Raw genomic sequence first — 71,468 nt, 5'->3', positions numbered from 1 at the left:
AGCAGTTGGGATCCCAGCTGCCGGCATTCTGCCCTCCCTGGGGGGTTCTCCGAAGTCTCACTGGCTCCCTGGTGAGGGGGAAGAGGCCTGCCTTGGGGTCCACCCACGGGGTTTCAGCCCCAGTGGGCCCCAGACACTCCAGGGCTTGCAGGCAACTTCCTAAGGGGCGACTTACTCAGCCCCACTCGCGGGCGACGCCAAGACGTTTGCAGGCCTGAGAGGAGAAGGCGAGCAGCGCCCCGTGCACTGAGAGAAGTACAGACTATGAAGCTTACACGAAGGGGGTGGCCCTGTCACTGCAAACGGCTTCCTGGGTGGCTCCTCACCGATGCCAAGGTTTCCACCGTCACTTAGGGCATTTCTGTTCTCGCCACACTTTTGTTTGGGGGGCAAAATTCAACACGTTCATTATAAAGGATTTGAGACATGCAGAAAATTCAAGAAAAGGTAGGAGATATTTGTAATGTCTGTACTTTCTAGAATGGAAGCCTCAACAGGAGAGAACGGCTCTCCCAGCCGGAAAGGGGCAGAGAAGGCAGCTGGAGTCACAGAAGAACCCCGAGGCTCAAGTACACAAAGCAAGGCTCGAACGGATGGAACAGGAAACTGGGACGGAACCAGGGCTGCACCTCAGCCAGGCGCAGTGGGAGCCCCTGGGAACTGGCCGGGGGCAGCCGGGAGCCATGGCCCTGCTGGGAGGCCTGCACTCTGCAGGAAGAGCTGGCAGGAGCGACGGCCAGAGGAAGCCTCCCGCCTGGGCCGCTCACCCAGCCACAGACCGTCTGGCTCAGCACCTAACGGGCTGGAAGCCGCTCTGCCTCACACAGCGGCCCAGGGACCAGCCTGACGGAGGCTCCTCCACCTACAGCAGCGGTCAGCAGCTTCCGCAAGGGCCGGACAGGAAATGTATTCCGCTCTGTGGGCCGCGCAGTTTCTGTTGCAGATATTCAACTCTGCCTTTATGGGGCAAAAGGGGTCACAGGTGGCAATGCCAATGAGTGTGACACAGCCGTGTTCCAAAAGAGCTTTATTTACAAAGGCAGACGGTGAGGTGGCCTGTGGGCCACAGTCTGCCAAGCCCTGACCTAAAACACAGCCAGTCACCATGGCCAGGGAGGCGAGAGGAGATGGTAAAGACCTCGCCACGGGCTCCTCCGCTGTGGCCGGGGGGTGCTGTGTCTCCTGGCACATTGGCAGTTTCATCCTTGGATATCTTTCCCAAAGAAATGCTCACACAGCTCCACAAGGAGATGTGCATCCCGAGGGGACACAAACATTTTCAGAAAGAAAGTAAAATGGAGACTCTCATAAAACACAAAAAGGAAACCAGGTTAGAGATTTCATTTTACTCAGGGAGGGAATCCGACCAACATCACAGCTGGTTCAGAGATGAGTACAAAGAAGAGACACACTGGCAGGTCAGGAATACCCATCAGCGTCCAAACAAGGTGAGCTGGCGTCCTCACAGGGCAGTGCCATCAGCGTCCAAACGAGGCAAAGGCAGGCTGGACTCGACCTTCGTGTGTCCTCTTTGAGGCTGAAGCACAGAGGCTCCCCGGATGTGAGCTTGTCCTCACCGAGCCGCAGGCAGTGTGTGCCCAGCACTGAGAGGTGTGACGTGAGACAGCATCACGGATGCCACGAGGCCATTAGGCAGCCACACTAGGTGCCACGGCAACAAGGATGGATCTCAACAACATGGTGCTGAGTAAAAATACAAGAAGTAGGATATGCAGAGCCCGCGACCACACATGTGCATTAAAATGCACACCGAATAACAGTGGTGACGCAGGATCACATACAAATAGCACGGGATGGGGGCGCAAGAGCCTGGTGGCCCGCACACAGGGGAGCTGAGGACCGAGTGTGTCAAATTCATCAGCAACACACAAGAAGGGGCTGCCAGGGCCCAGCACGATCGTGCGCCCAGAACGCAGAGCCCTGCTGGCCTCCCTGTCCACTCCAGCTAAACAGCAGCAACACTGTTCAGGGGAGGAAAGAAAACATGCCAAATTCTTCTCTTCAGAAAAACCGTCATAACAAGCGAACATCACCTTTGTTCATTAACAGCAGCAAATATGGTATTTCTGTGCACATAAACAGAAAGAAAGATAGTGACGCTTTCATGAAATCCAATCTTACCATGGATGCTACTTTAAATTGAATTTAGTTTCATTTAAGGTTGGTTTCAACATAAGCAAATAGATCTAAAGTAACCGAATATTCTAAACCTGAAATACTTCTGCACCATGACAGTCTGTGCCTGTGATGTTAAAACCCCTGAAATGAGAAATGAGAAATGAGAAAAAAGCTGGTTCTGTGTAGAAAGATCACACATGTAACGTGCCCACACACGCCACACGTTTCTTCTGTTCTGCCTGCTGGAGCATTAGGGCAGGACCCCCACTTATCCTTATGTTGGATTGTCTTTGCCTATTGTTAATGTAAATAAGGTTTATAAGCTCTTAACAACAATATAACTGTTTTACTCTCTGTATCATTTACGTCCATTTGCTCTGATCATCTAAAGCCTCTCCCCGAGGCCAGTGGCTCTCACTCTTGGGCAGCACCAGGGTGCCCCGGAAGGCTAGCCGAACCACAGACCGCTGGGTCCCACCCCCCAGGGCCACTGGCACAACAGGCTGGGAGGCCTGAGGATGTGCATTTCTAGCAAGTCCCCAGCCAGGCTGACGGGCGTCCGGCAGCCACACCTGGAGAACCGCTGCTTTCTGCCGATCGTCTGACCTCAGCCCTGCTGACCTTGCTCCTTGCCATCTGTGACTCATCTTTGGGTTCTTTGTTGATACTGTTTTGGTTTCAATTAGCTTTCTGAGGTCTGGAATCCTATTTTCATTTCTTAGTCTTTTATGTATTTTTGACATTTATCTTACTGAATCCATGTGCAGTATGATTTATAAGAAATATATTTCTCAGTTATACCTGGTCTTCATCCAGTTCCTAAAAAAACGCCTCAGAGTCATAAAGGCAAAATGGGTGTCTGGTTAATGAGACTTTGGGACCCCACCCAAGGGCAGGGCTGGTTGCTGGGGGGACCACTGGGTGACCTAAGGGTGCAGACGCTGCAGGCCCTCAGGGCTCACCTCCAGGGAGGGCAGAGGGACTGGAAGGTGACTCAGCCAACAGCCAGTGACTAAGTCAATCACGACTGCAGCGAAGCCCCCACGAAAAACCACGAGAACAGCTTTTTGGCCCTTTTCCCTTGGGGAGAGCTTCCGGGCTTAGGGAATCAGCTCGCCTCCGTGTGCCGGGAGCCGGGGCCCAGGCCCCACGAGGAGGAGGCTCCTTTGTCCAGCACCTCGCCCTTTGCGTCTTTGTCTGGCTGCCGACCTGTATCCTTATCACGTCCTTCAGTGAACCGGTAAGTGAAAGCGCTTCCCTGAGGTCTGGGAGCTGCTCTGGCAAACTAACTGACCCCAGGGAGGAGTCGCTGGGACCTCCAGTCTGCAGCCTGAAGCACAGGTAGCAGCCCGGGGCTTGCGGCTGGCATCTGGGGTGGGGATGGGGGCAGCTGTGGGCCGCAGCCTGTGGGCTGCAGCCTCCCCTGTGGGATCTGATGCTATGTCCACATACATGGGCAGGGCTGAGCTGAACTCTTGGACACCCCGTGGCGTCGTGCATGGACATGTCCCCCGACACACACACTGTCACTGGTCTCTGAACCCACGGACTGTTCTTATCAAACTGGCCTCTCAGGCAGAGTGTGGGAGGTGCGTTTCCTGCTCAGAGGTCCGTTTTCCTGGGTCGGGTATGTCGTCCTCTCGTGCATGCCATGGCTCCTCCGCGTGCACGGACTCACCGGTCTCCACGGCCATCCGCACACAACCTGCCCTCCCTCCCTCCCGCCCTGCCCCTGCCCTAGACTGAGCAGCTCCGACCTGTGTCTGTGTGTCTGACGTGGCACCAGTGAGCTTTTAACCCTCTTCCACAAAGCCTGGCGATGGTTTTTCTTCCATCTGAGGCACAAGTTAGTGACACCTTTGGGGACTTTGTGGTGGTGGCAGGAAGAGGGCCCAGCTGGGAGGGGCAGGCGCTGCTGGAATCCTGAGAAATGTCCTAGACTCACAGGTGGACAACGGTGCATCCAAGTCCAGATCGAGGGCGCCATGTCCTGGAGCCCTCACGCCCCCCAGCAAGGCTACCCCACAGTCAGCCTCCCGTTCTGCTGGGCTGGTCCCAGCATCCCCCTGTCCCCATGTGTGAGGCACGAGTGGGGCTCCCAGGGCTCTGCCACCGGACGGCGTGGCCCTGGGCGGGAGGGTGGCTGCACCCTGCAGGCCGTGCCCCGGCCCTGCCACAGAGCCTCCCACTTCCCTCGGCCCCCAGGTCCCAACGGTCACAGCCTTGTTTGTTTTGGTGGATTCTGGTTCTCATTTCTTCCTGTTCTTGCTCACGCTGCTGTCTTCCGTATTTCTTTCCAATATCCAAAAGCAGGGACAGGCCTTCGTCCCATAGGCACATACGTGATCTGAGGGACAGTGGGTACGTCACCCAGGAGGGGAAGAGCCAAGACAGACGCACAGTCTAGGGCAGGAGGGGAGACACAACAGACAGGCTGAAGTGAAGCCCCTCGGCAGGCGCTGCCCACAGACGGTCCCTAAGGGGGGCCCCCGGAGGAGTGAGGGGCTTCCTGGGCGACCTCCCAGGGGGTCTTTCCTGGGCCACGCCGCCCCTCCTGACATGAGACGTCACATAGATGAGGCGGAACGGCAGCACCAAGAGTAAGAAAAGCACGAAAGCCAAACAAGACCGGGCAGATTCCGCTGCTCCTTTTGCTCCTTTGGGTTCTGTGGATAAGGAGACACCACGACAGGCAAGGGCCAGCGGAAGGGAGCCCAGGACGGGTCATTCAGCCCGCCTGCCACTCATCCTGGGAACCGTGCTGTCCCCACGTGCAGCAAGTCCCGAGATGTCACCCACAGATGATGCAAAAACCTTATTCGGGAAGGGGGCTCCCAGGCAGCCTCCTGGGTAGAGGGCTTCCTGTCCCAGAGCTCACAGCGAGGGGACATCACGTCCTCGCTTATTCCAGGGAAGCCAAGGCTCCCAGGTCACAGCTGACAGTGGATGGAGACCGGCGGCTGTCAAGCCCTGAAGGTGGGCTGTGACCCCGCCACTGGGCCAGGCAACCCACTGCTACACCTCCTCCGGGAGGGGGCCCGGTAGCTCTGGAGAAGGGACTTGGGTGGCCCTGCACACGGCCCTCTCCATGTGCCTCCCAGCCCCAGCCCAGCTCTCCCAGGCCCTCAGCACCCAGGCCCCTGCAGAGGGCCGGCCCCGCAGCGCCCCCAACCCTCCCCTTCCAGGCCCTTGGAGCCCTTCCCGCCAGGTGGCCTGGTCGGCCGGGCACTCCCTGCCTGGGCCGCAGCAGGAAGCAGGCTCCCGTCGTGAGCGTCCCAGGGGCCTGCCCTCCAGCCTGGGTCTCAGCACCACCCTGGCCCCCAATTGCCAGCTTTGTTGGAGGCAAGGACGAAGCTCGGTGGGGAGAGCAGCAGGAATAAGGGGAGCTGGGGCCCCTCTGCCCCGGACCCCTCCAGAGAGGCTGCCCCAGAGCTGGCACCCCCAGGACCCCGCCCGGCACAGAGAGGGGGGAGGACATGGGGCTGGCCTTCGACAAGCCCACCTGAGTGCCTGACGGGGGACTGCACAACCCTGCCTGACCCGCCAGCCTCCTGCAAGTCCCGACACCAGATCTGAAGGACCACGAACACAAGAGCCCGGGACGCAGCTGGGAAGCGTCTGGGGCCTGCAGGGCGGGCCTACGGCGGGGCCCTCACCCTGGAGACTCCCAGGCCCGAGGCCTGGCCACCAACATCCTGGCGCAGCACCCCCAGCCTGCAGGCGTCAGAGCCCCGGAGAGGCTTCTCTCCGGCACCACTAGCCAGGGAGGCGGTTCCCACCAACCTGTCTGGGAGTGTTTTTCTTCGCCAGAACTGGCAGCCTGATGATTTGCAATCCAACAAAAGCCAGTCTACCCGGAAAACAGGACCAGACTCCCGCCAGGCCCGAGCACGTGGCTCCACTGCCCCCTGGCGGGCCCGGGGCCTCTGCGCAGGCGGGGCTGGCCGGGGAGCTGAGCTTCCGGGTCTCACCCCTGCCGCTCCCCAAGCCCTGGGGAAACACTGACCTGGGGGGAAAATGGCCCCCACTCAGGGCTTGGGCTGCGCGGGGTTCAGGAGGCAACTACAGAGAGCCGAGCACACCCACCCTCCCGGCACGCCCCCATCCACCCAACGCCCCCCTGGACCCACTGACTCAGATCTCCGGCTGCCCCATTCACCCCACTGGGGAAAACTGCCCTTCCGAACCCACCCGGGGCCCTCTTGAGAGCACAGACATGGGCACAGTGGGCTGACGCAGAGCCACTCGGCCACAGAGACCCTGCAGCCACTGGGCCTCCCCTGGTTCTACCAGGAGACGCTGGCCTGGCTCCATGCTCCCTGCCTGCCACTGGCCACAGCAGTGTGCCACACGTGGGGCTTTATGACCACTTTCTCGTGAAATGAGTGGACTGGCCCTGTGGGGTGGAGGCGCTGAGAACCTGCTGGAACTCTGGCACCTGACACAGTGAGGGCGCGGGGAGGCAGAGGGTGCGGGGAGGCAGAGGACAGGACGCGGGGAGGCAGAGGGCGTGGGGAGGCAGAGGACTCGGGGAGGCAGAGGACGCGGGGAGGCAGAGGACTCGGGGAGGCAGAGGGCGTGGGGAGGCAGAGGGCGCGGGGAGGCAGAGGGCGTGGGGAGGCAGAGGGCGCGGGGAGGCAGAGGACACGGGGAGGCAGAGGACTGGAGTCTTTGCGCTCAGACACCACAACAGAAGGCAAAGCGGACAGGCGGGGCGGGCAGAGCGCCAGAAGGGGCAGACTCCACTTCCCACCCAGGTCAGCTCTCAGGGAGTGCTGCGAGGCGGCTCCATGGAGGTAGAAGCCTCCAAGTCTCCCCTCTGGAGGCACTGGGCTCAGGGCTGTGGGGTCAGACGTCAGAGGGTGTGACCTGAAACCGTAGATGACTGCATGTCCTTGTGGGATCAGGGTGACGGTCAGTGGACATAAGACCTTATCCTATCAGTGTTCAGCATTTGTCAACAAATTCCTTTGCTGTCCTTAAGAGCTGTGTTCAAGGGGCCCTTGAAATTGGTTGCGTGACGTTAGAACAAGGTAGAACCCAGGGCTTTGTCAACATGCTGAGGGGGCGATCACATGGCTTCTCAGTCCATTTTCTGGGAAGGTTGGAGCACGGTTCCCACAGGCTTAGGGGGTCACACAGCCTGTGCTCAAGCCCCGGACCTCAGCCTCCCTTGCGGTGGGTCCGGGCACATCTGCACCTCTCTGACCCTCAGGCTCCCTTCAGCGAGATGGGGACAACGGCCTTGACCTCAAAGGGCTGACAGCCTGGATGCAGTGAGGCCCCGCCCGCCCTGGGGAGACTGGCTCCAGGGCGAGGACACAGCTCAGGCGGTCCCCTCGTCCCCCACAAACCCAGGCCCAAAGGTTCAGGCAGGAAGGAGCACCACTGCCCCGGCGCCTCCGGAGCCCCGCACCGTCCCAGCCACAGGGCCGGGCAGGCAGGAGGCCCGCCGGGGGCCCACCAAACGCAGAGCCCCAGACGGTGCTGGCGCCCCTGTGGCCCACTGGGGCACCCTGCCCGCCGCTGTCATGCTGGGCCTCCTCGCTGATGAAGTTTCGGGGATAGCAGGCAGGTAGTTCACTCGTGATGAAGAGCAGATTGATTTTCAGGTGAACATCAGCAAACCAGCTCCGGTTCCGAGGCTCTTCCAGCGCGGCTGCGTGGGGCCGGCAGGGCGGCTGGGAGCTCGGGCCCCAGGTCAGTCGTGCTCCAGCCAGGAGACAGCGGGTGCTCACCTCAGGCCTGGCCCCCTACCTCGCTGTTGGGAGCGACGGAGCGTCCCCACCGCCACCAGGGCAGCTGACCCTGCGACTCCAGGGAAGGAGGGGCCTGGACAGAGAGGCCCTCCCGCCCCGCCAGCCTCGCCGCTGTCAGAACCACAAGCCCGCAGGTCCACCACACCCAGGGACCACAGTGCATGTCCACTCGGGCAGCCGGGGGCCTGGGTCTGCAGGGAAGAGGCTGTGCACCTTCCCTCCCGGAAGCCCCACCCCACCAGGCTGCGGCTGGGGGTCTGGGCTTCTGGAAAGCAGCAGCGCAGCCAATCCCAGTGCCCTAGGGCCTTGGATTCGGGAATCCGAAGCACAAACGTAAACACACTCCCCCACGCCTGTTTGAGCCTGCGGGCACTCAGCTCCGGCGCCTGCACAGAAGGACCAGAAACGTTTGGCTGCAGGAATCCAGAGGGAAGGCCGGTTCCGAGGAAGACAGAGCTGTCGTCACAGGGAAGGTGGCAGGCAGCCAGCGAGCCCCAGGGGCCGCACAGGGTCCTGAGGAGGTGTGCGTGCCCCGCGGGAGGCTGCCTGGGGCTGCTTAGGGCCCTCTGCTCAGCACCCCTGCCCCACCCCCGCACTCCCACGGTCTTGCTGGCCCCTGGGCTCAGGGGAGGGACTACAGACGCCATCACCTCCAGGCAGCGCGATGTCTGTTGGGCACCCTGGGAAACTGTCCGCAGAGAATCTTCAGTGGCAAGAGGGAAACAGGCATGACCCTGAGGTTCTCTTCCTGGTCCGACTTCCAGAAATTCTCAACTTTTATACAATGACCAGGAAGCACTTACATAATTGTGAAGCAGAAGAGGAAGTTTAAAAAGAAAGAAAAGTATTCTGCCACTCTGGGGTGTGCTACAGCAGGTCCCTGGGGCCCGCGCACCACGGGGCGGCGGGAAGGCAGCGGGGCTGGGGCTCCCGGAGGCTTTGGTGTCCCCCGGTCTGGTTCCCTTCCAGGTCCTGGCTTGCCAGCACTCTGCTCCCTTCGGCTGGAGCTGAAGCAGTCGCGTTTCAGAGCCGCCGGCAGACGCCTGCAGCCCCAGCAGGGCCACAGACACACGCGCGCTCAGAGGATGCCTCCACCCAGCCCTCCTGGGTCCAGCTCATGGTCCACATGAGGCTGCACACAAGCCGCTCGCGACCCCACAAGCTTGGCCCATGATGACAGGCCAGCGTGCACCACCTCAGGGGGCTGGGGGAGCGCCGAGAACGGGGTGTCTTCCGGGGGCCTTGTGGGCAGGGTTGGCAGCAGGAAGGCAGGCGCAGCCCCACCTCGTGGGAGTGGGAGTGAGGAGTCAAAGCTCCAGAAGAGCCCCAAGTGGGGGCGACGGGAGGGGACAGACCCCAGCGGACAGCGGGAACTGGTGTCCCAGGAGATGAACGGTGGGGAGGCAGTGGGGCGCTGTGACGGTGGCCACAGGCACGGGGCTTTCCTTGATTACCTCTTCCACTGACGAGGAGAGCCTGGGAAGCCCTGCCCGCTGAGCATCCCAGCCCAAGGCCCTCGGGGCGCACGCTATGCAATGGCTCAAGGGTGCCTGCCCCGCAGTGTGAGCCTCCTAACAGGAGCTGGCCTGGGTCAGGGCAGAGGGTGCCACCCGCCTTGCCAGCTGCGAGAATCCCAGTGAATGGACTCGGGCCTGGGCCACACCAGCAAGGGACGGCTGCTGACAGCTGCAGGGATGGCAGCGCACCCGTGCAGATGGGTCTTAATGCTGACACTACCACGCCAGCGGCCAAGGCGAGGTGGGTGCAAAGGACAGCCTGGAGCACTGCTGGGCCTGCCGTGTGAGGGGACCCCCCGTCCTGAGCCCCAGGACCAGGGACTACTGACTTGGGTGGCACAGGGGACTTTGAGACGTGGCACGGACCTTGGGGCGGGGATCATCCTAGATTATTCGAGGGGGCCCGGGGCCTTAACAAGGGTCCTCTGACACAGAGGCCCACGAGGAGCGCGAGGATGGGAGCGGCGGTCAGCGGGGCCCAGCCGAGGCTTCACACCCTGCCAGGGGGTGGGACAGGGGTCAGTGACCCCCAGAGCCTCCAGAAGCAGCTGGCCAGCTACGCGTAGGCGTCAGGCCCCCTGACCTCCAGAATGTCAGGGGAATAGACCTGTTGTGTTGGCCACTGAGTCTGTGGAGACCTGCAGGGTGGATAAGGGTCCCATAGTTGGGATGGGCGCCACAGCTCTCCAGTGGGGGCACCCGTGGGAGGCAGGATCCAGTGGGCAGGCTCTGGACCCACACAGGCATGGGGCTGGGCCCAGGCCAGGCAACCAGACACGTCCTCGGAAGCACTGCGGCTGCTCACACCCTTCCCAGAGCCTCCATCTGCCCACCCCCTGCCCTCTTGGGTCAGAGCGCAGAAGGTGGCTCATCCATGCCAGTGCCAGGCCGGAGGCTGCTGGGCTGCGTCCCCGTGGACTCAGCACATGGCACAGCTCCTCGAAGGACAGCAAGCCTCAAACCTGCTGCTTCCTGAACCAATGCACCGGTGCCTCCCTGGGGAGGGACAAGGATGGGGCATCTTGCATCCCCCGCGAGCTCCCAAGCAATGGGCCTGGGAAGCTGGGCAGCCCCCAGAAGCCCTGCCGCGGGCTCCAGGCCCGTCCCCTCGGAAGCACTGCAGGCGGCCCTGCTTCCACACAGCACCTGCACCCGCACCCGCAGAGGCCTGGCCAGGCCCACGGGCTGGGAGCAGACGGCCCCAGGGTGAGCGCCTGCCTCTCAGGGGGCGGCCCCCGCACGCAGGCGCTTCCTGCGCAGAGGCGGCTGAGTGCGTATCAGGGGTGCCCACTGTATGAGCAGACAGAGCGGGATTTGCCGGGGGGGGGGGGGGGGGCAGAAAAGCACTGTTTCATATTATACCAAAAAGGTCTGGGGCCTTTCATTTTTGACCAGGTAAAATTATTATGTATTTTTTGTACCCACAAATGTAAAATTGTTAACAGCTGGGCAAAGCCAGAGCGAGGGCAGATATCCCCCCGTCCCCACCGCAGGTAGGGAACAGTCAATTGCCTATCGCGCTGGCCGCACCTGGGAACCAGAGTCCCGAGTGCCACGCACTATGGCTGTCGCCGTGCCCACCCCTTCCGGGCTGCAGCAGCAGAGCCTCCTCAGCCTGATGGCTCGCTCTGCCAGCTTTCTGCAGTGGGGATTTCCAGCCAGCTGGAACTCTTTCTGCATCTAAATTATATTCTCTCAGCAAGACTATTCTCCGTTTGCAGAAGGGTTCATTTTAATTTCGGCTTTGGCTGGTGTGCAGCGAGTTCCTTCCGCTATGTTCTCAACAGAAATGTTATCACCCAGAAAAGCAAGCTTCATGTTAAGTATGCAAATACTATAGATGGTACATGTCAGAAAACTGCCGAGAGCCCCTCAAAATGATGGGCACTGGGGCCGGCAAGACCCGATGTGTCCTCTGAGCACAAAGGGCCGGAGGCAAGCGGAGGCGCTGTGGGAGCATCAGGTCGTGCCAAGGCCACAGGATGGCAGAGGGGCTCATACAACGAGGTGTACAAGGTGAAGGTGAGAATCACAAGTCTACTGCAGACCCGCGTGCCCAGAGATGCCCAGCAGGGCGTGGCCTCTGAACCGTCCGGTGCCGACGCAGCTATGAGATCAGCCGGGGCTTTAGGGGACTGGACAGGAGGGCGGGGAGGCTGGGAGCAGGGCTGGGTCCTCAGGGAGGGAACAGTGAGCAGCTCTGAATCAAGGGCTTGACAGAAACCACCGCTGTCCCACCTCTCTGGATACCGTGCTTGCCCAGGGGCAACACTGACCCCGACCTTCGGGGCCAAAGGTGGAGAGGGCAGGACTCTGGAGTGGGGGGATTCTAGGCGCAGACCCCACAGGAGCCTCTCACACTGCACCCTATGGGGAGAAACACCCACCACTATGAAGGGAGATGTGCCCAGGAGCAGGCGTAGGAGAGCGGGCAAGCAGGGAAAGGGACCAGGTCTCACGCAGTCTCCGCGGAGACGTATGCAGCATGCTGGTCACCGGCTCCCGACAGACACCCACTCTGGAACCAGGTGCTGACACCCTGCCCACCCGAGCCCCAGCTGGACCCCAGGATGATGCTCGCAGCAGGACTCATCTCCCTGGAACCACGTGCAAGATGCACAAAACTCAGATGCAAACACTGGCCTGTTGCTGGAGCGCAGCCCGCGGTGCAGGCTGAGCAGGGGGCCTCCCACGGGTAAGGAGCAGGGGCAGCATGTGGAAGACGTCACTGTCCTTGCTGAAACAATTTCTTAACTAAGAACTTCAAAACTTCACACCCATAGTATGAACAAATGCAGCCTACTTCTTTAAAGATAAAATCTGCGTCTCCGGCTTCCTGTTAGAAGAGCCCTTAGACGCCTGCTCCAGCACTCAGCCAAGCTGCAGCCCACGGTCAGCCTCCTGCACCAGCTACGCTCCTCTGGGGAGGGCCTTCCACCTGCAGCCGTGCGGCCTGTTGGGGTGCCCGCGGGGATCCCCAACACATCGTGGACATTGGAACCAATAAACATCCCCCAGGCATCTGTGGGACCAGGGCCGGCATGCCCTCTCCCGGGGATGTGCTCCCCTTCAAGTCTTGGACACGTCCCCTCAAAGTGCATTTTCCTTTGTAAAATCCACACATGGTATCGGGCAACCCCTCAAGTGGACTGAATCCACACGGCCACTGCTGTTCAGAAAGACAGGGTTTATTCAGTCCTGCTGTGTCCACAACTCGCGAATGACAGTGGGTCACAGAGTTCTGGTCAAACTCCTCCGCCAGCCTTCTGCCTGAGAACAGTTCACACGCCTTTACACAACGGGGTACGTCACCCACCCATCAAAGCAGTGTGTCAAGGAGACCCTCGGGGTCTTACTGTGCACATCCTGGAGTTCTGTATGTGTGAGATGGGACGAGTCAGGAAGTGGGTCAAGGGTGGGGGGACCAGGCGGTCTGCCTGCTTGGGACATTACGGCTTGCGCGGGGCTCTGGCGGGCTTGCTGACACAGCGGGCATGGCTGCGGGCATCTTCCCGGCGCTGCACGACAGGTCCCAGAGGACCTGCAGGGCTGTCCTCACCTGTGGGGCCCCCGTGGGGGACCAAGAAAATCGCCATCACACTCATGATGGGGTGTCTACAAGAACTGCCTGTTTCCTGGCATGTGTGATTTTCCTACAACAAAGCCTCAGGTTCGCAGTTTTATCTCTACCCAGAGTAAAAACAGAATGACTGGGCAGATGTTCCATCCCCAGCCCCGGGCAGCCAGAGACTGGTGCTGCACGCCTGTCCTCTACAAGCCCAAGCGTGACAGTGACTGCGGCTCCCTCTGCACCCCAGCTCTGCCAGACCCGCAAATCATGCAAATTTGCACCCAGGGCGAGCATGGACTGTGCTTTCTTATGAGAAAGCAGCCACCCACGGCCTCTTTGTTTTGACACATGCGCCATTCAGAACAACCCATCCTGAACTGGTAACAGGAAGACTGGTAACTGAAAGGTTCCAAAACAGATATTTGGCCAGCAGGCTTTTGAGGGGAAAAAAGGGGCTTCCGACAAACAAAACGGGTTCTGGCAAGCAAGAGCTTCATTCATTTCTGTTGTATGCCAGAACCCACACTTGAAATTGAATGAAAACGCAAGGTAACCAGCCTCGTGGCACACCTGCTCTTGAAGAGGGAGGTCTGGGGTCTGGCCCCCTGCTGTTCTGGCGCACGCCCAGGAAGCACGCGGCTGCTTGCCCCAGCTGGGTGGCTGCTGGGTGGCTGCCCGTCAGCAGCAGAGGGACAAGGTGAGGCCGGAGCGACCCGCTGCGGTGGACACTAGCGACCGTCTGTGACTCTTTGTAAGCAGCTATGTTCTTGAACTTCTGGCTACAAAATCTGACAGAATCGAAAGGTACTTTAGAACAAAGTGAGTACTTTCTCCTACACATAAAACCTCACGTCTATAAGCAGTGCCTGTAAGAACAAGTGCAGCTGTAAAACCACAGTGTTCTAACGACATTATCTAGTTCCTGATCCTCAACGCACTGAAAATATTCCAACGTGGAATATTAAAAACTGTATGGTTGTATTTCAACCCTGGTTTTTTTAAGGGTTATAAGCACTTCTGTGAAACGAAGTCACCCACTGCTCTGAATTAGGGTGATGGGCGCATCGGCCCAGCTCTTCAGGGCTTCAGTGTGGAGGAGACCAGGGCACTATGTGGCTACTTTTCTCTGCAACACTCACACGCGTGGAAATGCCGGTGACGGAACAGGCGAACTCACACTCCGTGCGGGAAAGCGCTCTGGGGCGGCAGACGGAGCCACGTGAGCTGCATCTGACACTCCGTGTGTGAAGAGGGGGCTGTCTGTCCACAGTGCTCCTGACTACGGCAGGCGCCCGGCTGCCCAGGACGCTGCAGTGCAGCGTCAGGCTGAGGTGAAGAGCTGGCTCGTTAGAGCCAAGACGCTTAGCAGGAACCAAGACAATCACAGGTGCCTTTCTTCCCTGGAGCTTCCTCCACGCACAGCCCGCGAGGCGCTTACACCAAAGACTGCTCCACGGGCCAGTGCCCGGCTACGGGTCCCCGGGGCTCAGAGCAGGGTGCTTCTCAGCAAGATGCAGACCCTCGGGGACCGAAATCTGGGTCCGACTCAGAGACTGCTGGGAAACTTTATTTTCATTCTTAAAATCCAAAAAAGAAAGAAACGGCTGAGGTTGGGGGTGGGGGGAGCATGCTTCATGGTGGGAGGCCCACCGGGACTGTCTGCCAGAAGGAAAACGCTCCCTTCCGCACCGTCCAGGACGGAAACCACTGGCCAGCTGGCTTCTCAGCACCTGAACTGTGGCCAGTGCGACTGGGGAGCTGAATTTTAAACCACACTTTATTCACTTGGATTTATAGAGCCACTTGTGGCCACAGCCGCCACGGGGAGAACAGGGGGGCTCTAGAGGAGACGCAGTTCGGCAGGACCCACGACTTCCAGCTCCCCTCCTGAACCAGGATGAACTCTACCCTCAGCCTGCGAGAAATTTTACTTCTGTTTTCTACGTTTCCACAGAGGTGAATAAAGAAATGTGATTTTCCCTCTTGTTACTCTTTTGGTTGACAACCTGGGTTTTAGGCAATAAAGACAGTATATTATTTTGCTTTTGTGTTTCATCCCATCAACACTCTAAGCTCAAATCAATCTTCAAGGAAGGAACCATGAGCCCAGCTGAATGAAGGTCGTCACATGGAGCTTTCAGAATTTCCTGCAAAACAATTACACGGCCCTATAAAATCTATGATCTTTTCTTCCATTTTGCTATTTCCCCTTCAGGTTTTTCCCTTTTCTCTTATGTAGTTACACTGCTAAAACAAAAAAGTTAATGCTTCAGAAGAGCTCCTAACCCTAACGTATGTCTGAAACATACCAGCCACAGCCAAGCAAACGGGAGTGAAGTGCCGAGCACACACGTGGGCATCGGGACGCACACACCACGTCTGCAAACGCAGTGGAGTCAAGGGCCATAGAAACTTTTATTTTTTGAAGTCTGACAAATCAGTGTACAAAATCCGCATGACACACAGCTCGACTGGGGTGAAATTAAATTCTTCTAGTAACACCCAGCCTTTCCGCGCAGACTTTGATAATCATGGATGGCTGCAGAAGGAAGTGAGACGCCCCCTGGACCCTTCAAATAGAAGCTCCCTTGCACTCCCCTAACTACATACTACCAGGCAGGCTGCTCTTCGCGGGCCGCTGCTTTCACCGCGCAATTCTCGCATCATTCACATCTCCTGATTTTGAAGCCACACGGAGTCCCAGCGCGGCAGACCGGAAGCCTCTCCCACTGCGCGGCAGCTGAGCGGGGCGGGGCCCATCACTTCAGCCAGATCCACTTGTCGCCCGCGTCGGCATTATACCCAGGACAGTACCTGCGGCCCGGCAGCTGTGGGAAGGAAAGCCATCATCACATTCGGTCACAAGGACGCCGTTCCCCCCGCTCCCCCCCCACCGGCTTCTCTGCTCTGCCCTCCATTAGCCAAGGAGGCTGCCCTGTGGAGGCCCTCAGGCGCACCGGTGCAGGAATGAACACCGCTGCCGCGGGACTCCCAACCTGGCCGAGGGCGCTACAGACGTACACCGCCACGCCAGTGGCCTGTGAACACCAGGAGGGAGACAAGTGCCATGGGAGGGGACGCAACAGTGGTGGCGGCACTTGGGTGAGAGCGGGCGATGGGAGTGGGCTGTGCCGACCCCCTGGGGGGCATCTGGCCTGGGAAACAGCATGTCTGTTCTTATGCTTTGACCATTATGACTTGAAAACATACTAACTTCAGAAAAACCTCATGCCAAAATCACACGTAATAAGGCCAATGCCTCTCCAGGGCCTGGCTGGGCCAGCAAGCTGGCAGCCACGCTGACCTGGGTTTAACACGGGCCTTCCGTATGGCGTGTGACTGGGCAAAGGACACCCACCGGGGCCAACCGCGGGGGAACTGTGGGTGCCCAGACCCCCAGGAGCCGTGGGAGGACGCTGGCCCGCAGAGCTGCAGCCCAGGGGGCAGGACACGGCCTCTCGGCAGCCACGCTGCTGGAAGGGTGGACGCCGCAACCCCTCCCCACCAGCGGCATCCGCTGCCAGCACCTCCCACTGTGCGCACACCGGAAGTGGGGGCGTGGCCGGGCGGGTCGGGGGCGTGGCCTAGCGGGTCGGGGGCGGCACAAGAGCACCCACAGCCGGAGGAGTGCGTGGTGGAGGCAGGGCGGCCGCAGGCTCGGAGAGGCGGTGAGAGGCAGCGCCTGCTCCAGCTGCGGGCACCGCACCCGCGGAGCCAGGGGGCTCACGCCACCTGACAGGAGTCTGCGTAGTGTCAGGGAAACATTTGCACACTGCGTTTTGCCAAGTTCCACGGGTGGGAACAAAATACTGGGCTTTCTTTTTCACATTTTCAAATCAATGTGGACAATTTCCATACATTACACACAAAATCCTTCCAGAGCAAGCACTAGAAAATAAACCAGCTCTTCCTTTATTCCTAGCAGCAAACGCAGGCACCCCAAGGGGAGTCACTAGAATGCAGGTGCTCAGAGAGCCGAGGTGGCCCCGGGCCTCCTGGGGGCACAGAGAGCTCTGACGGCACCCCGAGGCTCCCTCTCCGGGCGGTCTGGCCAGGCCTCCTTGACTGTTCTACGAGTTTGCAGGGGGACTGTGCGACCTCCAGGGGTAGTCCTGGCTGCAGGACGACGGAGGACGTGGGCAAGGTGAGACCGCGCACGGGAGGCAGGGAGCTGGTAAATGGGGGAGGAGACGTGTGCCTGCCTCCGGCTTTCTGGCCTGGGATGCCTGATGATAAGGCTTCATCCAGATGCCAGGAGCACGCTGGGAATACAGAAGAAAAGAATGACCCGCCGCCCCAGAGTTCATAATCTCTGGAAGAGACTAGGAAGGGAGCAGGTATACACACCCAGGAATGCATGACCGCCCAGTGTGCTTGACTCAGCAGAGCCCTGCATGTGTGCAGCTGACCGGCAGAGTCCAGGGAGGCGGCACAGAGTGGGGGGCATTCTGGGGAGGATGGACTCCCAGGGCTGCTGCACAGGCTCCGGGAGACAGGAAGTGGACAGGAATGAGACAGGCATTTCCACTTCAGTTCTGACAGGCACTTGGGCACAAGGTGATCAGTGGGCCAGACAGCTGCAGGCCCTGCCTCGTATGAGAGCCGCAGTGACTCCCACATGCCTTGAGGGCTCAGGAAGTCCTGGTTAACCGGGCAGCAGGTGCAGGGGTGTGCCAGGTGGTTTCCCAGGGATGCTGAGTCCCCTGCCTGGTTATGGAAACAATGGGAGCAGCTTGGTGTTGGGGGCTGCCTGGAGGTGACCAATGGACAGCTGGAAAATTGGGCCTGTAGCTTTGAAGACAGGGCCACAGTGGAGGGCTAGGGCCATGCAGCCACCATCCAGCACTGAGGGGGAGGTGACTAGCGGCTGATGCGCAAATCCAGGGCAAACATGAGAAGAGGAAGCGCATGAGAACAGTCCTGGTCCCTGGGTGAAGCAGCCTGGCAGGAGGGACAGAGGACTGGCATGGGCAGGCCTTGGGTGCAGGCTGGAGAAGGGGCTGGGCTGCAGAGGACACGATGGGACCTCTGCTGAAGCCAGGACTGAAATGCCCACGGCTCTGACAGGAGGACGGCAGAGCAGAGACCCACTCGTGTGAGACACAACAGAGATGAGTAAAGGGGGACAAGGTCCGGGCTGCTCTGAAAAGCAGAACTAGAGACAAGGTAAAGCACCCACATGTGTGTGCGTGGGGGGTGGCAGGGCAGAGTCTGGACCGAGGGGCTTCATCAGGCAGAGTGATGTCCCCAAAGGCGCCCATGCCCTATTCCCCAGAATGGTGACACGTGATCTCACACATTAAAGGGACTTTGCAGAGTGATGAAGTCGAGGCTCATGAGCAGGGGGCAGTCCAGACACCGCCACAGGCCAGAGCAGGGGGGAAGAGGGGAAGCAGACCCTGCCAGGAGAGAACCTCCAGGGACAGGTCCTGCCCACACACCTTCCTCTGTCCTGGCCTTGAGCCCTAAGGCAATTCAGCCCTGCTGTCTTAGGCCACCTGGTTTGTGGCAGTTCATTCCAGCAGCTGCAGGAAACTCAGACGAGAAATCTGCACAAGAGAAAGGACACTGGTGGGGGGCCCGGCAGCGGCTGCAGCACAACGGGTACCCACTGGGGGCCAGGAGGACGGAGGACATGCCAGAGGGATGCTGATGAAGCAGTAGCTTGGGCTCCTTCCCCCATCTGGTTCCTGACCCATGAAGTGCCCAACAAACTGCTATTCAAATGCAGCAGCCGTGGTAAGAAAAGAACAGTGGTAATTTTCATCATATTGCAAAGTAAATTTTCTTTTTATCTGAAGGACCAACTACAGCATTGAGGCCAAAGAACAGAAAGCCCACATCTCAGTGAGCGGTCATCTGACAAGTCCTCCGACTTCACCACCACCCTCAGCAAACCCGCACAACAGCCAGCCACAGCTCCCGGGCCTCCCTGGTCGGCGCGCCCAGGGTGTCTGAGCTCCTGTCATTCCCTGCTGGCGGCCAGGCAGGCGGTCACAGCACGGAGCACTGGCCAGAGCAGGGTGACCGCCCACCGCACACGTGGGCATGTGCAGGCTCCTCGGCGGCCGGGTGCCGTGCCAGCTCTTCTCCAGAACACAGGCTACTTACTCTAGACTCACCAAAAAGCTCAAACATCAAGCCCCAAGGGCTTAAACTGATTGGCAAGTATATTAACTGCCTGCCAGGAACAATTCTAACTTCAAAGGAATAAAACAACACCCAGTGCTCAAAAACCTAAAATTCACAATGAAAAATTTCCAGACACGTGAAAAAAAGAAGATATAAGCCATAATCAAGGGAAAATACCAGGCTGCCTCAGAAATGACAAAGATGGAGAATCAGGAAACAAAGCCATTAAAACAGGTATTATAAAAATGTTCAATATGCTCAAGGAATTCAATGAAAAATGAAAAAGTAAGAGAACTGGAAAATACAAAAAGAGCCAAAATGAACTTTAAAGAGTTTTTTTAAAAAAGGATTCTGGAAATAAAATCTCCCTGGATAGGTGTGCTGGCCATGAGGGCGCTGCCAGGTGCTCCCCCAGTTGGGGGCACCCACCCTGATGGCCCAGCTACCAGGCCTGCCCCCGCAACCCTGCAGCCCACAGCGGAGCAGGGGTCCTTGGCCAGCCTGTTCCCGCAGCAGGTGGGCCTGTCCCAGCAGGTGCTGCGGCGCCAGGACCCTCAGCCTGAACCATCCCTCCTGGGCGGCTCCCTCCCCACCCTCCTGCCCTCCCTCCCCCAGCCACAGATGTCAGCCTGACGCGCAGGACAGAAGGCTCTCGCTGCAGCTCGGGTCTCTCCCATTTGTCCTCCACCAAAATCTTGTCAACGGCCAGTCCCATCTGGGCTTCTGTTCCTTGCAGGACTTGAAATAACAGCACATTATGTAAACATAGAAGAAAACATTAGTGAACCTGAAGACAGAGTAACAGAAACTATCCAAAATAAGGCACAAAGAAAGGCGGAAAACGAATGGGGAGTCTCAGTGACCAATGGGACGGTGCCAGGTCACCCAACGCATGTGTGCTTCAGAGTCCCTGAAGGCGAGGAAGAAACAAAACCTGAGATTTAGCGACCAAATGTTTTCCAATAATACGAAAACTTTAAACCCTCATGTCCAAGAACCCCAGACCAAGCAGGGTCCACACACAGAAGGACACACGGATGGACACCACAACTAAATTAGTGGAAACTAGTGGTAAAGAGATGAAGAGAAGGTCTTAAAAGCAGCCAGAGAAGAAAGGCCCACTAGGAACAGGACCAAAGGCAAGAAGTGTGAGACTTCTCATCAGAAACCATGCCCAGCCAGGAGCCTTAGAGCGTCACGGAAACTGTCAGCCTTGAAATCTATGGTGAATGAAAATATCTGTGAAAATGATATTGAAATAAATACTCTTTTCAGCACAGCTAATAGAACTCACGGCCACCGGACCTGCACCGCAAGGTGGGTCGTCAAAGGAAGGCGCCCGCCCAGGGGGAGGGAGAGCCGGAACACGCCTCCCCACGGGGCCCCAGGAGGGCGGCTCTGGAGGGGCAGTGAGAGACGAGGGAGACTCTTCTAAGCTCCTTAGAAGATGACCTACTACTTAAAGCCTGAACAATCACAGTATGCTGTGAGGTGTATGACCTTATGACCTGCAGAAGCAGAGGGCATGGGAATGACGTCACAGGGGACGGGGGAGGGCAGAGTGCAGTCCTGCAAGGCCCTGGGCCACGTGGGAAGTGCACCACTGCTGTGACTACTGACTACCTGTCAGCATCAGCTGGCTGTGACAAGGTAAGACATGCACTGCAGACCCCAGAGCATCAGTACCAGTGAAACAGAGAGGTGGGGCTAATCAGTCTACAAAAAAATACAACAGAATTACAGAAAATAATCAACTAATCTAGAAGAGCCCAGGAAAAGAGGAAATGAGATGTACATCTGACACTCACCCACTCCTGGGTGACGCGAAGTGAGAGCAAGCCCCTCGGCTGGAGGAGACCCCACCCCTCCCAGGAAAGCGCACCCCAGGCTGGAGGGCAGCACCAGGCACCACGGAGTCGCCACTTCTCGGGGCCACCTTCTATGGCCTCGGACTCGGACAGCCTGGCTGCAGCTTCAGGCAGTCCTCAGCGATCACCTTTTCTGAAACAAGCACCATAAAAAACTGCTATTTATGAAAAAAAGAACTAAGGAGGAAAGAACACTTAGTGAGTTGGATGGGGGTGGCAGAACAGCCCAGGAAACGTCCCATGTGAGAAAGCCAAGCATGTGACCTGCCCAGGTACCACGCCCATTGCCCGGGTGTGCCATCCCGGGGGCACCAAGTCCACAGCTGCTTGCAGTCCCCACGCCCCTCATTTGCTGCCCGGGCCTGACGTGCCCTCTCACCCCTCCCGTGAGAATGCCCCTGCATCCATGGCCCCTGTCCTGAAGCTAACAGCCAGCTGCTCCTCAGAAGTTCCCGAATCTGCCGTCTCTTCCTTGGTACTCATCTCAAAGTGACACCCAATGTGACCGTTTGGTTCCTGACACCAGCGGAGCGCCTCTGACACCTGCTGCAGCGCTACCTCGCATGGCACCACCTCCACCCTGAACGGAGATCTGCCCAGGGCCACTGGGCGGGCAAGCAAGCGGCTGAACGCTTTTGCTCTCACATCCAGACATCTCTTCCCACTATAACATGCAAATATTAGTAAACGGCAGCTTCAGTGTGAAGACAAAGTGATCGCTGTGTCTCCCTCCACCCCAAGCTGCTTCATTCGGCCTCACCCACTCCCACCCGTTCCCGCCCATCTCTCACTCAGCTGTCAGTCAGCGTGTCCTAGGTCCTGCGGCTGGAGCTTCCAGGTATGCGGTTCCCGGGGGCGGGGCGGGTGTAGGCCCCAATCCACTTGCCTTCCACACCCTCCTGCGGGCACCGCCACGCTCCGCACAGCCTGCCGTGGTGCCGGAGCGGCAGCCCACAGAGCCCTGCTGGGGCACCGAAGCACAGACCAACTCCCGCCTCGGCCCCTTGGTGCATCGCCGCAAACGCTGACCTTACAGGAAGGGCAAACGGAGGCCTGCCCATCTGGGGCCGAGCCACTCCACTGGGGGCTGAAGGGGTTCTAATGGGCGTGACTGGCTCTGCTCTCTCCAGATGCTCTGAGGGGCTTAGAACGACTACATAATCCTGGGGTGACCTGGGGATTCCAATTTCCAACTCCTGTTCTCCATTATTACAAATAAACGCTAATGAGCTTGGCTAAGAATTTTTCATTACTTCAAAAGAGCACCCTAGAATTATTTAATAAAGTCACTCTCCGATACACAATTCCCCAGTTTTTCACTACTGCTAAGCGTAAATCAAGGGCAGCGACACTGATGTCAACCCTCAAAAATCATTATCAATTCTCAAAAACAATTTTTTCACTTTAAAAATAAGTGCCTTCTATTTTGAACACAAACGTCTCCGCCTGTTACAAATCCCCTTGTGTTTGGCTGCCCTGTCTTACTGCTGAACACACAGCGATATCACAGGCTCCGCAGGTCTCCACCCACCCCGCTCACAGAGGCGCGGGCAGCACCTCCTCGGACGCCTGCGCACAGCACGCTCTGAAAACCCTGAACGGGAGCGGCGACGGAACACGGGCAAAGCCGAGGCACTGCTGGCTTGTCAGTCACACGCCCGTCACCGGTCCCTTCGCACCGGCAGACGGGCAGGTGCCACACGGTGATCTGCAGCCACACACTGCAGCTCAGCCGGTGAGAAACCTACCACTCATGCTCGCTTTCTTCTCCAAGTGACATACCTCAGTTATTTTCTGCAAGTAGAAATATACACAAATAAGGGGACATGCAGACTAACGCTCAGGTTGGTCAGCAAGCTCCCTGGGAGCCCACGGAGCAGAGGCCGGGCAGATGGTCAGGTCTCCTCCAGCCCTAACTGATGGGGGGCAGGCTGAAGATACTGGGTGTTTTGTTTCCCATTCAGCCAAGCAACTTCTAAATTGAGAATCTGTTTTAACAGAAAACACAGACAAATTAAATTCTAAGTAAGGTTTGAATGCCAAGAGGAAATTTACACCAGCTCAGTCTATACCTTTTCTCCCCCAGCACATTAATGTTTCTCTGCTTACTGCAAGTTTGTCTTTATTAAAGAGAATTTCATAAAAGCAAGAACATGAAGCATTAACACAGTCAGGTTATTGAACACATCTATTTTAAAAAACGGTGAAGGGGAACTTGTTTCTGAAAATGAAAACAACATGAGATAGTAAAGAAATACAAACAGCAGGGGAGGCGGCAGGAGACTCTGCCTCCCACGACTGTCCTGGACACAGTCGGACGCCCAGCACCTCAGCAGCATCTGGCCTCCGTGAACACGAAGAGGCTGCACAGGGATGCAGAGACCAGTGTCGTCCGACCACCCCAGGGAAGGACTGCACAGAAATAAAAAGTGACCCGACACGGTGTTTGAAAACTGACTTCAGAAAGTAAGCACACACGTTCTGTGTTCACGGGCATCTACGGGGCCAGCTCCAATGGCAGAGTGGGGGTGTGTGAGGGAAACCGTGCGGACGGGTACTTCTCAGACCCAGGTACCCGTGTCACGTCATGGGAGTCACAGGAACTGGGGACCCTGCGTCACCTGGGAGACTGATGGGCGCCTGAGAGCTCCCAGCACTCCAGCCAGAGCAGTGACAGGACCGACACCAGGGTCACAGGGTCACCCAAACAGCACTAAACCGAAGATAAAAATTCTTCCACTCATGTTAAATCTTAGATCTTTTCTCTCCTGAAAAGGTCCTTCTTCACAAGTCTAGGCCCTTGTCATCGGCACAGCTCAATGGGAACTGCTCCCGCGCAGATGGCGGCCCAGGGCCCCAAGCCCCCAGTAGCCCTGCTTGGATGTCAGGCACAGGGCTGACACAGGTAGCAGCCAGGGACCTGCCCTCCAGGGAACTGGACGGGCTCCTCTGTGCCTCACGGCTCACTTACAAATGGGAATGATAGTCACAGCGCCTCCTGTTGGGCCAGCCCAGGGCCGGCGCACAGGACATGACCACAGTGAGCTGGCGGCCCCACCTGGACGTTCTCATCGTGCCCCCTCAGGTCCTGCTTGCCCCTGACATGCCAACCTCTGTCCCAGCCCTTCCTCCGAAGGGGCTGCCTTGCCCCCAGTCTCCCACCCCTCCTTGTGGGCCATAACGACCAGATCTGTGCTAAAGAGCCTCCCGGCTCCCACGTACCCACCTCCTTCTTTTCAACCGCGAGGAGAGCGCCAGGCCCCACGAGGAGTGGGCCTGTGGCACATCCCTGCCGCTGGCTGATGAAACCACACGCCAGCTGGGAAGACATCTCCGCAGCGCCACCCAGCTCACGGCCCACGCGCCTCCCCTCTAGGCAGATTATAAGAGCTCCTCACGGTTGCTCGTTGCCAGTGACTCTAAAGAAAGCCACGCACCACATAAAGGACTGATGGAAGGCTCTGTCTACACCGCAGTTCAGGATTCTCTCTCTTACACCAGAACCCTTCCCCATGCAGCCTGGCACAAGGACTAGCCTCCTCTGTGCTGTGAGGCCCCAGATCTGACAGCTCACCTTCCCCTCACCTCTTCTCTTCCTTCAAGTAACTCACGCCCGGGTGCCACCAAACCAGCCACCCCGGCCACCACAATGCCACTCCTTCTCCAAAGGAGACCTGGGGCCCAGGTGCCTTCTCTACTTGGCCAACTCCTGCATTCTGTGAGGCTGAGATCCTGAAACCCTAAGCACTGGACCACCCCACAAACCCCTCTTCTCCCGAGGGTCCCCAGGACTTGGGACCCACATCATGTCGGTGTTCCTGGGTCTGTGGTTCCCACTGTCGGTGGGTCTCCAGGGCTCAGTGAATGGCACCAGATGAATACACGGACTAGGGGAGCCCCAGAAACAGGCCGGAAGCCTCCTGCAACAAGTGGTGCCATCACAAAGAAGTACCACAACCGCACGATGCAGACCAGAAACTAGGTGACTGGCTCTGCAGCTGCAGGAGCTGAAAGGCAGAAACAGACGTGATCCCCTGGACCCCAGCTCTGAGGATACGGGCTGTCTAGCGACGCCAGGGGCCTAGATGGCCCCTGCCAGGCCAAAGGTAAGCGCGTGCCTCGGGCGTCTCCAGGCCAAGCACATGTGAAATTACAAAGCTCCGAGAAGCACAGTCTGGAACAGACTACTAGACAACGGGAACAGGCTCCTGGCCCCAAACTGCCGTCCCCCGTGTGCTTCCTGCTGACTGCCCGTCAGCACCCAGGCAGCACGGGCCCCAGCATGCTTGCGGCCGTCCCGGAGCTCAGGCTGCCAGCCCTCTCCCCCCAGTGCTGCGCCCAGGGTCTCCACCCAGCGTGCAGTGCCCTGGGAACGACAGGCTTCTGGGACGAGCAAGGGCAGGTTCCTGCACAGCCGACAGGGTCCAGGGGACACAGCCCACCACATGGAAGTCTGACCCCAGGGGTGTCTGACAGCCATGAGCCCACTACCACCTTAACACCTGGTCAAGATATCGTCAAGGAAGTCTGTCCCCAGAGACTCACCAGCTCTCACATCAGGGGTGGCAGGATGCTGAACACAGTGCTCCCTGAGTCACGAAGACACATTCACGCAGGAAGTGCAGCAGCCACACCTGCGAGCCTGGCCCCACACAGGGCAGCAGGGGTGGTCTCAGCGCTCAGCCAGGTCAGCTGGACTGGCCCCACGCCACCTCGCAGCAGGTTTCGTGTCTTCCAGCTGCACGTTGGCCGCCCCCACAGGGGGAGCCCTACTCCGCCCCGGGTCTCAGAAAGCTCTCCCCCTGCTGTCTTCAAAGGCCTCCTCCACAGCACCCGGCACCTCCTGGTAGGGACCTGCGGAGAACTTTCCGGCTCATGAGGGCGGGGCATGGCCTGCTGGGTGGACCTGGGGCCCCTTCTCGGCTTCTGCACCCCCGGCCCCTCCTCCTGTACCTTCTCTCCCACTTTTACTGGCACTTGCCCTTCTGCCTATAAACACACTGAGAATTCATCAGCCTTTCAACACAAACATAATATCCAGCCAATAAAGGATGGGAAAGCCAATTCCTACCACACTACTGAAGCTCTTTCACCCCCTTGACCTTCCTGTGGCACCTGAACAGTGCTGGGGACTCTCTGCCCCCCACCCCCACCCCTGGCTCAGGGGGCAGCCGGCAGGCTCTCTGGAAGTGCCGGCTCTCTGGAAGTGCAGTCCTCCTCACAGCCCCACCCCACCTCCCTGCCTGCCAGGCCAGGCCAGCCCAGCGCGGGCAGAGGGGCAGCGTGGGGCAGAGGCTCTCCTCCGGGGGGCCGAGGAGCTTGTGCAGCCCCGAGGGGGGTGAGTTGGTGGTCGGTTCACATTTTATCAAGACCAACCGGGTAGCACCTGCAAAGGGCTGCCCTGCTAGAACCAAGCCCAGATGCTCTGGGACAATCTGATGCAGGGGAGTTGCTAAACTAAGTGCTCAAACAGGGGTGGGCGAGCCGCCCGCTGGGGCTCCGCGGGGCAAGTTCTGTCATGCCACAGGCTTTCCCGAGTTCAAAGTTCCCACTTGGGGAAGAACGGAAATCCCACTGGAACAATAACCTGACCCCCTCCCTCTCCTAACACGAGGTGAGAACAGCAGCTGCGCAGGCGTCCGCAGAGGCAAGCCGCTCCCTGAAAGCTCTCTAGGGGGCCGCTCTTGGGGCTCACTCAGAACCTGTGAACCCGGTCACCATCAGGCCAAGGAAAGGCAGCCACACGTCAGCGTGCCCGGGGCCCTACAATGAAAGGCATTTCACGCGCATCCGCGGTCGGAGGAGCAAGGCCCAGCTACCGCCTCCGCCGGACCCCCTCCAGAGCACGACTCCTAGCGTCGTCTGCACTCGCGCCCCTCCTCCCATCCATCCCATCCACACGAGTCTAAAAGAGAGGCAGCAAAGTGGAGGCCCACACCCGCACCGGGCCTAAAGTGCCCTCTCCCACCCTGCACGCAGGACCCACCCTGTGGCCACCTCCTCCAGTCTGAGCCCTTCAACAATGGCATGTCCAGTCCTTGAGCCCAGAGGTGAGAACAAGTGCACAGGGAAGATGATGCCACCATCGGGAAATGGGGACTCCCTGAGAGGACGGCGAGCCGTGCCGGGCACAGCCCCGTGGCTCCATCTCTCCCGAGACCCCAGGAACATGCCCGGCTTCCCTGCCTCCACCAGTGCCCCCGTCAAAGCCAAGGCGATAGCAGTGACCCCGCTGAGAGGCAGCTCAGCCCCCACGCTCAGGTCACCCCCCGGCCCACAGCCGCACCAGCGCTTCACCTGGAGTGTCAGCTTCCAGCCCGCATCCTGACCTCAGCTCGTCCCTGCTTGCCCTCCTCCCAGTGCCATGCCATCTCAGTGGGCCTGCTACGCCCAGGACACCCAAGCCTCCCCCACCTCCGAATGCTGCCCAAGGTACAGCTGGGCCGCTCCCGCCCACAGGCTCCAAGGCCTCTCTGCAGAACACCCGGGGCGCCCCACTGTACATCTGTGAATCGCCAGCTAGGATGTAAACTCCCAGCAGCAGGACTTTGTTTTGCTCCCTGATGTAGGCTCAATGCTCAGAACAGGGCCTGTCACAATACATATTTACTGAGTGTAAGTGAATCAATGTAAAACACTGAGATGACAGTGTTTGGGGGATGTGTGTGCCTACAATGTCAGGCTTAGCAGCAAGTGTCAGGGGTGAACTGTCATTCCTCATAATGTCTCAGCATTCCCAGGATGCCTGAATGCACCTCCTGGATAAAGTGCTCTGATGATGACACAAGACAAGAATGTCATCAGCCAGGCTTCCCTTCTTTGCCCCGAGGGTGGCAGATTAAATGAGCTCTCCGTGGGAGGGTTCACGAGCAGACACCCTCTGAGCACAGACAGACAGAGCCTCTGGAACGGACACCAGGAGAACTGGCACCAGAACAGGTTTTCAGGTCATGGAAAAAAACAGAGAAGCCTTCCATTCCCCACAGAGCGATGGCCCAGCCGCCTGGAAGCCTCCTGATGCAAAGCCCCTAGAAATGCGCTGACATGCGTAGCTGAGCTCTACAGGAAACCCCGAGCTGAAAACCAGAGCTGGAGTGGGGGCTGAAGCCTCGGCTGCCCGGGGACACCGAGGGGCTGCGGGAGGCACAGCGGGGCCGTGTCTGGACCAGGGAGGGCACCCTGCCGCGCTCCTCCGCAGGACTCAGCCCCTGGGGGGCCCCGCCCCCAGCCGAAGGCAGAGGGAAAGCAAGCCCGCGCCGTGCAGATCCAGCCACCGCCTGTCCTCACACAGGTGGGCCTCCAGCTCCCACCTCCTCCAGGCCTGCAATCCCATGAGCACCTGTCACTCACTTCCTCATGAACCTTAGCCTTTCAGAGCAGGGCTGCCAGACCTAGCGAGCAACAGAGGCTGCCCAGCTGAGTGAAATACTTGGGGCACAAGAGTGTCTGGGTTCACCTGAGTCGAGTATAATGGGCACCCTGTACGGGCAGGGGCCGCCCTCACTAAATGCCCACAAAGCACAGACGTACTGTCCCAAGTCTCCGAAGCACGGAAGGAAATAAGCCGCCACAGTAGGAACCGAAGGGATGAATGACAGACCACCCTCCCCGACTCTCAGCATCACCAGATATGGAGTATAAAGTGACTACCTTTAAGATGTTTAAAGAAAGAGAAACAACTGAAAATAGAAGTAAGAAATAAGATGGTATCAACAAGCTTCAGAGAGCCCTGGCGTAACGGGAGAACCTATCCTGGCTGCATTACAAAACCTCAAAGCCAGAGCAGGAAAATCCCTTCTAGGCAAAAGACAACTGTAATACTTAATTTAAAAAGGAGAAGGTCAGCACATTGTGCCTTTTTCCAGGAATTAGAAGTGCTACCCAGTAATTTCTAGCCACAGAACATCAGCAAGTTCAGAACTGACCATGAAATGTGCACAGCACCTAACGGGCGTATCGCGACTCGCGGGACGCCGCCCTCCTCAGGTTCCCTGGGCAGCTCTGTATGCACAGTGCACATACACATTTCCATGACATTAGGAAGCATGTTTTTAGTGATTTTATTTCCTTTATTATATTAATCAGGATTATATAAACTCTCATGTTGTCAGTGGACTTTGGCTAAAACACATTTTCAACATTAAAAATGCTTTCCCTAGAAAATGAGCAGCTGCCTACCGGGGCAGCAGAGCTCTGTGGCCCCTGCCGGCCACAGAAGAGCCCCAGGTCACCCTGACTCGTTCCAGGGAAACCAGCCACGAAATGCCCTCTGCTCAAGCACTGAACAATTCCTCCTCCTGAACGACACACTCCCCAAGATGCCCGCCCCCCACGGGGTGCCCCAGAGACCTCACCTCCCGGCAGCTGGCTCACACTCAGGCTCTCCCCGAGCAGGCTCAGCCACCTGGCCAGGGACCTCGAGGGGCCGCAGACCTTTCCAGTTGGGAAACAGCTCCACCCGAAGCCGGCAGCACTTGGTTCACCAGTCTGCATGGCCCCATGACGTGCTTTCTAGACAGCAGCTTGGCCATGATCATCACCCATGTCTTTACTGTCCAAAGGGAATTCCGTGACTGAAGAAAAATAGCCACTATTACTTGTATTCTATCTCATTTCAATTTATTTTTTAATATCAAACAAATGAATTTCCTTAAAAAAAGTCAGTGTTCCACTAAACACACACGCGATCCTTCTTCAAAGGATAGGTAAAGCCTACATTACGCACAGCGACTTCCAAGAAGGGGGAATGAGGCCGTACGGTGGACACACCTGACCCACACCTCAGCCAGGCAGTCAAAGTCGCTGTCAGCACGCGATTTGAGAGGATGGCAAAGACACATAAGCCCAGGCCAGTCACAGGAGAGCAAATTCCACATGAGGGATACTCTACAGAATACCTGGTCAGCACTCCTTAAACTACCAGGCTGAACCACCAAAAACAACGAATCTGACAGAGCCACGGCCAAAAGGAGCCCAAGGAGAGCCGACCCCCAGAGCCGCCGGGACACTGGCGTCAGGGAAAGCCGCAGAGGCCTGAGCAGGCGGGGACTCCGGTTGGCAGAGACACACACGTGTGGACCCAGTGACTAACAGTGCATCGAGCTCAGACGCTAACGGGGCGCTGGGGGCGGGGCATGAAAGCTCTCTGCCATCCTCATGATTTTTCTGTAAATTAAAACTCTGCTAAAAAATGAGGTTAGTTTTTAAAATGCTTAGGAATTTCAAAAATTACACTTCCTCAATCATTTAAATCTTGATTAAAAACTTCAACATTCATTAAAATCCTAAGTCCAACACAGTAGATTCTCTTCAATGCTCTCAAATTAAAAATCAGGCAAACACACACACACACAACAATGATGAAACACCGCCAAACTCCCTCAGCACGTCACCGTTTAAAATGGCTAACGGGCCCAGCCTCCGGCCGACTAGCACAGACAGCGCTCCCACCAGGCCACCAGGGGGGAGGACGGTTCACAGAACGTCTGGGCAGAGGCATCAGGGCGGGGCGGCCCCAGGGTCCCAGGAAGAGGAAGCAGAGAGGGGAGGGGCACGGGCAGCAGGGGAGGAGCTGCTGGCAGAAGCCGGGAGCCCGGGAAGCTGAGACGCTCTCAGCTGGGGGGCCACGGGGAGCAAGCCGCAGGTCAGCGCCACCAGGAAACAGGGCCCCACCCGAAGTGCTCGTCAGGGACCCAGGCGGAGGACTGACCTCAGCTCAGCATCAGTCGGCCTGGTTTCTGAAGGGACGTGGGGGATCTGTCCTGACCTGAACACCTGCCGGAGACGGTAAGCGCCTCCTCTCAAGAAAAAGGCGACACCATCCAGAGCTTCAAGTGCCTTTAAAGTTCTTCAAAAGTAATGACAGTCACTTAAAAAAAAAAAACATGCTTACCAAAAAAACAAGATTAATGACAGAAGACGAAGGGATGGGAGGGTACCAGACAATCGGGACAGATCCAGCAGAGGTCCAGATACAGCGGCTATCAGACACCCTTTGATTCATGTGTTCAAGAAGTTAGATGACAAAACAATTTCAGCAGATAAGTTGAAATTATAAAAGAATGGAAACTGTAGACATGGAAAGAACTACAATTAACATTAAAAATCCAAACATAAGCAGTACAGGTCTAGACACAGGTGAGCAGGAGCCGAGGCGGCCAGCAAGATGGGAGGCAGGCAGGAAGAGCTCGCTGGGGAAGAGGTCGGGATGAAAAGGGGGACCAGGGCGGGAGGGACGGAGAGCCAGTGTGGGCCCAGCGGGGGCTGCGGGCCCAGGAGGGCGCAGGGGACCCGGGCGCAGGCACCACTGAGGCAGCGCTCAGAGGCTTTCCCCAGACTGACAAGGGCTGCCAGGCAAGGGACGCTCTGGGTCCCAAGCAAAGAACAGACATGAGTACAGGGCACGCCCCAGACAGTATAAATACTCAAAACCAACTCAGGAAAACCTAAATAATAAACCCTGCCAGAAAGATAAGAAACATCTTGAGGAACAGCAAACTTCTTGTTAGAAACATGAAGGTCAGAAGCATACACTACTGGAAGTTTGGAAGTGCTGAAGGAAAATGCCAATTTAGAATTCCATACCCAATGAACACAGCCATCAAGAATGAGGACAATCTTCCTTCCTTTTTAGTTTGGCCCGAAACCCATTAAGCAGGGCTGGGCTAGTTCTGCCTCCACACGGGGGGTGGGAAGTTGGTTACGCACTGGATAACCCAGGAAGCACCCTGAGGCAAAGGTTCCTCGCTGTCTGAGAAGGACATGGGATGGGAGACACCAGGATGAACTGCATGTTATGCTGGAATTGGAGGAATGACGCAATTCAACGTTGTCAGTATTCAGAGAGAAATAAAATATAGATGCACAAGGATTAAATAGGAATCTGGAGTCCACAGTGACATGGTAATTGAATAAAAAGGAGAAGAGAAAGCATTCCCTTATGGAAGACAGCACTAGGAACACAGAAGGAATGAGAGAATTCAGGAAGTACAATTTGGCAATCACAGTATTAACAACTTAGCCAAGGAAATCAATGAATGCTAAACTACTGGGTTAAAGATTGATGACAAAATGCACATTTACAAGTTTCAAAGTACTAGCCCCCAAAATACATATTGATTACAGGGAGCAAAAGAGAAACTTTACGTGAGGCACCATCTCAGTCAGGCGGCCAAAGCTAACTAGGGACGGAACAAATGGGGATCCTGCGAAATGCATGAATTCCAAGATACCCCTACAAAATGCATACAGCCTAAATCCAATCATGGGATGTATCCAACAAAATCAAACTGAGGGCCATTCAAACAGTAACTGTCCTGTCATCTGTAACTTTCAAAAGTCTCAGGTCATGAATGCCAGGGAAAGCCTGAGGACTGGCAGTCAGAGACCAGGGAGACGAGGTGCCATGGATTGATCTTCTCTCTGAGGAAAGGCCCTGGGACAGGCCCGCAGACCGGAGACAGTCACACTGAGTGGGGACGTCCGGTCCCAGCGGCTGTGCTGTGGTCAGAGAGGACACGGGTCCCCCCTGCGGGAACACGCTTCCCGGCTGGTTCTCGCACCTTCACCTACACCAGGACTGACTGGAGGACTCCTTAAAACAGGCTCCTGGGCTCCATCTCCAAAGGGTCTGATGGGCAGGCCTGGACAGGGGCCTGACAACTTTTACTCCGTGGTGGTGGCCAGGGGGTGAGGGTAGGAACTGCACTGCAATGGCCGCCTGAAGTGTCTCACACTGACAGGGTACCCTGTGGATTGGTTACTCACCAAGGTTCTGAGAAAGCTGGTTTTCTATTCTTGTTATTTTTGTCAAGTTTGAAACGTTCCGAAATAAAAACAGACAAAATCAGAGACCATTTTAAACACTGAGTGTGAGAGCTCGTTGTCAGCACGGTCTTGGGGCAGAAGGACAGGACAATGGGCCTACATGGCAGCAGTGAGCCCTGGGGAGGGCAGTGGGAACGACCCCCCCAAATGATGAGCCCCTGCCAGGGGGAAGGGGCACCAAGGCCCAGCAACAGGGACGAAGGAGGCACGTGGTCAGTCTCACATCTAACGGAGCTAAAACCATAGAACAGGACATTTTACACAACTTCATGCCAGAAATTAGGAAATTTAAATGAAAGGGAGCAAATTCCTTGAAAAATGCAACTTTCAAAATATAATCCAAGAAGAAATAGAACACTGTATACCCCCTACCCATTAATGTTAACTGAATCCATCCTCTCAAACACTGCAGCAGAGCCCTGAGGGTCGGCCGCCCACGCAAACTCGGCCAGACAATAAAAACTGAGGTCCTGAGGGTGAGACCTGACAGGGACCTTACAAAAAGGGAACATTACCATCCAATCTCTCAAGAATCCAGAAAACTAAAGTCCTCAACTGAATGTGGAAATTAGGTTCAGTTACACATGACAAGAAAAACACGCTCACACACACGCACCAAGGCCATGGCTGTGACGACACAGGAGAAAGTGAAGCCTGTGTACGATGCCACAGGAGCTGGTGAATCTTGAAAGTACAGCGGGAATGGTCACCAGGTGCAGTGAGCAGGCAGCCCAGCCCCGGACACAGTCAACACTTCAGACCCACACACATCCACTCAGGACGGAGGGAGAAACCGCAGGCATGTGCCACCTGCGCAGGCCAGAGACGGGCGTGCAGAAACACCAGCCGGAGGCGCCTCTGAGCGACACCTTTGCAGTTTTATGTATTTCCTCAAACTTCTAGGCTGACTAAACTTACCATCATAACCACCAAAAGAACTTAGCTTAAAAGAAAACACCAAGTCTCCAAGCAAGAAAGCAAACAGCGGGACGGACATGCCCAGCACCCCTCAGTGTCCTTGCCGAGGTGCACAGCAGGTGAGAGGCACGGTGACGTGAAAATACTTAAACAGGATTCAACTCAGTGCTCACGGCTTAGTGGGAGTTCTGCTTCAAGTACAGTCGCTCTGCGCTCGCCGACAGCAAAGCCCCGCCGTCTGTGTGGATGGATGGCACGCTCAGTGCCCGCTGACACCAGGGTTCCCAGAGAGGGCCACACCCAGAACTTACAAGTGTTCCCCAAGTCTGTGCACTCTTGCCTGAAATGACGCTCCAAACCATTCTGAAACCAATTCACCGAAGACGTAAAGAGATCAGAGGAAGTCAGTGGAGCAGCCCAGCCTCCGCCCTCGCCCGGCCCTGCCTCACCCCAGCCCTGCGTGCTCCCATCTGCTCAGGGACCCCCTGCTCAAACGTGCCTTCCTTGCTTGTGGCCGGAGGTGCCACAAAGAGGAGGGAAAAGCAGAGGTAAGACTCGGCACTGAAGAAATGTAAAGACTAAAGAACAGAGCGCTTCACTCCAAGATGACATGCTGATGGAGAGGGTGGCCGCGACACCGGCCCCTGGGGACAGCTTGCCGTGCACGACCCGGGGACACCACCCCAGCTTTACATACCGTGAGGAAGGGAAAATGGGAGGATGACCTAAGTGTAAAAGGAAACTTTCACTAAAGCAAAAAAAAAAATACCAACAAAACCATTTTTTAGAGCCGTGACTTTCCTACCGTTGAGTTCATACCAGCGTGGGCTGGCTCTCTGAGCTCCGGAGATCTTACCTCCATGAACCTGTGGAAGACTCGGTTGCTCTGGTGCGCTCCGATGGTGACTTCTGGGAGATAGAGGGGAATGGTTGTGTAATTCAGCACCTCCAACTTATTCTGAACCCTACAAAATAAGACAAATACAGCTCACATTAAAACCAAAGAAGTAAATTAATAAGCTATTAAGGCTGATTTTTAAAAACATCCATATTAAATATTCATACATTCAAATAAATGCCACTCATTCCCAGCCAGTCACAGTGAAACACAAATTCCACCCTAAGGACCACTTGTTTGCATGTAGGTGCTTCTCTGAAATGACTTGCAGAACCTGAGGTAGAGCCTTTCAAAGCCTCAGCGGCCTCTGGGGAATAGATGCAGTTTTGGAAGCAAAAAAGGAGCCAAGGTCAGTAAGATACTAAAGAGGCTAACCTTGAACCTTTGGTAACCACGAATTTAAAGCCTGCAATGGCAATAAGTACGTACCTTTCAATAGTCACCCTAAATGTAAATGGACTTAATGTACCAATCAAAAGACACAGAGTAATAGAATGGATAAAAAACAAGACCCATCTATATGCTGCTTACAAGAAACTCACCTCAAACCCAAAGACATGTACAGACTAAAAGTCAAGGGATGGAAAAACAGAGAGAAGAAAGCAGGGGTTGCAGTACTAATATCAGACAAAATAGACTTCAAAACAAAGAAAGTAACAAGAGATTAAGAAGGACACTACATAATGATAAAGGGCTCAGTCCAACAAGAGGGTATAACCATTATAAATATATATGCACCCAACACAGGAGCACCAGCATATGTGAAACAAATACTAACAGAACTAAAGGAGGAAATAGACTGCAATGCATTCATTTTAGGAGACTTCAACACACAATTCACCCCAAAGGATAGATCCACTGGGCAGAAAATAAGTAAGGACACAGAGGCACTGAACAACACACTAGAACAGATGGACCTAATAGACATCTATAGAACTCTACATCCAAAAGCAACAGGATATACATTCTTCTCAAGTGCACATGGAACATTCTCCAGAATAGACCACATACTAGGCCACAAAAAGAGCCTCAGTAAATTCCAAAATATTGAAATTCTACCAACCAACTTTTCAGACCACAAAGGTATAAAACTAGAAATAAATCCTACAAAGAAAACAAAAAGACTCACAAACACATGGAGGCTTAACAACATGCTCCTAAATAATCAATGGATCAACGAACAAATTAAAATAGAGATCAAGGAATATATGGAAACAAATGACAACAACACAAAGCCCCAACTTCTGTGGGACGCAGTGAAAGCAGTCTTAAGAGGAAAGTATATAGCGATCCAGGCACATTTGAAGAAGGAAGAACAAACCCAAATGAATAGTCTAACATCACAATTATCAAAACTGGAAAAAGAAGAACAAATGAGGCCTAATGTCAGCAGAAGGAGGGACATAATAAAGATCAGAGAAGAAATAAACAAAATTGAGAAGAATAAAACAATAGCAAAAATCAATGAAACCAAGAGCTGTTCTTTGAGAAAATACACAAAATAGATAAGCCTCTAGGCAAACTTATTAAGAGAAAAAGAGAATCAACACAAATCAACAGAATCAGAAATGAGAATGGAAAAATCATGACAGACTCCACAGAAATACAAAGAATTATTAAAGACTACTATGAAAACCTATATGCCAACAAGCTGGAAAACCTAGAAGAAATGGACAACTTCCTAGAAAAATACAACCTTCCAAGACTGACCAAGGAAGAAACACAAAAGTTAAACAAACCAATTACGAGCAAAGAAATTGAAACAGTAATCAAAAAACTACCCAAGAACAAAACCCCGGGCCGGACGGATTTACCTCGGAATTTTATCAGACATACAGAGAAGACATAAAACCTATTCTCCTTAAAGTTTTCCAAAAAATAGAAGAGGAGGGAATACTCCCAAACTCATTCTATGAAGCCAACATCACCCTAATACCAAAACCAGGCAAAGACCCCACCAAAAAAGAAAACTACAGACCAATATCCCTGATGAATGTAGATGCAAAAATACTCAATAAAATATTAGCAAACCGAATTCAAAAATATATCAAAAGGATCATACACCATGACCAAGTGGGATTCATCCCAGGGATGCAAGGATGGTACAACATTCGAAAATCCATCAACATCATCCACCACATAAACAAAAAGAAGGACAAAACCCACATGATCATCTCTATAGATGCTGAAAAAGCATGCAACAAAATTCAACATCCATTCATGTTAAAAACTCTCAGCAAAATGGGTATAGAGGGCAAATACCTCAACATAATAAAGGCCATACATGATAAACCCATAGCCAACATCATACTGAAAAGCGAGAAGCTGAAAGCTTTTCCTCTGAGATCGGGAACAAGACAGGGATGCTCACTCTCCCCACTGTTATTTAACATAGTACTGGAGGTCTTAGCCACAGCAATCAGACAAAACAAAGAAATACAAGGAATCCAGATTGCAGATGACATGATATTGTACATAAAAACCCCAAAGACTCCACTCCAAAACTACTAGAACTGATATCGGAATACAGCAAAGTTGCAGGATACAAAATTAACACACAGAAATCTGTGGCTTTCCTATATAGTAACGATGAACCAATAGAAAGAGAAATCAGGAAAACAACTCCATTCGCAATTGCATCAAAAAGAATAAAATACCTAGGAATAAACCTAACCAAAGAAGTGAAAGATCTATACCCTGAAAACTACAAGTAACTCTTAAGAGAAATTAAAGGGGCAAGGAAAACAACAGCAAAAATGAACAAGTGGGACTATATTAAGCTGAAAAGCTTCTGTACAGCAAAAGACACCATCAATAGAACAAAAAGGAACCCTACAGTATGGGAGAATATATTTGTAAATGACAGATCCGATAAAGGCTTGACGTCCAAAATATATAAAGAGCTCACCCACCTCAACAAACAAAAAACAAATGATCCAATTAAAAAATGGGCAGAGGAACTGAACAGACAGTTCTCCAAAACAGAAATTCAGATGGCCAACAGACACATGAAAAGATGCTCCACATTGCTAGTCATCAGAGAAATGCAAATTAAAACCACAGTGAGGTATCACCTCACACCAGCAAGGATGGCTACCATCCAAAAGACAAACAACAACAAATGTTGGCGAGGTTGTGGAGAAAGGGGAACCCTCCTACACTGCTGGTGGGAATGTAAATTAGTTCAACCATTGTGGAAAGCAGTATGGAGGTTCCTCAAAGTAAGTGTCCATCGGTAGATGAATGGATAAAGAAGATGTGGTACATATACACAATGGAATATTACTCAGCCATAAGAAGAAAACAAATCCTACCATTTGCAACAACATGGATGTAGCTAGAGGGTATTATGCTCAGCGAAATGAGCCAAGCAGAGAAAGAGAAATACCAAATGATTTCACTCAGCTGTGGAGCATAAGGACAAAGGAAAAACTGAAGGAACAAAACAGCAGCGGAATCACAGAACCCAACAATGGACTAACAGGTACCAAAGGGAAAGGGACTGGGGAGGATGGGTGGGTAGGGAGGGATAGGGGGTGGGGAGAAGAAAGGGGGTATTATGATTAGCATGCATAATGGGGGGGTGGGAGAAAGAAGAGGGCTGTAAAACACAGAGAAGGTAAGTAGTGATTCTACAACATTTTGCTATGCTGATGGACAGGGACTATAAAGGGGTTTGTGGGGGGGACCTGGTATAGGGGAGAGCCTAGTAAACATAATATTCTTCATGTAATTGTAGATTAATGATAACAAAAAAAAATAAAGAAAAGGGGGATTACTCCCTGATTGGATAAAACTAACTGTAAATCAACAATTAATGCATGCTTTAAATATCCTTAATTTTGATCATTTAAAGAGTGTCAGATCATCAGCTATGGAAATACATTTTTCTGATAATATTCCTTTCTCTTAAAAAAAAAAAAAAGCAGTTCCTGTGTGGTGATCTCCAATAAGTTCTTCACAATGATACAAAGGGCATATGAAAGTGTGGGCAAAGGGTTTGTTTGTGTTTATACAGAGGATCAAAGCCTAATTTGGCTACCCAGAAAATGAATTAAGATACGATATGAAGAAGAACTTCCAACATCAACATTCTCTGGAAGAGTCATTCCAGAAGATGATCATCAAAAAACTTCAACAAAAATCCTGGCGCTGTTGCAGTTGTAGCTGCATTCATCCCACCGGTTCCTGGACTTGCCATGGGAATGAAGAAAGAGATATCTAAGCTGGACTGTGCATACAGTACAACAACAAATTTGACTGGATCTATACTGTCGGAACTCAACCAAGAATTAGGAGAAGTGCAAGTTGCAGCGCTCCAAAATCTTGCAACTATAGACTATCTACTGTTAAAAGAACTTATGGGATGTGAACAGTTCCCAGGAATGTGTTGTTTTAATTTGTCTGATTTTTCTCACACTATTCAAATTCAGTTAGACAATATCCATCATATCATTGATAAGTTTTCACAAATGCCTAGGGTGCTAGGGTGCCTAACTGGTTTTTTTGGTTTCACTGGATATGGCTGGTAATTGTAGGTCTGCTTTTGTTATGTAGCCGTATTCCTATTATGTTAATGTGTGCACGCAATTTAATTAGTAGTTTAAAACCTATACATGCTTACGTTACACTACAAGAAGATATGTCAAAGAAATAATCAATCTTCCCATGTTTTCTTCCATCTGCTACTTCTATAGCTTTTCTTCTTCCTTCCTAATTACAACCCTTAAGTAGAATTCGTGCCTCATATCGAAATTACCGAGTATCATAATTCTTCCAAGTGGTAAAAATACCTCAAGACAAATGCTGGGCATAGAAGCCACAGGGCATAAATCTGCAAAGAAGTAAAAAGCTAACCTTTTCAAACAATATTGCTTCTCTCTCACTTACCAACTTTACATTTCCCTGTATGGCCTCAGAAGATGACTGGTTAGCCAGAGACGGGTAAGATTCCTCAAGGGAGGAACAACCTAAGACAGGCACAGTCGCAGGGGGGCCATCAGGTGAGAAATTGGGGATCAACAGAGGTGAGGCTTAGAACCTCACCCCCCGTTTTGAGAGAAATCTTCTGCATCTGTGGATGTTTTGTTGCTCTTGTCTAGCTTGGATTAATACTTAAGTCTGGAGGCACACACCTGATCATCTACATTTCCCCTCTTACACACTAAACTATGTTTTCTACCTTTATCTTGCATCTACCTACCACTTCAGCATTTTATTAAAAATAATAATAATAATAATGATAAGGGAGAAATGTGGGATTCACATATGAATCAAGTATAAAAATCAAACGAATATTCACATTTGACCTGATTGTTTATAGTTCATAATGCGTGATCAAAACCAAAAGTTTCTGTGATGACTGCCCTTGCACTGTTCACCGTGTAAGAACTTGTTCACCATGTAAGAACTTGTTCGTTATGCTTCAGAAGATTGGAGACTGTTGAGAATTAGGCTTGGGGTTGATTAATGATTGTGCATTGAGTCCCCTATACAGAATTTTATTGTTGTTAACAACCATTTGATCAATAAATATGAGAGATGCCCTCTCAAAAAATATATATAAAAATAACTTAGATTTCCAGGGTAAAAAAAAAAAAAAAAGGAGCCAAGGTGCTTTAAACTCGGGAACATCAAGAACAAAATGCCAAAAATAAACACAACCGCTACAATGCTGAGGACATAGTATGCCCTCATTAAAACGTGCAAAATTAATGAATCTCAAGGGAAAGACGAGTAACTCCAGAGGTACAGAGCGGGCGTCAGGCTGCCCTGCCTGGATGGGAAGCTGACGACGCCAGGAGGGGGAGCTGACAAGGGCACACAGGACTCAGGAGCAGGGGGTTGGGGGAAGCAGGCTGGCTTGCTAAACCACCGCCTATAAAAGGTCTAAACTCTGCTTTCTTGCACCAACGAATACAAATCATAGGATACTCTCCTTGCCTCACTATTTTATTTTGCTGAATGCTAAAATATTTACACTTTGTTATAATTTGCTTATTTTAAATTAAGTGTAGTCTGAATATAACCACCGTACTTGAAAAACATCTTCTGGGCTTTTAGAAAGAAACATTAAAATAAGTCTCTGTTTTTAAGGGCTCAAAACAAAGAACATAATTATTTTAAATTGTCACCTTCCCATTAATGAGTTATAACAGCGGAAGAGGATTCTGTTCGTAATGGCGCAAGTAGAAGTCCTTCAATGCATCTGGCTCTCAGCCACTTTGTGAGGCAGAGCCCAGACCCACACAGACCCAGGTGCGTCCCCTGGCACCCTGGGCAGGTGTCACAGTCAGAGCAGCCCGGCTCCCACCCTGGGCCCGGCGGTCCCCGGACCCACCTCCACGGAGGCCCCGAGCACCAGAACCTGCCGCAGGCTGCATGTGCGTGGACAGCAAGTAAAGGCCCATCCAAGTAACAGTAAAAACTAGGTCACTTGCACCATCACTAATAATCCAACAACCAAAGCTCACTTCCCAGGAAGCTGCCCGGACAATGGAGTGTTTTCTGAGCGCAGTAAGTGGGCCCCGCCAGGCACGCGGGGCAGCTGGAACGCACATATTCAGGATGAGAAGTTTTCCTCAGTTATGACAGAAAGTTATATAACATATCTTTCATACGCATGGATCAAAAATGTATAAGCACACACTCTTATTTTTAATACAAACAAAATTATTCTATAATTATTATATAAGAGTAATTTTTTAAAGTGATCCAACAATGAACAATTTCAACTAAAACCAAAGTTCACATTTTTAAATGTTAATAAATACCAAAGTAGGGTATGATTTGGTTTTCTCTATAGTTCGAAAAACCTAAAAAAATTCTGGAAAATGTGGAAGAACTTACTGGCCAGGGAACGTGTGCAGCCTACACAGGGTAACAGCACCACCTATCGTTAGTTTGTCAGAATTACAGTCTATACAAATGCCCCCAGCAGGGTGTATCTTTCAATAAATATGCTTCACAGTTTTTGAAGATTAAAAAAGTAATTTACTGCAACTGTTCTACAACTTGCTCAAATGGCTAAACTGCTCTGTCAATTTATTACTCTGAGTTTAAGTGATGACTATTAAAAAGCAAACCTATCATGAGAGGTCTTGTACCTCCAGCAACCCCTAAGACTCCAGCCTCCAGGATATATTCTGGATTGTGAAGATCAAAACAGGAAGCTTTTTATGACTCAGGAAGCAAAAGTGGTGAAAGAAAACATTCTGTTCGCAGAGCACTTAGTCTAATTAAGGAGAATTCAAACACTGACTGAGAATAATATACCCTCCTAACCTCACATGCCAAAGCACCCGAATAGGAAGACACAATGTACTAGAGTTTGGTTAAAATAGGACATCTAGGCCACATATTTTAAAAGACCAAGGCAGGGAAAGTCAGAAAAAAATAAAATAGTGAATTATCTTTTATGACTCAAACTGCTTCCCAATTAAAAGAACATCCACACTTTCTCCCGTGGCAAGTCCAATGCACGTTTTTCAGTTTACCCTGAACCGCAAAGTTCTGCCTGAACACTACTCACACCAACTCATACCCCACGATTTTTGTAGCACTGGGATTTTGTATTAGAAAGACACTGTCCAGGAGTCAAAGCAAACAGAAGACTGCGGCAAAGCAAACAGGGTGAGTGGGTGGCAGGCTCGGGCGTGGGCTCTGAGCCCTGACCAGCAGAGGCCCAAGGCAACCAGTTGCAGCCCCAGTCCGGGGTCATGGGTTTGAACCCCACATGCCATGCAGCTTGGCTCTTAGGCAAGCACACACACACAAACACACAATTCCATACCAAGACAGGTAACTAACTGGACACAAAAATGCTCTAAACCAAGGACTTGCTCAGGTTCTGGACAAAATGTGTATAACTAGTAAGTGGCATGTTTATAAAGATTATCTCAGACAAATGGTCACAATTTTCACTTGAGTCCCCCAAATTATGAAATGGTACTCAAATGAAAATAAACATGACCACCACTATAAACTGTTAGGAAATGTCCTCAGCGGGGCGGGGGAGCAAAAACCGGGAGAAGGAAAAGACAAAACGATTTAATAAACTAAAATAGCTGAATGTTGTAATAGGTAAACTGAGGGAATTACAGGCTCCTTATCTACGCTCCGATAACATAACCAAATAACTAGTGAAATTATGATCTTAAAACATATACTTGGACACAATAAGCAATCAAATTAACACACATTTCCAATTACATTTAGAAAATGACACTGTATTATCAACGGAAGGAGTCGAAAAGCCTACCACACTGCTCGGTCCCAGCAGACGTCGGGATGTTAGGACAGTCACCTTTCCTTATATGATATTTCACTCACTCTACCTGGCAGCAGTTAATATCAACAAGAATCACATATAACTCCACAAAAAATAACAACCTGGAAAAGTTAAAAGAACGTTTCCCAAGGGGGGAGAAAGTGACTGCTAGGATTTTCTGATAATTACTGGGCAGGGAGGGTAGGAAGCAGGTCCAGGAGATGGTGTGGTATCCTGCTGCCCAGGTAGAACCAGATGACCAGGACTCAATTAATTCTAGGGAAATGAAATTTGAGTTCATGACTAAACAGAGGTCAAGCACTGGGAGATTCTGAGTAGAGGGGAAACAGGGTCGCCGACATTCTTATGAAAATTAACCCGGCAGGCATGTGCACAAGGAGAACGCTACCAGGGGAATGGAGCGCAAACCCCAACCCCAAAGGCAGCAGGAGCAAAGAAAGACAGGGTGCGGAGGACACGAGCATGCCGACCTGAGGGCGTCACGGAGGGTGCTGGTCGGGCTCAGCAGGAGGCAGCTGCAGCAGGCGGCGACCACCCCACCAGGGTCAAGCCGGAGCCCATGAAAGGAGGGAAGGCAGGGGGGTGCGGCACAGGGCCACAGGGCAGTGTCCAGGCCAGCGGGCCGCACCTCCTGGAGGCAGATGTGGGACCCTCGCAGCACCATGAGGCAGCCTGTGGCAAGTCGAGCTCCCTGAGCCACGGTACCCCACCTGGAAAATGTGGGGAGCCCCCAGGCAGGCAGGAGTGCTGTGGGGTCGGGAGAGTTTCTGAAACACGTTCCAGATACAGTTTTCTGGAGACCCATTGTGCAGTACATCAAGAGTTGTGAAACGCATACTGGGTAACTGATGAAGGCTGCAGCTTGAGATTTCAGACCTAGTGGTAGGACACCGTACAGCAGGTCAGAGAAACGACAGAGGGTTCTGAAAGGTTCAGAATGGTACGGTATGTGCTGTCGTTCTGGTAAACCTTCAAAAACATATATACACATAAGCATCCAGACAAAAGTTAGCCAGAGAGTTTTAGAAACCAAAGCGGGTCCTCCAGTCTCAGCCCCAGCAAGTGAAGACCTTACAAGCCGTTGCTCTTGTTCTTATAACACTCAGACTGAAAGGCCTGAAAACCAATTACTTGTCCTGAAACAACCATAGCAAGTCCTGGGTGACCGTGGCACACAGAGGCAGAATGAGTGGCAGCGATGCCCTCGTGCAGCAGGCGCCTGAGCCGCCCGTGCGGGGCAGCAGCCGGAAGGGGACTCGGGCGGCTGCACGTGTGTCCCGGGCTCCAGCCACACCACGGCACCCTTAACAGTACAACTGATGTGCTAAGATGGAAGATAAAATGGAATCATATAGAGTGTGCAATCCGGACCCGAAAAGGAGAAAAAAGGAGCAGTGAAGGAAACAAAAGAATGCAACAGGCATGGAAAACACTGATCCAAATCTATGAATATTCACTTCATATGTTAACTCCAAATGTAGCAGTTAAAAGAGACTGTCAGAGCAGATAAAAGCCAAAAACCCCACGTATGCTGTACATAAAAAGCCCACTTCAAATACAAGCACTCAGGCTAAAAATAAAGGGATGGAGAAAGATACACCGTGCTGACACTGATGGGAGCAGGAGAAGAGGTATTAATTCCAGACAAAGTCCACTTCAGAACAAAAAAAATAATCAGGGATAAAGAGGGCATTCTGGGGTGATCAAAGGGTCAATTCTCCAAGAAGACATAACAACCCTACACCTCGACGCACCTCACAACACAGCTGCAGAACAGAGGCGAAAATGAGCAGAATTCAAAGGAGAAGAAGACAAGTCAGCTAAGGGGGCTGAAGACCTTGACATCCTCCTTCAACAGCTGACGCGCAGCGAGCAGAGAATCAGTGACGATAGGGTGGCCTGAGCCCCCAGGACCCAGCGTGACCCAAGCGACACTCACAGAACAGGCCACTTTCTCCATCGACAGCAGAATCCATTCTCACTCTGGACTGCAACACTAATCAAGAGAGAAAACGTTCCTGACCACATAAGACATCTTAACAAATTCACAAGAGTAGAAATCATACAAAGTATGTTCTCAGGTCACAATGGAATTAAACTAGAGGGAAATCTACAGCACTGAATGCATGTACTGGAAAAGAAGAAAGGTCTAAAATCAATCATCTAAGCTTCTATGTTAGGAAGTCAGAGAAAGAGCAACTTAAGTCAAAAAGCAGATTTTTTTAAAAGAAGATCACATAAGCATGTGATCAATAAACATGAAGAGAAAATTCACAAAGGAGAAATAAATGGCCAATAACATAAACTGCTTTAAGTTCAGTGTTTATAAAATGCAAAATAAAGCAAATACTTTTCTTTGGTATCAAATGCACAAGTTTTTGTTTCCTGAGAGCCATTCTGCGTCCATCAGGAGTTGTGAGACGCCGTCACACCGTCGGACCCAGTAACTGCGTCATGCCCTAACAGGGCAACCTGAAGGGGGGCAGACCTGCGCACAATATGCTCATTTCTGTACTATGAACATGGAGCAACTGGAATGACCCAAAAGACTGATATTACAGATAGACAGTGGATTATGCCTACGTCTCAGGTGTCAACATACTCTGTAAAGGGCCAGAGAGTAAATATTTCAGGCTGTGACGGCCACATGTGATTGCTGTGTAGACCACGTCTCTCTGATGAAGGTAGGAAATCTCCTTCGCCAAGGTGAGCAGCTGTCTGAGGCCCTCAGGCCAGGGTCCTAACCCCTCACCTGTACCTCAGCCAGTGGGCTCAAACAGCACAGATGAGGAGCCATTACAAAATCAAGTATCTAAACACTTAACAGAGCAAGGCCACACTCAGGATGTCAGGCACACAGAGGCGCACGCCACGTGACCTCACCGAGGAGTGCGCGTCACACGGCCCCCAGCAGCCGGAGCAGCCGACCACTCACACCGGGGGTGTGGCTGCAGAGCCGCAGGCGGCGGGACTGGCCCGGGGACCCGGGCCCCCAGCTTTCTGCCGGGAGTGGGAATGACTGCGCCCTCGAGCCACGTGTCCTACCGCCTCCTCAGGGCCCCGCCCCTCCCCACCAGGTGACCTTCCCAGGTTACATTCCTACTTTCCCAGCTTTCCACCCGCCTGCCCACTCGCTGGGCAAACGCGATCCTGCTCAAACCCGAGCTCCGCCCGCTGCCGCAGCCAAGCAGCTGCAGGAAGGCTGTGCCTCCACCTCGTGGCCAAGGCCCTCCCTGCGCTGCCCCCTGCACCCCCGTCCAGGCCTCTCCCAGGACCACACTTGGTACCTTTCTCTCCCTGCTCCCGCCTCCCCGCCCGCTCCCCACCCTCACTGCCGCTCCGGCTGATGGCCTGTTTCTCACCTCACTGGGACGACAGAAGCACCCGGAAGAGAACCTCCACGTGCCCGGGGCACAAGCCTCTAGGCCAACCCTGGCCCACAGCTCCCGACCCCCAGGACCATCCTCGGTGCGCGAGCAGTGCCACAACCCTCGCCAGCTCTTCTCTCTCTGCACCAGGCCCGCAGCCACACGACCCTTCCGGTGGGGTGAAACATGCTCGTTCATAGTGAGCCCCTGCCCGCTTCCTGGGTTCGTTCCTTGGGTAGCTGCTAAAGCAGAGGGCGCTGCCATGACCAGCCCCGGGAAACGCATGAGCACTGAGTGCTTAGTGGGCTTTGCAGACAGAACCACAGCCCACGTTGCTGCATTTCTCACGCTGGACAAAGCGGCCGGCCAGGCATGCTGCACACGGAAGGAGGGAGGAGAGCGCGCTGGAAGCCTGCCGTGGGCTGCCCCAGACTCGGCCATGCCTTTCCCTATCCAAGTGTGTACCCGTGCTAATGCGTGCAACAATCTCAGCCATGAGTACACTACGTGCTGAGTTCCTGAGACCTTCTAGCAAATTCCAAGTGCGGGATTGGGCTCAGAGACCCCCAAAACACACGGTACACTGGCCAAATAGTGTCCCCCCAAAATTCACATCCACCTGAATCTTTGCAGACGTGAATTAAAATGGGATCACAGCGGATCGGGGTGGCTCTAATCCACAGCTGGCGAGCTTGTAAGAGGAGAGAAATTCAGACAGAGGCGCAGACACAGGGAAGAGCACCACGTGGACAGAGGCAGAGACAGGAATGCCAGGGCCACAGAGCAAGGAACGCCACGGACTGCGGCGACCACCAGACGCTGGAAGAGGCACGGAAGTTTTCCCAGAACCCTCAGAGAGAGCCAGCCCTGCCGACACCTTGACTCTGGACCTCCGTCCTTCAGAGCTACAGAGAATAAACGTCTGTTGTTTCGGCCCCACTGTGTGGTCACCTGTTACGGCAGCCCCAGGACACTAACACCCAGTCATCCACTCGGGGCGGCCCTGAGCAAGGACTCCATCTCTCAGCACAGCAAGCGTGACAGTGGATCTGTGCACACGACATGCACCATCCTGACCACCCTCCCATCGCCCGGACACAGGTGGTGACAGGACCGATGACAGGTGCAGTGGCCCCTGAAGGCTCAGAGGTAGCAGCTGGAGGAAGCACTTCGCTGTGCATCTGTGAGAGAGCTGGGTGCTGGCTCACAGCCACACCAGCAGCAAGATTTAGTGCCATCTCCCCACGGGGAAGAGGATTCGGTGCCCAGGGAGAAGTGCCTCCACTAGGCCACACAGTTGCCACTTTCTTAAACAAGAAAACATTACACCTGGGTTTCAGCTCTTCATATTGCTCCATCAACCAGAAGAGGAGGCAGACAGAGGTCACTGTCCTGAGCTACAGGGACGGGGCCTCAGTCCCCAGGGGAAGCTGGGCAGGCGGGAAGGGCTCGTCTGGAGGCCAGCACATTCACCAAGAGGTCCAGGAGTTCCGGACAGCAGAGACCTGCAGCAACCCCACACGGGAGGGCCAGCAGAGCCTCTGACCTCACAGAAAGGCCAGGGCACTCCCCCCGGAACACACACTACATCCAGAAAGGGAGTAGGCGCAGGGCAGGGCAGCAGCCAGGGAGGAGCTGGGAGACCCCTGCAGGGTCCAGGCAGAGGGCAGGGCAAGACCAGAGCAAAGACGGGGTGGGAGTCCCGAATGCCACCTGCCCACTCCAAGAGGCAGCCAGCAGGGCCACCCTCTGGTGCTCAGGATAGGTGGGCTGGGACCTCAGATGGGTGCGGGAGACACCTGGAGCCCGAGGACTCCTGCCAGGGCAGTGGGACCCTAGGAGGCCAGGGAGCAGGGCAAGGCACCAGTCAAGGAGCCCTGGCCCTGAGCTGGGGGCACAGGGAGGCCAGCAGGGGAGACATCAAGAGGACAGCCAGGCACCGTCTCCAGGGACCCTGGGAGGTGGCATCAAGGCAGAGGAGGGTCCCCTCACTGGGGGGCAGGGAGCCCATTCCCTTGGCAAGAGCAGTTTCATGACAGCAGGAAGCAGCATTTTTTTCAATTTAGCAGATTTGTATGGTATTATTTCCTATTTAGAAGGTAACAAGGAACCTCACAATAGCCAGAATGAGCTTCTCAGAATGTACAGTACACGTCCCTCCTCTGCTCAAACTCAAAGACAGTGTCTTGTCTGGTTCAGATGAAATCCCAAGTCCTCACCACTGCAGCAGAGGCCCCACGACCCATTACTTCCTCCGTGGCCCCCCCCCATGAACCACCCCTCCCACCATGGCCTCTCCCCGGCCAGCACCCCTTTACCACAACGGCCCCCCTCTGCCCCACCTCGCTCCGTCCTGCTGGCTGGCTGCTGGGCACGCCCTCCTGGGCACTCTGCCCTCACTGCCCTGTGCTCACTCAGGCCTTTTTGGAAGACAGGCCTTCTCAGCCTCCCCGGAGCGCCCCCATCACTCACACCCCAGCCCCTCACTGTCCCGTTACCCGGGGACCTTTCCTCACAGCCTTCAGCACCCACAGTGTTCTGGTGATTTGGGTATTCCATCCCCCCCTGAAATACGTCTGATGATAGCACGAGTTTTAGCTGATTCTAAATCCCCTAAATCTGGGCCAGCGCCCAGCACATGGTGGAAGCTAAGTATTTACTGAATGAATAACGGCAGCCAAGCTCCATCAGAGCAGACATGGAGCCTGTGTACAATAGCAGATACACCTTGCGCTGACCGGCATGCTAACACCTGAACTGAAACAGAACTCCTCAAACTTCTCTAAGTGTCTTCAGCAGGGGATGCGCCCCCCAGAAGGCCAGCCCCACACTCCCACCCCAGGCCCCAGCGCCCCCTCTGAGGGCCAGCCCCACACCCCCACCTCGGGCCCCAGCACCCCCCAGAAGGCCAGCTCTGTACCCCACCCTGGGCCCCAGCACCCCCCAGAAAGCCAGCCCTGCACCCCCACCCTGGGCCCCAGCACCCCCCAGAGGCCAGCCCTGCACCCCCACCCTGGGCCCCAGCACCCCCCAGAGGCCAGCTTTCACCCCCACCCCGGGCCCCAGCACCAAGAGGCCAGCTCTCACCCCCACCCCGGGCCCCAGCACCAAGAGGCCAGCTCTCACCCCCACCCCGGGCCCTAGCACCCCCGAGAGGCCAGCTCTCACCCCCACCCTGGGCCCCAGCAAACCCCAGAAGGCCAGCTCTCACCCCCACCCTGGGCCCCAGCAAACCCCAGAAGGCCAGCTCTGCACCCCACCCTGGGCCCCAGCACCCCCGGAAGGCCAGCCCCGCCCCCCGCCCCCTAACTCACAGCATCCGCAGTCGGTGAAGAGTGCGGTCATCCTGGTCCAGCCAAGGCCCTTTGTCGCTCTTCAGGTATCCGATGTCTTCTACCACCTGAGGCAGAAGGAATCCCCATTTCAATAGCGAGCCTCCCTTCAGAATGTTCAACGACACAGCACTTTAATACATCAAAAGCCAGAAGTATCTGGCAGAGAGAATCACACCACAAGCCTCAAAAAGAAAGGATGCTGGGCACACGGCCTTGAGTGGAGCAGCAGGGCTGAGCGGGGCCCTCCGCGCGGGCACCTGGCCCAGCGGACACACGGGTGGTGCAAAGATACCCGGCCGGCTGGGAGGAAAGGGTCCGGAGAGGAAAAGCTTCCAGACTGGGGAAACGTGCGTTGGCAGCAGGCCACTCACTTCCTCCCAGGGACCCCCCATCCAGAAGGCAGGGCCCAGCCTCTCACAGCGGCAGCAGAGTGAGAATGGGCACTGTGCGGAGAGCACCGACCGCGACTCGGCCCAGGCCTGCGTGCAGCCTGCCAGCCTGGCCTCCGGAGGCCTCTCGCCCAGAGCCCAGCCAGCCCGGGGAACTCTCTGTGTCAGGACTTTGAGGACATTCATTTATGAACTCAAGAGGCAACACAGTCTCAGAAATAAGATGTATCGTTTTTCTTCTCAGATACATACCATCTCAAAACAGTGTGGCACAGGTACAAAAGTGACCTAAAATCAAACCCTCAAACGGTCATTCGGGAAGAACGGCAGCTTGCTGAGCCCAAGCAGGAGGTGCAGGCGCAGCCCTCAGGGCGGGGACCGTGGGCTGGGGCCACCCCTCCGTAGGACAGCCCCCTCCCAGGCGGCCCTCCCCTCTCCCCACACCCTGAGGGGCCCTCTTCATTAAAGTCCTCAATTCTGCAGTTCTTCCTCTGTTTGATATCCCTACACTTCAATCCCCATGCATAAAACCTGCATCTTCTTCTAGAACTTTTGTATGTTTTGTTATTTTGTTGTTTAGTACTTTATGCTTAGTATGTTATACAAAATCTGGAACTTTGTGGGGTTTTTTGTCAAATGGGTGGTCAAATGCCTCATACCACTTAAGAAATAATTCTTTCTCTTCCGCTTCATTATTATCCTTTAAAGTACTGACTTACCAAACTGACACCACGCACACACACACACACACACACACACCCGTTTCTCCACTCTGTTCAGCCCCACAAAGCCATCTGTTATTCTTGTATGGCTACGTGACACATTCATGGCCAATTTGCTGTGTGCTTTTGTATCTGAGAGGACAAATGTTCCCATTATTATGTTTTTCAATTTTTTTGGCTATTGTTAAGTTCTCCCGAAAACAGCACTGAGATTGACTTGAATTTCACAAAACGCACCTACTAATCTGAGGAAAGATAGTATCTTTATATTACTAAGTCTCTCCTATTAACTAATTCAACTTTCAATTTCACCATCTGTTTGATAAAAATGTTGGAACAGACCACTTGATAATGTCAAGATCCTAGAAACTGAATTATTTAAAAGAAAATGGAAACCTCATGCTCAGAGAATGTGATGGGCTGGCTTGGTACTTAGGTTACAAAACAAAGACGTTTCTAAGACGAGTGTGAGCTGAACTGATGATCTGATCTGCAAGAACCTTATACATGAATCAAATTTAATAGTAACTATTAACTTTCCCCCATTTCCTTACCTTTTCTGCATCTTCAGCTTCCCGTACACTATACTGTAAAACTTCACATTTTTCACTGTAAGACAAAGCAAGACAAATTCAGTGTAAACTCTGTAGCTTACAGTAACCTACAAGCGACAGCCTGCCATTAAAGCCCCTATGCTGAGCTGAACCCCCTCATTCTCTGCGCTGGGCCCCGCACTGGCTCCACAGCCCGACCAGAGGGGCACGTGAGCAGCAGAAGTGTGCCCGCGGCTGGCCGCGCATCCTGACTTCCCTGCTCACTCCGAGTGTGAGACCAGCGTCTATGGGGATGGGGCACCCGCGTGGCCTCTGCCGCCAGAGACAGTCCCCTGCTGAAGGACACATCACAGGACAGTACAAGGAGGCGTGGGCACAGGGCACCAAGTGGTGTGGGCTGGAGGGGGACAGGCTCCCCGAGCCGCTGCAGTTCAGGAGACAAATGACACCCTCAGAACAGCCCCCATCCCCGGCCTGTGGTCTACACCCTGGGATACCACAGCGGGGCCCCAGAAAGAAAGGGACAGCTGCCCCTGTGTGTCGTCTCCGCACTCCTGCCCACTTCCTCACTACGTCCCCTGGTGCGCAGAGCTGGCTGCCCGGCCAGGCCCTGGCTGGAAACCTTCAGGCTTCTAAGTATGTTAGACAGATGTGAAGGCCAGCAGTAGCCCACAGGGGAGCCCGCCTGTGCAGGAATGCTTGACGCCCCACCCAGCAAGGAGAGAGCAGGGCGCCACGGGTGGGCCAGTCCCCGTGGACCAGCTGCACGGCATAAACAGGGGACTTTTCCTCGTTTGGATAGCCCTCTCGCAGATGGGCTGTAAATCTGTAAACAGTCCAAGAATGATAAGCTATGTTCAAACTACCACATCTTCAGCAGGTGGCTGGTTTAATCAGCTGAGGCAGTACAGGTAAAAGATCTATACGACAGATCACCACCACCTGCTCACACTGATACCGAGTGTGAGAGAAAGGCTTTCTGGCACTGTGATTACAGACAAACTTCATTCCCCAATTCAGAGGGAGTTATCCAACCAGACGGCGTTCTCTCACTGCAACTAGGTCGCTGCAGGGACAGAAACCCCTGCAAGCCTCAGAAGCCACAATTAAACTCGAGTGTGTAAGAGACAAAAGTTGCAAACACTCCTTGGATGTCCCGGGCACATGGCTGGCACTGAAACGGCATTATTTTTTCTCACACAGCAACCTATGTGGCATCCTTGATGTGTCTGCCACCAGAGGGGGCAGGTAAACACGTGACAGGTGCTTTCAGCACAGGTGCCTGAGCACACGCACTACACCCCTGCCAGGCGTGCCAGGCACTGTGTGGGGTGCACTGTGTGGGGTGCACAGGTGACACAGACAGGGCCCTGCCCCCACAGACGCGAGAGCTCAGCCACTACCAGCAACGACCTAGAGCCAATTTTACAGCCAAACACATCCCTCGTCCATGGGACTTGACTCCACAGACATTCGTCTCACAGGCGCCTGTACCAGGCGACCACCCTGCTCAGCACCTCAGGCACAAGCAGCCCAGCAGACAGGACAGAACCGACCCCATGGACCGGATCGGCCGCTTCCACGCCTGCTGGCCTCCGCTGGGACTAAGGCATGGACGGAGAGCCGCCGGTGAGAGGCTGCAGCGACGGCCGTGACCACCCAGACACAGGCACACACTCGGGGAGCGCAGGAAGACCTATTTCCCTGTGTGCTTTCAATAAAGAAGAAAAGTGAGCAAGCATGAAGAGAGAAGAAAGATGCGGTAGTGTTTCTGTCAGTCCAAACACCCAGAGGATAGCTTTTAAAGTCCCTAAGGAGGCGGTTTACCCTTCGTGAATCTTCCGTACAGACTCGCTGAGCCCTTACAGGCGACCTTTCTAGGTAAACATGAGCATGTGGCTGCCACCTAACATAAAAACTGAAGGGTTCCCAAAGCTAAAACCTGCCACAGAGTATAGTCCGGGTCTATTTCTAGCTTCAAATACTATTAGAAATAAAGCAAAACAAAAAGTATTGGCAAGATAACCCAATCAAAAACAAACACACCAGCCCAAACCCCGCCAGCTCCAGCTGAGATGTGTGCCGGCGCTGTCGTTCACAACGGTCCCAACGCCCACTGGCACAGGTACGCAGGTGAGCGGGGAGCCGGGCCGCCGGACCTCAGGCGCTGGTGAGGAGGGCACAGCCCCAAGAGACACCATGCACTCGGCTTACCTCATCTGCGGGAGGAAGACTCTCTTATAGGCATTCTCGATGTCCTGAAGGTAGGCGGAGGTGATCTTCATTTCATGCGGCTACACAAGAGCAGAAAAATACAAGTGTGTACTTCCCCTGGTACCTGTGCATACGTAAAATGTGCAAACAAGCATGAACAGCTTTCTCAGACCCACCGTGTGGAGCACTGTGGAGACTGTGGGGTGACCGGGAACGGCCTTGGCATCAGAACCACTGCCCTACAGCGAGCACCTGGTTTGCTCTGCTGGGCCCAGCATGCAGGCTCTGTGCAAGCACGTCAAGATGTGGCTTAGACTGGGACCAGAAAGAGTCCTTTGGTAGTTAGCACAGCTGGCCTTCCCATCCCGCCGTGTGCTTGGCTGCAAGCAATGGAAGATTCCAGACGCTAGCGGGACCAGCTCATCTCTCCCCCGCTAGCCTCAGCACCCCCACCACTCCCCAGTCCTCCAGCCACCTCTCCCCGCTTCCCATGGCTCACTTCCCTTATCATCTGAGGTTTAAGCCAATTTCAGGAATTCACAACTGCAACCTGACGGGCGAACTTCCACACCTGGTGCCTGCTGCGGCCGAGCAGCGCTGCAGGCCGGCGCACACGGCTCTCCCCTGACGCGCCCCCCCCCGGCGTCACCTCCTCCTGGTACACTTCTCATGTATCTCCTTGCTTCCTACCTGCCAGTCTCCCACACTAAATGTAGGAACACACTGATTAATAACACAATGCTTCTTTGGTAAAATGTCCCTTTTCATACACACAGTGCTCATGTTAGTTGGTGACAGCATTCACAGAAGACTTTACCTGGAAAAATTAAAAAGTTCACCGCTCTAATGTGGGCCTCAAAATTGTTTCTGAAATATTGTTTCCCAGATAATAAGTTGCCTCAAGAATTCTGCACATACCCATCTGTGTGTCTGAACAGCACCATGATAAGCAAAGGCATCTGAACTACCCCCGAGGGAAGATAAACCACTTCTGCCTCGCAGTTCCCACCTTTCAGCAGCTGGTGGGACACTGAACATCTTAATCGCACGCCATGCTGAGGAGCGAACTCGTAAGCAAGAGAAGGCACACTGACTGGCAATCGACGGGGTAGGCAGATGTGGCCTAGTGCCCACCACTGGAGAGAAGAGGACAGCGTGTCCAACAGACCTTTCAGCAGCAGCCCAGTGTAGCTGGTGCTCTTCCACTGCCCACCCAAGGGCCCACCATCCAGGCTGGCATGTACAGGGCACCTGCGAGGGTCCCAGCACTGAGGACAAGCTGGGGGCTGACAAACACCTGGCCACTCACGCTCTCCTCAGTGTCCAAGAGAACACCCTCTTTTCCCCAGGAAAACGTCCCCTGAGCAGGAGCGGCATTCCCAGGGCAAAGAGGCCTTTGCCAGCCCGTATGAAACGTGCCTACGGCACCCTCAGGCAACTTCCACCTGCAGAGGCCAGGCCGCCTGACTCAGCCTCACCCAACAAGGAAGTGGGCGTGTGTGGAGACCACTACTCCTCTGCTCTAGAATCAGTGAGCAGGAAAAGGAGAAAGAGGCCAAACCTGAACTGAATGGACAGGAGGGGGGACTGAAAGGATATCAGAAATTGCTTTCAATTTGTCTGAAATTAGGAGACACAAAAACCCCATCAGAGAACAGACAGGTACGAGCAGAGGGAAGATCTGCCAGCAGACTTACCCAGCCTCACAGGACGGTTTGGGGGACGGGTTCAGGGATGAAAGTGGGCGGGCGCTGGGGCCTGGAGGGCACTGGCAGAGGACAGAGGGTGGCAAGGGCTGCACAAGCCCTCAGAGCAGCCGTGCCCTGGGGACCCCAGCGCCTGCCTCACCCCGAGGGCTGCCCATGACCCACACACCCCACGGCCACCATAGAGGCCCTTGTCTAAGTGCTGACCCGCGGCACAAGTGACGAGGACACAGACAGAGGCTGGTCTTTGGTTTAAAAGTGAACGTACGTCTCCTTTCTTCTGAATCCGAGTCTGGATCTCTGGCACAGGTACGTCAACGTAGATCACCACGTGGGGAGGCAGGTACTCACAGATGGTGACCTTCTTCACCTCGTTGTAGTGGTCCACACCTGGACGCGAGAGAGAGGGGCCTGTCATCAGCAGGCCACGGGCATATTTCTGAGGCGTGCTCTGCTCTCCGAGTAAAGGGCAAGGCGTGTGTAGTTCTCAGAGCCTCGGGTCAGTCTGCGAACCACACCGCTCTCAGCCACCAGCACTGGCCGCATGCTTGCTGTGCGCACACTGCAGTGCCAGGGCATTTGCACACATTATTTTGAAGACGTTCTGCACCTTGAAGTCCTTGAGTGTAACTGACGTTACTAGAATTCAACAGGCCACTGAAATGAAATCACCCCCCTCCCCACAGGGGAGCAATGTGAAGAAACCATTGGTCCTGCACATTTTCATGTGGTGGAAACTTCCAGAAGCAATACACTTGTGTGATCATGCTAAGATCCACAGAAAGACAATCACTTGGCTCTGAAGAAAACGGTCAGGTGACCACTCCTGCTGACTCCTGCTCTAGCGGCTACTACTTAGGAGGGGCCTCGGATCCGAGGCCCGGCAGGCTCTGAGCTCCAGGAACACGAGGACCACACGGCAGTGGAGCCCAAGTCAGTGGCCAAGCCTGGGCTGTGGTGCTGCCCCCGTCCCAGCAGGATGCACTCGGTTCAGGTGCCCCCTCCCCATTCAGCCCAAACAGGCCAGTACCCCCGCCGCCAGGGAGAACTGCCCTCCACCTCCTCCTGCCCCGCGAACCCACCCGCCTCAGCCCCGTGGGCACTCCCACTCCCCGGGCCATCTTCCACCTCACTGGGATCCAGCCACGCTCAAGGGGACATTCTCCACCAAACCAACACAGAAGCAACTCATTAAAGCCACCAGCCCCTCACGGTCACTTCTGAGGTCCTGACCCACTGGACACTAACACTCCTTATGACGACTGACCCCCTCTCGCAGGCTGGGAGCACCGGCAGGGCCTCTTCTCCCGGGAAATACACCACAGCTCTGACGCCCATCCTCACCTCTCACGTGCTGGCATGTCCTGGGACGTGTGTGTCCACTGTGAGCACCAGCTCCCCCAAAACCTGTCTCCAGCCCCGACTGGTCCTCGGGACGTCAGGCTGACATGCGGCCACCTGGCAGACATCGCCAACTGGCCACCTCACAGGAGGGAATCTCTAACTCAACGCTCCAGATACAAAACCTCCTCCTCGGCCCGCTGCCCCGTGGCATCCTTCCCACTCGGTGGCCCCGCCAGCCCTGTGGCTCGCTTTCACTCTCCCACGTCCCCCACAAAGCTGCCCACCCAGCTCGCCAAGTGCAGACCACCTTCCCCTGTGGGCCTTCATCCTAAGGGCCCACCCATCCTACTCCGACTTCCTCCCAAAGGTCTCCTTTGCTTTGCTGTCCCTTCCAAACGTGCCCTTCAAATGAATGAGCCCCCATCTCACCATAGCCCCCACTGCCTGAGACCCTCCATGGCTCCTCAGCACTCACAGGAAAACCCATGCATGCCAGCCACGGTGCAGGCCCGCAAGCGCAGCCCCAGGGCCCCGGCTGCCGCCCTCTAGCCGGGGCTCCCTCTGAAGGGACGCTGTCCCGGACCGCCTCCGCCCCCTGCTGGTGAGACACCCTCCTGCATGTTTCCACAGCACCCGAGAAGACAGAGGGGCCGCCAGTGCTGTTTCCGGCAGTCAGCGCACCTATGGCAGAGCCCGGTGCTCACACCGGCAACACCGGTCCGCCGACTTCAGCTGCTGCTCACAGGGCCCAGCGGGGATCGGCCGGTGCCTTGGTCAGAAGCAGGGCCCAGCTGCCCTTTCTGCAAGCACATGGGCGGACTACCCTCAACGGCAGGAGGTCAGCAGGCAGAGCCAACAGCCCCACCTCCCGACTCCCTCAGCTTCCTGCAATCTCCCTGCTCATCTACCAACTCATCCGCCCTCTGGATCGGAGCCGCCCACCAGCTAGAGAGGCTCCCTGGACGCCGGTGCCCAAGTCTCCTGCAGGCGAGCACGTCTACAGGCTGGCTGGCCACAAGGACTCGCACAGCCCTGGCCCCACCCTGACAGGCATCCACCACTCCCCACAGTCAGGCTATTGCAACCAGGAGCTCTTCATTCTTGCCCTTTTGCCACCTGCCAGAACTCCAACAATTCCCCAACCCAGAGCTGCTGTCCCTAAAAGCGCTGGCACGGCCCTGTGTCAGAGAGAAGGGGAGCAGGGCAGTGACACCACCAGGCAGGCACAGGCAAGGTGGATACGTAAAGACACGGCACCAGACACCGGGCAGTTTGGTAAAGCTGATGCTGAAGAGCGCAGGTTAGCAGAGCTGGAGGGGCTCCTGGGCAAGACGGGGTAAGCCCGGGGGTTCAGCTATTCAAGGACCCAGGACACCACACTGCTTTCACGGGACATGTGAATTTAGGAGGGAAAAGGGGTGGAAAGAATCATTTTTCCCTGTGGAAATTCAACAGGTAATGGTATTGATTCACATCCATATAACAGACACTCAGAGGACCCGTACTAACTGCGAGATGAGTCCCCAGTGCCTTTACAAAGCTACCCAGCACGTCCAGGAAGGCTGGTGGGCAGCCCTGACTCACACTGCTTCCGGATGAATCCCTGGCGGTACATCGCCTCCACAAAAACAAAGTCACTGTAGACGGAGCGTTCCAGTACAACACCTTGTCCTGTGTAAAGCAGGGAGACAAAAACAATCAAATAATGAAGCAAGCACTGGAAGCTAGTAATTTCATTTTAGAAAGGGAAAAATATCTATTTACAATTGTGTACTTTCACCAAACAGTTTCAAAAGAACACACATGGGCTTGTAAGTAAGTAGGAAATCATTTTCAAAACCTAACACTCTGATGTCGGCGGCGAACATGCTGTCCGTCCTTCAGCTGAACAAAAGCACCCAGTTAACAACAGCAAAGTGCTTGTTAAACCACGGGTCTCCCACCCCACCATGCCCACTGCAACCCCGCCTCCGCCAGCAGCTCAGGAAGACCATCGCGACGTCACCTCAGCCCCCAGCCATCAGCACACCGCCCGCATGCTCCTGACCATGCACAGCAGCTGCCGTTACCTCCTCAGCGTGTGGCCACAGCACCAACTCCACAGGCTCTGCACCCCCAACCCAGGCTCTGCCCTGGCCCCCCAACAGCAGGCGGCACTGCCAAGGCTGAAACCAGGCCCTGTAAGCCCTCTGCTCAACCCCCCACGGCCCCCTCTCTACTTCGGAGGACACCCTCCTCACCCACCCACTTCTCTGACCTCATCCCACACCCCCCGGCCCTGCTTGCTTCCCGGGGGCCAGAGGCCTCTAGACAGTCACTGCGGCACACAGAGGGCTCTACTGCCACTCAGGGCTGGTCCCCAGGGGCCGGGCCAGAATCCCTGTGCCCGCCCTCTCACCTTCCCATCAGGAAGCGCGGCCCCCAGCCCTACCCGCAACCCCTTCCTCTCAGCTCTTGCCTCTCATGAGGGACACAGCGCCGGACTCTCCCCTCATTTACCCTCAGCCCCAGGAGGGGCGGGGCCTCGCCTTGTGCAGCATCCTAGCATCTGCGCACCTGCTACGCTGCAGGCACTCACTGAACACTCACGTCACCGACAAATTAAAGTGACACAAAAGCAAACAAGGTAAGTTTTCTTCTAAAATGTGTCTTTTTAATTTTAAGATGTGGGGAGTCCTAATACCAGGTCTAAGTATGCTTCAAAAAGAATCTGACGTGAGCGGAGTGAGTGTCAGTATTAACTCCCAGCACTGACCGGCTGCTGGGAGCTGCGTCCTGGTGCTGAACACGGGAGGCAGGCCACACCCTGTCCTGGCAGCAGTGCTAACCCGAAGCGGGGCTTACATTCACCGAAGGAAAAGCGTCACTGGTAAAACTTTAGGAAGCGAGACGGGAACTGGGCCCCTCTGTACCTGTTCAGACACAGAGCATCCTCGTGCGTCCGGTGGCACACACCATAAACGTGCGGCCCTACCAGACAGGAAGCCGTGGCTCCTGGGGCCCTTGGGAAAAGTGGGCTCTTGTTCTCACAAGCACACCCACGAAGCAGATGCCTTAGAAGGCTGCTGAGCTGTTTATAAATAAGCTCACCAGGTAACCATGGCGGCTGACACTGAGCTCACACAAACGCCCCATCGCCTTCTCACACACACACATGCCACTTGCTTCTGCCCAAGTTCAGACCCGCCACGGCTTGGTGGCTCTGGTCAAGGCAGCGGCATCGGGGACATTCCAGGGCTGGTTCACAGGGTGACGGCACAGCCGGCCTGGACCTGCCTGGACACATCTGGACCCTCCTGGACGCACATGACCCACCTGGAAGCACCTTGACCTGCCTGGATGCACCTGGATCCTGCCTGGACCCGCCTGGGTGTGCCTGGACCCCACCTCACTCTGTGAGCAGCCTGTGCCCCTGCCCGCTCACCCTCCCCGCTCCAGCCCCCAAACTTTGTGTCCTTACCCCTGATACCTGTCTCCCAGACTCCAGACCTCACCTACCCCAACAAACAGCCCTGCCCATCTCCTGCTGCTTTGGACAACTTCCAGGGACACATCCCCTTTCCTGAATGGGCCCAGGAGCAATGTGTGCCCCCTCCCCCACTGCTGCACCTTCTCCAGGTCTGACTTCTAACCTGCAGACTGATGGTAAACCCCAGCCCCCCTCTGCTCGGAGACAATGCTATTTTGTGCATTGCATGTCTGCATGATGCACAGCCGCACCTTCCCGAGGGTAATTCCACTTCTACAGGTTCTCTCTTTCCTCCACTACTTTGACACACTTCATATATAAGCTTAGAGCGGTGGCATGGAAATTCCACACAGCCCAAAGATCACGCTCCAGCCCACAAAAACGAAGTAATATTAAGTGAACTTTATCCTAAAGCAACTATAACATGGGTCTCAGGGAATTTATGATCTTATTGGGAAGACACAATCTGCCCCACCAATTACCCTTGGAGCAAAGCCCTACTTAGCAGCGACGTAAAACTGAATTCCGAAGCCCAGAGCAGGGCTCAGGTGCACGGCGTCCGTACGGCCCCTGCGTGGGTGCCGCACCTGTGCTCAGCAGGTGCTCCAGGGCATCCGCGTACTGCAGGAGGCGGCTGGCGTACAGCCAGGACTGCAGGCGGTAGCTGTTGCCGTCGTTACTTTTGGGGTCGTCATAAAACTTCTCCATGCTGCAGTTGCCACTGAACTCGGCAGCCAGGTCCCTCCCATCTCCCGTGGTGCTGTCTGCGTAGTGTATCCCTGCTTCGGGGAAGTGCTTTAAGCCTGAGGAGAAATAACCAGAGGAAACATGAGGTGGGTCCCTCACCTCCCACCAGTGCGCAGCATGGCCGACAGAAACGCAGCCCCGTCTGAGCTGGTTGGTCAGACCTGGAAAAAGTGACCCTCATGCCTGCATTCCACGTGTACAGAAGGGAGCACACAGGATACAGAAGAGAGCATGTCTAAAACATGCGTGTAAGAGCATGTCAGCTAAAGGGCTAGGCTGCAGCGTGTCCCAGTGTCCCCTCCTCCTGAAAAGGAGAGCCGCCTGTAACTCTGCAAGCCCCCAAGTGCAAGTGAGCGCCCGACTGGCAGAACTGGGGTACAGCAGGCTAACAGGAGTCGGGAACGGGCTCAGACCCCGGCTGTGCAGGGACCAGGGTGCAACCGGCTTCTCCCTGAGTTCACATGTCTGCCAATGACAGCAACAGTCCCGTTTCCTAGGGCTGCTACAAAGCCCAAAGTCTGTTCATCTCCAAGTGCACCATTCAGATCATCAAGGTAAAATTCCAATTCAAATCGACAACCAGCATGCATTTTTTAAATCTCCCAAGTCTGAAAGCTAAAAAGCAGCCTTGTCAATAAACATGTCAAAATGTAAAATGCCTACCTTAGGCCCAATTCTACCTAGTCAACATTAAAATAATACCAAACTCAGATGAGCAACTGTGTATCTGAGAAAAAGTTACTGTGCACGACACAGGTTCATACCTAGTTTCTCCGCTATTTGCTTTGCAAGCTTGCCTTTCCCGGAACATAGGTTGCCATCTACAGTTATCACTCTGCTGTATTCCGTCAGTTTTTTGGTCGCCCTCTCGCCCAGGATGTACGCCAAAGGGCCGTACTGCCACTTGCGCTGGACACTTGTGTGAATCCCTTCCTGAAAACAACATCACAAAAGAGCACGTGAGCCTCCTGGGTACGAGACACGAGCAACCACTCAGTAAGAAGGCCAAGAAGGCCCCGCTGATAAAAACGCCAACATCGACATCTTTGTCGCGTCCTGATTTGTTTGATTAAGGTCCCCTGACCTGCCTGCACTGTGGGTTCACAAGGACAGGGGAATTGTCTCCTGTTCACTGCTGCATCCTTGCGTTCAGAACAGCGCCTGGAATAGATACACTCACCAGTCAATAAAAATTGGGCAGACAGACAGACAGATGGATGGGTGGACGGACGGACGGACAGACGGATGGATGGATGGATGGATGGATGGATGGGAGGCAGGGAGAGAGAGGGGAAAGGAATAAAGAACATTTCTCTGGTCCAGGCTTCTGGCCTGAGCTCCAGACCTGCTTATATCACTGTCTTTAAACAGCTCCAACTCCATATCCTGAAAAGTACTTGAAAGCTATCTGACCTGAATCTGAGATTTAACATCTGCACCCTAACCCCCAAATCTGCTCGCCCTCCCAAGTTCCCCATCCCCTATTCACCAGGCAAACCAAGCAAACGTGGGGATCACCTTTGATATCCTCCGCCCCCCGCCCGGCCCATAACCGCTGGCAAACTCCTGCCGGTCTGACTCTGGCGCAGTGCCACCCCCCCAGCCCCCAGGGCTCATTCGGTGCCTCCACCCCCACGGCAGGCACCTGCCCCATCTCCTTGCTCCAACACACCCAGGCTACTCTCCGCACTAAAGCCAAACCATCCCCCCGCCCCAAACACGAAGATAAGAAAGAAACACAAATTGAAAGGAAAACAACTAAGGAAAGTTCAACACACACGAGGGAAAACAAGCCTTAGTGTGTTCAGAGGCTGAACAGACCAGTAAGGGCACTGACAGGAGCAAGGGTGGGAACCCACAGCTTATTTTAGAAGTATTAAAAGTAACCAAAAACCATATGAAAAAATTGTTCAGCCTTGCTACAAAGAGCAAACGGAAGATTATTAATAAGGAGAAAACACATTTTCATGTATCAAACCAAAAACTACTTTATTTTTTTAAATGATGATATGCAGTGTTGGTACAGGACAATCCTCATACCTGCAAGTGGTGCTATAGACCCGGGCCCTGGACCTCAGACTAGCAACTCTACCCTAAGGGACTACACATGGGTCTGTGCAAAAATTTGCCTACAGAGATGCTCCAAGAAATGTCATTTATAATATCAAAAATGTAAAAGAAACCCTTAATGCCCAATAACAGAGAAGAGGTTTAAAAATTAAAGTATATCCATCTGATGGAATACTAAGTACTCTTTTTGTTATGGAATAAAAATAACATAAGAGAACATAAAACAATGAGATTGTTTCAATCCTGACCAGCTTGATTTACAGTCTTGATTATGAGCTGGTGCAAAAGCGGTTACAGGTGAGAACACAAAGAAGGCGACACAGCTAACAACAGGCAAAAGGTGCGAACACATGTCACAAAAGGACATCTAAGGAAGGGCCGATAAGCAGACAGAAACATACTCAACAACCTGTCATTCGGAAACGGCAACTTAAAACAGAAAGATACAACTATTCACTCAGGAGAACAGCCAAAAAGCCAAAATCTACACCACAAAGTGTTGGCAAGAAGGCAGAGCAACAGGAATGCCCTTTAGGGAGAGCAGGAACGCAAAATGGCACGGCCCCTTCAGAAGATGGCTTAACAGTTCTTCTAGAACTAAACACAGTGTTACCACAGATACAGCTAATCCACATGCCTTGGCAGTGTTACTCATATTCACCAAAAACTGGAAGCAACCAAGATGTCTTTCAGTAGCTCAATGGATAAACTGTGATATACTCATACAATGGAATATTATTCAGAAATAAAAAGAAACGCGTTTTTCTATTTTTCCACTCATTTCTATTCAACCACAAATAGACATGAGTGACTCTTAAATGCACATCTCTAAGTGACAGAGCCAATACGAAAAAGCAACATATTGTAGGCTTCCAGATAGATGACGTTCTAGAAAGCGCTGAATGAGAGGTGGTGAGATCGGTGGTTGCCAGGGGCTGGGGAGAAGAGGAAGGGCTGAGCGGGGAGAGCACGGGATTTGTAGGGCAGTGGAACCACCCAGTGTAACACTGAGCGGTGGACACGTGACACTTGCGCTTGTCAAAACCCACAAAAATTTACAGCGCCAAGAGCGAACTTCAACATAGGCACAATTCTGAAAACTCGCTTAGGTTGAGGAATCCAGACTGGAATGCAAAACGTGACAAACCGACGGCGTCACCAGGCATGAAATCACCTCCCTGTGGGGCTGGGGAAGGTCTGGAACTCAGTGGAGGCTGAAACGCAGGCAAGAGGAACTGTACTCTACCTGGTAAAGATGTTCCTCACAGAGGAAAGGTTAACAACTCTGAATTACTATACATGCATCCAGAATCAAGCAGTTATGTAAATGGACAGCAAATGGTGGGAACCAGGTTTCTCCCTGTTGGAGTTTCGGGAAGTTACAGATGAGCAAGGGGAGACGCTAGAATGCTCACGCAGCACTGAATCACAGACATCACTGTGAACTCATCCAATAGAGAGGCAGATGGTTACACGGAGAAGTATTTACAGGTATCAGCATACACACAGGTTCGTGTATTTGCTGCCTGCTGAGAGGACCCAGAAGCAATATACTATCCCCAGTATCAATTACCCCGAGCAGACATGCAGAAGAGTTACACATAATTTCTGTAGATACTCTGCCTTCGAGGAAGGGAGCATAACCTCCCACTCCTTAGGTGTGGGCTACACACAGAGACTGCCCTTCAGAGGGGACACAATGGGAAGGGGGCAAGAGGAACCACCTTGCTACCCCAGTCAAGTGGTCAACATCGACAGGGATGGCTCCTTGCGTACAATGTGGTGAGCATGGCTTTCCCGCTGTGCTCCTCCTCCCAAGAACACACAACCCCACTCTGATCATGAGAAAAACATCAGATGAGTCCCACTGAGGGCCAAACCCCTGCTCAGGGCTGCTGTCAAGGTAATCAGAAACAGGGAAAATCTGAGAAACCGTCATAACCAAGAGAAGCCTGAAGAGACATGATGACTAAATGTGATGTGGGATCCTGGGTGGGATCCTGGAAAGGAGAAAGGACATTAGGGAAAAACTGAAGGAACCTGAATACAGCCCACCAGTAGTTACTGAAAAGAAAAAGAAAGAATGCACTGTATGATCCCCTTTTTGTAAATAATATATACACAGATACATTCACAGCAGGAAAAAACTGAAACAAATACAGGAGAAAGGATGTATATCAAAACAGTCAGGAGTAATGCCTGCAAGAGCAAAAGGGAACCACCCAAAGGCCCATCGACAGGAGAGCAGGTTAGTGCACGGAGTAATTCTCTATATGCCCCAAAATCTCAACGTCCCATCACTTTGTGAACACTTAGTTTACTCAGTAGCAACTGTGTGTCATTCACTCATTTTTTTCTTCACTATTCAAGTATTTATTAGGAGCCTATGCTATGTGAAGCACCTTCCCTAGACAATGGGGATACAGCAGGGAGCCACAGGACTCCACGGCATAACAAAACAAAACAGTCGCTATACAGCTCATTAAATAAGTGCTGTGGAGGGGAGCATGGTGCACGTGATGGGCTGTGATGTTCAAGTGGGCGGCGGGGGAGCTCTCGCAGGAGTGACACAGGGACAGACTAGAAGGCAGGGAGGGAACTGGCCCCGTGAAAGAGGGTCTCTCAGGCAGAGGGGACAAATGCCCTGAGGCCGCAGCACTGCAAGGCCCAGCCCGGGTGGCGAGGCTGCCACCGAGGCGGCTGAGAGAGAGTAGACGAGGTATGTGAGGGGGTGTTAATCATATCACCCCAGAAATTAAAGACTCTCTCCTCTAGGCTACCTATGAGCCATGGGCAAACTGTTTCCCACCTGTGTCCACAACCTGAACATACCACAGGTGTGGCACAAGGCAGACGCACAGTAATGTTCCAAGTAATGAACCCAGCAATCAACCATTTCCTCACTTCAAACTCCTTAGAAAGTGCTTTTTTACAAAGTTACCATAGTCTTCTCTAAATTCCCATCCTCAGTCTCATTTTTCTCTCTGGAGTCACAATGAATAACCGATCTTAGGATGAATTTCCAGTTCCTTGCTTTATTCCTCAAGTAATCAGGGGTACCCCTATTCATCTTACTCATTTCTCTCAGGACCAGCAGAGGCTCGCCTATATCCCCCTGCAGAGGGCAGTGCCCAGAGGTGAGCGCACTGTCTCGGGCGGCTGTGTCTAGTGTGTTCCCCGCAGCACAGCACCGGGTCCTCACCTCTCTGACACAGGCCCCAGTACACTGGGTAGTAAAAAGAAGCCTGAGTTATCTTCTAAAAACACGCATATGAGTTCTTAATAACACTGTTACACTGTTCTGTCCGAAATCCTCTGCTGACCAAAATGCTTAGCCACCTTAGCCAGGCCAAGTCCCTTTGCAAACTGACACCAGTGTAGCTCCGGCCACGAGCACGCAAAGCAGCTATGATGCAGTCACGGCCGTATTAGTTTTCCGACGGTTTCCAGCCCAGTTCTTTGCTTCCCTCGTTCCCTCCGCGTACGGCGTCTTCCCGCCGTTCTCCGCCACTCAAGTTCTCCCGACCCTGCGTACCTAACTCGGCTGCCTTCTCTCCCGTTTCTGCTGGGCGCGCCCCAGGCCCCCCGGGCTCATCCTGCCCGCCGGCCACCGCGCAGCAGCAGGGACAGTGGCCCCGAGCCCGGCCTCCGCACCAGCGCGCCCACGAGGCCGACTCGCCTCCGCGCCCGGACGTTCAGTGGGGCCGAGATGAAACGGCCTGGGCAGCCCGCCGCCCCTCTGAGTCGGCCCGCGACTCAGGCCCCGGGCGCCCCGCAGAGTGACCCTGGGAGCTGCAGGCCGGGAGCCCGGGAGAGGAGAGGAGCTGCGCCGGGAGGACAGGCCAGGGCCCCTGCTCCCCGCCCGCCCGCCGCCTCACCACGCGCTCGGCGCCCGCCGCCAGGCCCCGCGCGGACGCGGACGCGGATGCGGACGCAGGGGCCAATCTCAGCAGCCTGGAGGCCATGGCTCCGCGGTCGGCGCCGGCTCAAGGACCGAGCGGACGCGGTCGCGACGAGGTCCTTTCCCGCGGCCGGCGCGCCTGGGTGACGTCAGACGGGGGTGCCCGCGCGGCGCCTGCCGGGCCTTCCGGGCGCGCGGAGAGCGGGGTCAGCGGCTTCCCCAGGCGGCCGGGTCGCCCGAGTCGCCCGGGCGCCGCCGGACCTGAGGTCGTGCCGCGTGGGGAGCTGCCCCAGGCAGCCTGTAGCCGCTACTGCGCCTCACGCCAAGTCCAGGCCGCCCCCGGGCGCAGGTGCCGACTTCTCAGCCCCCCGGAAGCCGTCCGGCAGCCGCGGGGAGGGCGGCCAGGGGCTGGGGAGCGAAGGGGCGGATGGCGCGCGGCACCGGGACCGCGCGGGCGTCCCAGCGCGCGAGGGGGGGCCACGCGGCCGGCCCCGCTGGGCTCCAGGCCCTCGGTCCGCGCGGATTCACTTGACCGGGAGAGGTCCTCCGCCACGCCGGCCACTGGAATCGTTGCTATGATCTTCACATCCCTCGGTCTCACAGTTCTGAGTATCCTAACTTTTCTTTCATTTAACGTTCATTTGGTTTTCAGCTTTCCAGAACGATCATGGAATGCAAACCAGAACGGGAATGCAGCTGTAAGAACGCACCTCCCAGAGGAGCATTCCTGCAGATTCCTGATCCCAAAGCCCGAGGGTCTGATTCAGAAGACCCAGGGTGGGCCGTGAAATCCGTGTAACAGGCTTCCAGCTATTCTGATATAAATGGTCCACATGGAGAGAAATACTGTCACAGACCCTCCCGAGAGCAGGGGCCACATCACATCCTGCACACGAGTGTCCCAGCCTGGAGCAGAGCTCCTGACACATCATGTGTTGCAAGAGCAGTTGGGTGAGCACACCTCCAGTGAGCCGGTGTGACCAGCCCTCAGCCCTCCAAGCCCCGGGGAGGCCCCAGTCTTCCAGGGCTTCCCTCCACGTCCCCATGCCTCTGGGAAGCCCAGTGCCCTTCCCAGTGTGTCCGAATTCAGGGCGCCCGCCTGGGCATCCTCACCTTGTACCATCGTCCATCTGTTCGGCCTTGAGCACTGCAGCTGTCTTTCTCAGCTTTACCCCAGGTGAAAACACACCCTTTGTCTTACTTGCCAAGACAAGATCCTTGTGTTGAACAACTCTCACTGATGGCATAGTGAGAAAGGGAAAGAGCACAGCAGGAAACAGAAAAGTATCAGACATCCTGAAGTTTCTCAAACATCCCTGCAGTGTGGAGTCATGGTCAAGCCCTAACTCACCAGCCTGGGGACCTGCCTCTGTCAAAACCTCCCCAGGCCTCCCTCCTCTCCTCCAGGCACCTTCAAAGTCCGGGTCCTGAGGAAAGGGCAGGAGATACAGTCTGTGGGGGGCAGGCCTCCTCAGGGCTCTTAGCACTGACATCCCTGATGAGTATCAAACAGAAGAGATGCTTTGTTAGGTATAATGTGTCCCAACTACTTTTTTAAATCAGAATTTAAACATCAGTCTTGTAACTAAATTGACCTTTTGGTGCACAGAAGTAAACAATGTGTTTCGAGTGTCCCTAGTTACAACACCATCATAAACATCCCATTACGGGACCTTTGTAGCCAGCTGCCACCAGCTACTGCGCCTCACCGTCCAAAACATGGGAACAGTATGCTTGGGAAATTCACTTCCACATGAGCTCCAGGTATAAATATCCTCCAAGTTAGCATTCTGCCCAGCTTCAGTTTGATGGTATAATCATTTAACTACAGCGGAGAAACCAAGTGAGAGAAAATTCAATAATAGTTCATAATAGAAATAGTTGGTGTTTCTGATTCAATAGAAGATACTTGCACTACCTTGAAATCATGCAAGGTGTGGTGATTACTGGCCTCAAATTATCTTCTCAAGTCTCCATTTGAGATGCTGTATAATACCTGGCATGTCAGTGCCATTTAGTAACATAAAGCAAGTGATGGAAACCTCATAGTAACAGAAGGTAGTGCATGTGCCTGGCTGCAGGTATAGTTTGATCCAGATCTCAAGCTATATTATCCTTGTGTCACTTCTCACTTCTGCTTCCCTGACTTGTGTCCACACAAAACCCTGTAGGTGAATATTTAGTGCAGCTTTATGATAATGTACAGAAATTGGACTGAAGCCAGATGTCTTTCAGAAGGTAAGCAGTTAGACTGATGCATGCATACCAGGTCACTGCTCAGCAGTAAGAAGGAAGGGAGTGGACTAAGTATCAAGACATGCAGCAACTCCAAGGAACTAGGCAGTTCCAAAACAGTGTGATTCCATTTATATAGTATTTAGAAATGAAGGACACACTGAATTTTAGGATTTTTAATATTTGTCAGTAATCAGTGATGGAGGTAGGTTTGAGGGGAGCAAAAGGAAGATGGTGTGGTTATAAAAGACCACAGCAAGGAATCCTCGTGGTGGTGGAATCATGCAGGGTCTTGAGTGTGGTAGTTGACCCAAACCTATACAGATGATAAAATTTTATAATAACCCAAACACAGATGCACAAATAAATACAGGTAAAACAGGAAACCTGAACGAGGCAGGTGGATTGCATCAATAGCCTGGCTGTGATATTATATAGTTTGGCCATTGTTATCATTGTAGGGAAGTGGGCCAAGTTCACAAAAGATCTGTGTGTTATTTCTTACAACTGCATGTGAATCTATAATTAATAGGATTTTTCATCTAAAAAAATTAGTTGGTCTTATCTGGAGATTTTTCCGGCTTCTCTCTTCTGTTCCATCAATGTTTGTGTCTGTCCCTGCACAATACCACACAACCTTGAAAATCAGCCTTCAAGTCAGTAGACTAATTACTAATTCCTCCAACTTTTTTCCAAAATTGCTTTAGCTGTTCTTTTTTCTTTTCATATAAAGTTTAAGATAACTTCTTTGTATATACAGAAAGAAACTGTTAACTATAATTTTGATAGTGATTGTGTTAACCTGGGCAGCAATCTGGGGAGGATCCTTTTTACCACGTCGAGTCTGCCAGTCCATGCACAGACCATGTGCCTCCATTTGATTCCCTCCATCAGCATTGCATAGTTTTCAGCATATAAATTCTGTATATGTTTTGTTAGATTTACACTCAAGTACTTCAAATTTTTTGAGTGCTTTTAAATGGTATTTTAAAGTTGGTTGCCTTGCATTCGTTGCTAGGACATAAAAATACAGCTGGTTTTTGTGTGTCGAGTTCGTATCCTGTGGCCTTGCTGAGTACACATATTAGTTCTAGGTTTTGTGTAGATTCCTTGGGACTTTCTGTGTAGACAGTCATGTCATCTGCAGATGGGGGTAATTTTATTTCATTCTTTCCAACCTGAATGCCCATCTTTTCCTTCCCTTATTGTGCCGGCTGGAACTTCCCCTACGGTGTTGGATAGCGATGGCAGGAGCTGACATTCTTAGGAAAAACATTCCGTTTTTGGTCAGGCATAATGCTAGTCTAGATAGTCTAGATTTGTAAGTGCTCCTTAGGACTGAAGCAGTGTCTCTGTTCTTTGGTTGCTAATGTTAGATTTTGTCAGTTTCACTGTGTCAGTTAATATAATCGCACAGCTTTTCTTCTTTAGCCTGTTCATGTGGTGGAATTCAGCGATTGGTTTTTGCATATTGAACCAGCCTTGCATCCCTGAACTAAACCCCACTTGATCATGTGTCATTCTCATGATATATTGCTGAATCCTACTTGCAAATATTTTTAAAGAATTTTTATATCTATATTTATGTGAGATAGTGATCTGTAATTTTCATTTTTGGACTTTGTATGGTTTTGGTATCAGGCTTATTTTGAATTAATAAAATTATATAGGAAGTAATCCTCTTTTTTATTCCCTGACCACTTCTTGTTGGTGACAGAGATAAGTGTCAGTCCCCGATAGATGATAGTGTGTGGTCACACAGTTTTCCCGTGCTGCCAGGCTCCCTTGGTGGTGCTGGAGGGACTCTCCACTAACCAGATGAAGAGTGAGCTGGCCTGAGCCACAATCCCTACACGCAGCAAACTGCCCTTCAGACTCAGCACAGTGAGGAGGGTAATTCTCCCAAAATTGCTATACAGGTTTAACGCAATTGCTATCAAAATGACAGCAAGAGTTTCTTCCTGTATAGACAGAGATTGTCCTGAGATTTATATGAAAAATCAAAAGAAGAAAAAAAAGGGGAAAAAAAACTAATGCAATTTTGGAAAAGAATAAAGTTGGAAGAATCAATCTACCAACTTCAAGACTGATTATCAAGGCTGCGTGGTATTGTCCAGCGACAGATACAAACATTGATGGAACAGAAGAGAGAAGCCAGAAAAATCCCCATACTAATACAATCAACTATTTTTTGTAATTAAAAGAATTTAAGAAACTCAAATACCTAGAAAAATATAATAGGTCCCCATGCTGAAAATGACAAAACAGTATTGAGAAATTGAAGAAGTTGTACATGAATAGAAGACTATGCCTTCTTCTTGGATTAAGAGCCTTGAAATTGTAAGGATGACGGTTATCTCCAAATTGAGCTATAGATTCAACACAATCCCAATAACTATCCAAAATATTTTTCCTCTGTTGAAATTACAGGCTGATTCTGAAAATGCCTGTCTCCCTACCCTGATTTGGGAGGGCTGAGGTAACCATGCAGCCTTG

General features: G+C 53.6%; 1 protein-coding gene across 1 annotated transcript; it reads right to left on the bottom strand.

Moving 5' to 3' along the window:
* Positions 1–15,382: 15,382 nt before the first annotated feature.
* On the bottom strand, positions 15,383–66,880 carry NDUFA10 (NADH:ubiquinone oxidoreductase subunit A10). The gene is made up of 10 exons (XM_036901210.2): positions 66,715–66,880; positions 61,531–61,699; positions 60,607–60,822; positions 58,135–58,221; positions 55,475–55,596; positions 53,501–53,580; positions 51,287–51,341; positions 49,601–49,686; positions 34,587–34,695; positions 15,383–15,814 (listed from the first exon to the last, which is right to left on the bottom strand). The coding sequence occupies exons 1-10, from the start codon at positions 66,799–66,801 to the stop codon at positions 15,746–15,748; spliced, it is 1,080 nt and encodes a 359-aa protein (XP_036757105.2). The 5' UTR covers positions 66,802–66,880; the 3' UTR covers positions 15,383–15,745.
* Positions 66,881–71,468: the final 4,588 nt, after the last annotated feature.

The sequence above is a fragment of the Manis pentadactyla genome, chromosome 6 (genome assembly GCF_030020395.1).
Source record: "Manis pentadactyla isolate mManPen7 chromosome 6, mManPen7.hap1, whole genome shotgun sequence".
NCBI classification, from domain to species: Eukaryota; Metazoa; Chordata; class Mammalia; order Pholidota; family Manidae; genus Manis; species Manis pentadactyla.
Note: the sequence above shows the minus strand (reverse complement) of the source record. Positions and strands in the feature narration are given on the sequence as shown.

Excerpts from the sequence above, each read along its gene's own strand:
- NDUFA10 (XM_036901210.2), bottom strand. The coding sequence starts at position 66,801 with ATGGCCTCCAGGCTGCTGAGATTGGCCCCTGCGTCCGCATCCGCGTCC. Across the intron at positions 60,823-61,530 it reads GCAAATAGCGGAGAAACTAG|GCTTAAAGCACTTCCCCGAA; the intron begins GTATGAACCTGT and ends ATTTCTCCTCAG. Across the intron at positions 53,581-55,474 it reads GGATTCAGAAGAAAGGAGAC|CCGCATGAAATGAAGATCAC; the intron begins GTACGTTCACTT and ends GCTCTTGTGTAG.